The sequence below is a fragment of the Juglans regia genome, chromosome 10 (genome assembly GCF_001411555.2).
Source record: "Juglans regia cultivar Chandler chromosome 10, Walnut 2.0, whole genome shotgun sequence".
NCBI lineage: Eukaryota > Viridiplantae > Streptophyta > Magnoliopsida > Fagales > Juglandaceae > Juglans > Juglans regia.
Genome location: NC_049910.1, coordinates 8,563,781 through 8,619,086, shown reverse-complemented (window position 1 = coordinate 8,619,086; position 55,306 = coordinate 8,563,781). Strand labels below are relative to the sequence as shown.

The 55,306-nt window shown below is 36.5% G+C and overlaps 7 protein-coding genes and 1 non-coding gene across 14 annotated transcripts; 4 read left to right on the top strand and 4 right to left on the bottom strand.

The window, feature by feature from the left end:
* Nucleotides 1-2,150: 2,150 nt before the first annotated feature.
* On the top strand, nucleotides 2,151-4,756 carry LOC108980810 (violaxanthin de-epoxidase, chloroplastic). The gene is made up of 2 exons (XM_018951824.2): nucleotides 2,151-2,497; nucleotides 2,866-4,756. Exons 1-2 carry the CDS (start codon nucleotides 2,192-2,194, stop codon nucleotides 4,177-4,179), a joined length of 1,620 nt encoding a protein of 539 aa, XP_018807369.1. The 5' UTR covers nucleotides 2,151-2,191; the 3' UTR covers nucleotides 4,180-4,756.
* A 241-nt stretch (nucleotides 4,757-4,997) lies between these two features.
* On the bottom strand, nucleotides 4,998-5,068 carry TRNAG-GCC. The gene has a single exon. It is a non-coding gene; the product is annotated as a tRNA-Gly (tRNA).
* An 11,260-nt stretch (nucleotides 5,069-16,328) lies between these two features.
* Nucleotides 16,329-16,937, bottom strand: LOC108980801. The gene has a single exon (XM_018951806.1). The coding sequence runs from the start codon at nucleotides 16,935-16,937 to the stop codon at nucleotides 16,329-16,331; it is 609 nt and encodes a 202-aa protein (XP_018807351.1).
* Nucleotides 16,938-18,318: 1,381 nt separating this feature from the next.
* LOC108980805 (S-adenosylmethionine carrier 1, chloroplastic/mitochondrial-like) lies at nucleotides 18,319-33,843 on the top strand. 4 transcript variants are annotated; one of them, XM_018951810.2, is made up of 13 exons: nucleotides 18,319-18,365; nucleotides 18,541-18,645; nucleotides 20,355-20,462; nucleotides 21,663-21,745; nucleotides 23,205-23,281; nucleotides 25,343-25,433; nucleotides 25,837-25,890; nucleotides 25,973-26,068; nucleotides 26,360-26,449; nucleotides 27,373-27,424; nucleotides 31,575-31,636; nucleotides 31,799-31,879; nucleotides 31,992-33,843. In XM_018951810.2, exons 3-13 carry the CDS (start codon nucleotides 20,372-20,374, stop codon nucleotides 32,121-32,123), a joined length of 909 nt encoding a protein of 302 aa, XP_018807355.1. In that variant the 5' UTR covers nucleotides 18,319-18,365; nucleotides 18,541-18,645; nucleotides 20,355-20,371; the 3' UTR covers nucleotides 32,124-33,843. The 4 variants fall into 4 exon arrangements, with proteins under 4 accessions (XP_018807355.1, XP_018807358.1, XP_018807357.1 ...); XM_018951813.2 differs by having other exon boundaries at nucleotides 20,338-20,462; XM_018951812.2 differs by having other exon boundaries at nucleotides 18,541-18,685.
* A 90-nt stretch (nucleotides 33,844-33,933) lies between these two features.
* LOC108980806 (zinc finger A20 and AN1 domain-containing stress-associated protein 6-like) lies at nucleotides 33,934-35,233 on the bottom strand. Of its 4 annotated transcripts, none has more exons than XM_018951815.2 (3): nucleotides 35,001-35,233; nucleotides 34,858-34,925; nucleotides 33,934-34,773 (listed from the first exon to the last, which is right to left on the bottom strand). In XM_018951815.2, the coding sequence occupies exon 3, from the start codon at nucleotides 34,641-34,643 to the stop codon at nucleotides 34,158-34,160; it is 486 nt and encodes a 161-aa protein (XP_018807360.1). In that variant the 5' UTR covers nucleotides 34,644-34,773; nucleotides 34,858-34,925; nucleotides 35,001-35,233; the 3' UTR covers nucleotides 33,934-34,157. The 4 variants fall into 4 exon arrangements, with proteins under 4 accessions (XP_018807360.1, XP_018807361.1, XP_018807363.1 ...); XM_018951816.2 differs by having other exon boundaries at nucleotides 35,091-35,233; XM_018951818.2 differs by having other exon boundaries at nucleotides 33,948-34,742.
* Nucleotides 35,234-42,771: 7,538 nt separating this feature from the next.
* On the top strand, nucleotides 42,772-45,399 carry LOC118349626 (protein FAR1-RELATED SEQUENCE 5-like). The gene is made up of 5 exons (XM_035695119.1): nucleotides 42,772-43,675; nucleotides 43,796-44,076; nucleotides 44,536-44,757; nucleotides 44,883-45,026; nucleotides 45,394-45,399. The coding sequence occupies exons 1-5, from the start codon at nucleotides 42,772-42,774 to the stop codon at nucleotides 45,397-45,399; spliced, it is 1,557 nt and encodes a 518-aa protein (XP_035551012.1).
* Nucleotides 45,400-45,622: 223 nt separating this feature from the next.
* Nucleotides 45,623-48,025, bottom strand: LOC108980802. Its single transcript, XM_018951807.2, has 5 exons — nucleotides 47,976-48,025; nucleotides 47,698-47,907; nucleotides 47,480-47,559; nucleotides 46,149-46,222; nucleotides 45,623-46,043 (listed from the first exon to the last, which is right to left on the bottom strand). The coding sequence occupies exons 1-5, from the start codon at nucleotides 48,023-48,025 to the stop codon at nucleotides 45,744-45,746; spliced, it is 714 nt and encodes a 237-aa protein (XP_018807352.2). The 3' UTR covers nucleotides 45,623-45,743.
* A 64-nt stretch (nucleotides 48,026-48,089) lies between these two features.
* Nucleotides 48,090-52,966, top strand: LOC108980808 (tRNA:m(4)X modification enzyme TRM13 homolog). Its single transcript, XM_018951821.2, has 9 exons — nucleotides 48,090-48,241; nucleotides 48,355-48,417; nucleotides 48,531-48,836; nucleotides 48,914-49,166; nucleotides 49,316-49,373; nucleotides 51,527-51,613; nucleotides 51,754-51,888; nucleotides 52,291-52,429; nucleotides 52,558-52,966. Exons 1-9 carry the CDS (start codon nucleotides 48,165-48,167, stop codon nucleotides 52,787-52,789), a joined length of 1,350 nt encoding a protein of 449 aa, XP_018807366.1. The 5' UTR covers nucleotides 48,090-48,164; the 3' UTR covers nucleotides 52,790-52,966.
* The last annotated feature ends 2,340 nt before the right edge of the window (nucleotides 52,967-55,306 follow it).

Here is a 55,306-nt window from a genome sequence, read left to right as displayed (position 1 = left end):
AAAAAAAATTAAAAATTAAAAAAATCAAATATAAAAAGAGTAGTAAATGAGTAGTAATAGGGTAGTAATCCTATCATTATTCTTTAATTTTTAAGAAAACATTATTGACACAAAAGAATCTCACACACTACTAATGTGCCACCTCTCTACCTTTTTGTTTCTCTTTTTTTCTCTCTTCTCCCAGTGCCGCCACCCCTACCCTCACCTCGTGCCCACTCTCCACATTGGCCATGGTGTTCGGGAACCACCTCAGAATGAGCAAAAGTTGACGGTCCAAGTGGCACCACCGGCGTGGAGCTCACAGCAGCTTGCCATGCACGTTGGTGGCTAGGAACCACATTTCGCACACCATATGCATGGTCGATCGTGCACTGCTAGGTGGCGAGATCTAAGCCAATGGCTTATCCTTTGCCCATCTGTGGTGGTCGAGAACCATCCCAAGAGGGTAGATAACGTCGACGACGAGAAGGGAAAGAGAGGAGAAGGAGAAAAGGAAAGGGGGAGGCACAGGGAGAGAGAGCAAGAGAGATTTTTTTTTTTTTAAAAAAAAAAAACAGACATACTAGTGTGCCACATCAATGCATGGGATCCATTTGTATCTCTAGCAACCCTCTAAATTTTATTCTATTATCATATTCTATTATTTATTGATCAAATACCAAATATTTATGGAGATTTGAGATTGACCCATAAACTTAGGGTTCGTTTAAATTTAGACTGTAAACTGTGTCCAACATTCAAATACACAATACTCAAATCACTAAATTCAACTCAACTCAATTCATCTTTACACGTGTGTCTCACAACCTTTTTCAACTCAACAACTCTTTACACGCGGGACTCACAACCTTTTTCAATTTCTCATAAATACATAGAAACTCATCTTAACATCCAAGTACATTTAAACTCTTTTTAGGTAGGCTTCACAAAACTCACCTCATCATCTCAACTTATTACTATTTATAAAAGACTCAACTCAATTCAATATATAAACAAGGCCTCGGTGTTATGATATTTATTAAACATTTAATATTATTTAAAAAAATTCACATTATGGTAGTAAATTTAGATTAAAATTCTAAAACATCTTTATCTAAATCCTAGAATTTGGACAAAATATTTTATCTTTTTAACATATAAGTGTCATCAGACAAGATATAGTCGAACATAGATCATAAGACCATAATGAAATTATTTTATTATTTTAGAAATAGATATAAAACACAAGAATGGTCAATAATACATAAATTAGAATTGTAGCCAGATCCATAAAGACGCATGGTAACAAAAATGTCTAGTAGTAATTGTAAAGATGGAGCGGTCAATCCGACAAGATTATAGACATCAAGTTGACCCTTTGATGATTTACTAAACATCTTGTCTCGTTGTATTCCTAATTCATCTTAATTTATTTTAACTAATTTCATCTCATCATTACAACTTTCTTAAATTTCCACACAAAATATAATAAACAATTCAATTTTTTCAAATTTTAAAATAAATTTATCAAATTTTCAAACAAAATATAATAAATAATTCAACTTTTATTCTACTATTTACAAGTCATCTCAAGCCATCTCAACTCATCTCTAAATTCAAACCACTCCTTAATTCTTTCTTTAAATTTAAACTCTCAAATAAAAATAAATAAATATATAAAATAAATTTTATAATATTTATTTTTCTATGTACGACTTTTTTAACAATATCAATTACTTAATGAATATTATAAGAATGGTGAAAAACTATAATTAGAGTCGATCGGGATAACACATTCAACAAAGTGCTTATATAATATAATTTAATTTGAAAATAAAATTTAAAATTTGAATCTTACAAATCAATTTTTATTATATAAATTATATGAATTATGTATTCTACATATTAATTTATTCAATAGACATATTTTGCGTGCGTGTGCAAAGTATAATTATATATATATATATATAACATTTCAAACCTCAAATTTGTAACTATGTAAACATTTTTTTGTTTTCTAATTATTCAAATAATTAGTAAGAGAAATAGCATCGCGAAGCCTCATTATAATGATAAATAAATAAATTTTAAAAAAACTAAGATTTAAGAATAATAATAAAAAAAAATCTCCTCTGTTAAGGTCCCTCCAATTCAACCTGCCCTCGTATGTATATCTTTTCTATTGACACTGGTCAGTAGTCACCACCAAAGCATGGCTCTGGCAGCTCCACCTCGGCTCCCCAAACCCATGCCTGGTTTCTTACGAACCCTCCAGTTCGCCGCCTCCCAAACCGTTTGTCATCCGTGTAGCCACCGACGTAAACCGTTGCCGGTTCCCCAACTCAGAAGAATCACTCTCCGTGCACCGACTATTTTGCCGTTGGCAGTTTCTGAAGCAAAGGAGAATGCGATGACGGAAGATTTACCGGACCCGCCGGTGAGAATAGTGGCCATCGTCGGCGAGGGAAGTGTCAGCCCTCTGAAATCCGCCCCCTGGCAAGAGGTCATGCTCCACACTGTAAGTAGTCATTTTGCTCACTTTTTCCTTGGTCTCTATTTTGTTTTGAAGTTTCTTTTTATTCTATTCAGAAAAGGCAAAAAAATCACAGTGATTGGATCAAACCATGATTGTAATGGAACTGAGTTTGCTTCATTTTTTGTCAGTATCGAGTGATTGAATTTGCTGTTTACATGGAAGAATAAAGTAGAATGTTGCTGTTTACATAGATGATATTTCAGGACGAAACGCCTTATAGTTTCATTTAATTGCTTATATATCCTGTGTTTTAGATTCGTTACATATTTTCTTGGTTTTTGGTAATTGCCCAGGCATAATTTCTTGGCAAGAGAGCTTACATTACTTTCTGACTCTCTGTTTGTACGCAGGCAAAACGACTGAAGTGGGTCGACGAAGGAGGGTATGAAATGCTTGTATTTACTGACAATTTATGTAAATCCGGTGATGAAAATGCTACTACCCTTCAAAGGGTATCGAACCTTGCAGATATTTTGGTTATTGTTGCAGTTACAGATCAAGAATCAGTTATGTGGATACAGGCCAACTGTGTAAATATCCAAAACATAATCTGCTTCGAGTCCTCCCGGGATTTGGTAAACAAATTAGGAGGGTCTTATGTACTATCTGAGACAAAAGGAAAGCTATTTGACAAAATTGTAGGATTTTCACAGTCAAAGAAAGCAAATGAATCTGAGGAAGTAGTCCGGACTGTATCTGAGGCATGGGACCGGCATAATTCTGATGATATAAGGTTCTGTTTGTTGGTTATAATCAATGCATACATAAGGCCGGTATCGATTCTAAAGAATCTGAGATCTAAGGGATTTTCTACCCTGAACTGCATGGTAAAGAACTGTGGGCCTCAGATACTGAACTGCCTCTTGGATCCTAATTGTCGGAAAGCTCTTCAATGCCTGAACCAGTGCAGTCCTGTAGACCAAGTGTGTAATTATCGGTGTATTGCTTCTTACGAAAGTCCAAATCTAGAAGCATTTTCTCTGTGTGTATTGCAGAAGCACAATTGTCTCGAACTCGATGCAAAGATCCCTGAAAAGCCATACGTGACTCCCATGGAGAAATTCAGAGGGAAGGACCTGTGCAATGAAACTGCTGAAGATCTTTTTGTTGGCTGGTTGGGGAGTTTGAACTGGAGTTGGCGTGTTGTGGCAGGCCAGAACCCAGCTTATGATCAGTTTCCATGCCAGTACCAGTTATTTTATAGGGGAAAGGCCAAAGGATCATTTTGGTATGAGCCGGTTTTTCAGGTTAAAACCTTCGAGGAGAAGATGGTTTGGAGGAGGAGAAAATACAGGGTTAAGAGAGGGAAGATGCCGGGGACATTCTACTTCAGTGTCTTGGATAATGGGGTTGTTTCAAATGAGTTTTGGACAATTGTTGATGTAAATAATGATCTTAGTTGGGCATTGTTTCATTATAGTGGGGCTGCTCGAGTTGCAGGACAGTCTTACACTGGGGCAGTGCTTGTTACTCCAGACGGGGCATACCCAAAAGATACAGACAGGATGAAATTAGCTCTAGCTTTGGAGAAGTGTGGAATCAAAGACTGGGAGCTATATACAGTAGATAATTGTTCCTGTATAGATCCTCCGTTAGGCATTCCAGAAGGTGCAAGTTTACATTCTATGATTGAAGTTAAAGATCAGACATGGACCGCAGTGTAGGCAAGCATGTAGACTTGTGAGCAGCTTAGCCCTGAGTTGGGATTGTCAAAATAGGGCAATGTTGATGATTAATGGTTTGGTGCATCATATGGAAATCCAGTTCCCCCTATTCTGCCTAAGATTTCAAGCCAGGTTTCTGCTTCCTTACTAGTTCTGATCAACTCTTTAAGCCTCAGTGTATCTGCTTGATAAAGTTGGCTTTGTTAGTTTCATCTCCGATAAAGATGTAAAATGGGAACTATTTGTATGAATTGAAAACTAATCGAGTGTGTATAGAACGCCAGGAAATGTAAGGGAAATTTATAGGGTCATTGCAATGCTGTGTTGCCAATGGAAATTTCTCTGGGAAGAGAAACCGCACAATCTCTCCACCAATTTCAGTGATCAAAATAAAGCCTAAAAAATGGGCTAGTCCTTTGCTTTGGGACTCAGAAATGAAGCTTGGCCGAATAGCTTGGCTAATTGCAATGTTGTAATTTCCATATCTGTTCAAATATGGTAAGGTTGGTTGTAAAGAGTCGCAGCATGTTGCCCTTAAAGCAACGTGCAGTCAATTTCAGATACCAATATTGCCACATATTCTGACTTCTGTTTACTTTCTTCCAGTCTAATTTGTCAAGAAGTTTTCAAAATTTATTGTTGATTGTAAATATCAGAATTAACTTGTTTGGTTTAAAAGATCAACTCGGTGAAAACTTGGATTGGAAAAGCCTTAGAAATGCTCCTTAAAAAGTCAGGCTACCAGCAAAATCCCCTATTTTTGAAGCTGTCAGAGGGGAAGATCCGGTGGCATATCAAAAACTGAAAACAACAGCAATTGCACCAGCCGGGAATCGAACCCGGGTCTGTACCGTGGCAGGGTACTATTCTACCACTAGACCACTGGTGCTTGTTGGCTTTAGGCTAATTAAAATTTTTTAAAATTATACTTGGTGTTGGAACTCAAGTCAATACTCCAGATAGATCTTGAGAAATTCCAAATTGTTTGCTGTTATATCATCAGAAAGTTATCGGCTTACTGTTTGCAATAAATTGTTTTAATTCCCACGTTGCAAGTAAGATCTTACTGAAGAAATATGAATTGGGTTCAAAACTTTAGGCCATTTAGCATCAGAATGAGCCATATATACAAATTAGAATTATTTGGATAAAAGGACTAGTTGTGCGTTCTAAATATTGCAAACAAGCTCGACATGAATCCAGCCAAAATGCTTGCTCTGTATAATATTTGAAGCCATCAGAGGCATTCTGCTGGACAATCTCAGCTAGACCATTAAATTTGCATGCCTCAACACTTTGGTCTTGCATTTGGAAGTACGTACTAAAAGCATGCGATATATTGCCATGCATGTCTAAGTTGTTGCATGAGGATCCGTACCCCAAGTTACTGCTATCAGAGTTGGCGCATTCATAATCAACTTCGGCTCCCAACGCTTCTGCAAGGTTGGCTGACACCTTAACTTGTACTCTGTAACAGACTGAGATCACCGATATTGCACAAAGCGTCCATGCAATGAATACGGCTCGTGCCATGTGTAGAGCCGGTTCAGAATATTGGTAGCAATACATATGTGGAATTGCAAATTTAGGATGGTTCTTGAGATTGAAAAAGGAGGGCAACTAGCTAGAAAATGAGTTCGTATATAGAAAATGTGGGTTTTTCTTTGGCCATTTGGTGGGGTTGGATACGTATTTCTTTCTCGGAGTTGCTTATAAACGTTAAAATTAGTAAGGGGTTTAGAGATCAGTTCTTAATTAGCCTCATTTTCCAATCTTAGTTGTGCATAACTTCTAACACCCACGAAAATTAAAATACTATTTTTCATTTTAAATTTTATCATTCTAATCACGGTACTTATTACTTATACATGTTTAGTGTAGACACTGGAAAAATCGCACATCAGGTTGGAGGGAGAGAAATAGTCATTCATGGCCCACTGAGTTGACTAGGCCTTAATCAGTGTTGTTTGGAGCCCTTGGCAATATTCTAGTGCGGCTATAGAGTGGCGATGCGTACGTCTATGGCAGTGAATGGAAAACAAGTACAGAGAAAATAAGAGTAAATGACACACAAATTTACGTGGTTTGACATATTGCCTAAGTCCATGGGCATTTGGGAGGGAAAATCCACTATAATATACTTGTTTACAGTCTCTCATGATCTCTCATTTCTCACTGTACAAAGAAAGTTGGAGCTATTCATGTTGGAGAGAACGTCTTCCTTGGTAGGTTGCTGAAGAAGAAGATCTGATCGAGAGAGAGTTCGTTTGTCATCTGGTCCCTTGCCTTTATCTCACTCCTCATTGCGAGTGCCTGCCTGCCATTATGTGACCAATCCCTTTGCGTGTCTATCAGCGGAGGTGAGGCCTGATCTTTTGCGTGTTTGAGCATCCTTTCTTTTCTCACCTTTCCTTGACACCTCTTCTTTACTCTCCTGACCCATGGTCCTTTCTTGTCTCTCATTCTCATCATCTCTATTTTGTCTTCTAGTGTGACTTGGTGGGATGAGCCTAGCCTTCAGTAGGCTGGATGTTTTATCCTCCACATTTAGTGATAGTGTGTTAATCTACACATGCCAACACTATCTTTATTGTCGTCATTTTCTAATTACCCACTACTACTCTAATTCTTATATATGTAGTGATATATAATTAGAATTATAGGTTACCACCATGTTATTGTTATCTTCATTATCATCATTGCGATTGTTAATGCCTAAATTCGCATAACATACCTAAATGGAGGAAAGAATTATCTCCAACCTACATTGGTGATTTGGGCGTCGATACGATGCTCTTCACGTTCATTCATAACATAATAATAGATAATCAAATAAAAATAAATAAAGATAGACATAGAGATTTACGTGGTTAGGCATAAAATTCTACATCTACGAATTTTTTTAGGGCAAAATCCACTATGACTGGTGATTTTACAATCTCTCATATACCTCATATATCGCTCAATACGATTGAGAAATCTAGGGTCTCAGGAGGTTGAAGACGATGCCTCCCTTGAGAGAGATCTGGTGGAGTCGTTATGTGTGGTGGAGTTTGTACATAGAGAGCTTGTGGACAGCCTCCCTCCTTTGTAAGGATCTCTTCCTTTTATGGAGATTTATTTTCTTCCTTAGAGTGATTGAATCTCACTTGCCTTGTAAAACATTTTCCTTTTAGAAATCTGAGCCAATTGATTTTGGTTTATCTTTTCCTTGCCTTATCTCTTGGATTTATCTCTTCTCTTATTATTAGTGATAGGTTTTCAAAGGGCTGGACCTAGTCAATTTAGTCCGTAACAGATGCCCACGATTCTTAAGGTCAACTTGTTTATCAAGAAGGCCTTGAAAATCTTCAAGTCAACCGTGTTTGAGGTAACCTATACAAAACTACAGAAAAAATTTTTTGAAAACTGTAAGGGCCTTTGAGGATGGGCCTCTATGAAGTTTGTTTGTAAGAAAATTTGCGTGATAATTGAGTGTACAGATGACAGTAAATGACTGTTTATTGTTAGTAAAGTGCGCATAATTCCGTGCTCGATGATCGTTTTTGGTTTTCAATGGCATCAGTGGATTTTGCCCTGTGCTGCAATTTTCTATTGGTGCTTTGATGTTTTGATGTAGATGTAAGAGTTTTTTTTTTTTTTTTGGTAGTAACTTTTGCTTAAGTAGTCAGGGTGCCCGTTGACATCCTAGATCCATCTTAGGCGGTTGTTGAGCTCGTCGATTAGTTCCCGAAGGACACCTACGCAAGGCGGTTGTAGAGCTCAAAGGCTCGTTCTCGAAGGTAACCCGCTGGCACAAGAGGATGTCTCGACCGCGTTGATGGTGCAAGTGGAGTCACTCGACTGTGAGTGTAGCGAGAAGATGCCTCGATCGCGTAGCTCTGGCGAGGAAAGTGTAGCGGGGGGATGCATTGACCGCGTAACTCTAACGAGGAGAGTGTAGTAGGAGGATGACTTGACCACGTAACTCATGGAGACGAGAGTATAGTGGGAGGATACCTTGACTGCGTAACTCATGGCGACGAGAATGTAAAGGGAGGATGCATTGACCGCATAACTGTAGCGGGAGGATGCCTCGAACGCGTAACTCTGACAATGTGATTGTAGCAGGAGGATGCCTCAACCGCGTAACTCTAGTGATGTGGGTATAGCGGGAGAATGTCTCAACCGCATAACTATGGCGATGAGAGTGTAGTGGGAAGATGTCTCAATCGTGTAACTCTTTGCGGTGGGAGACAAAACACAATCGCACTATATGGCGAGAGCTAGAGCTCGATTGTATGAACATAAAAACCAAATAGGTTAGTTAAATAATCCAAATTACAAGTTGAGATTTGCAACCTGAGCCCTCTCGCTTGAGTGTGGTGAAAGCTGGTGACACATGGGCGATGCCTGTTGGCTACCATGCTTTGGAAACGATGAGGACACTGGATGCTCACGATACCGAACAGTTTGTTCTAATGACAACAAATTAAGATGGCGAAAGATGCTTAAGAGGGGCTTCACAACTGGTGTTTCATTCCACACAAGTGATTCTAAGCGAAGTATATTTTCTGGGCCTACAACCACTAGGTTTCTTGTGAAATCTCGTGGAGCTTTGTGGGAAAAATATTCAAAAATCAAATTTGTTAGTATAAATAAAATAGCAAGTTTGAGAAAGACAAATAGAGCCATTTCGTCGTTACTCTTAATCCCTTGTTGATTGAGACTGTTTGAGGTTTTTTTTTTTTTTTTGGAATCGGGACTTCTCGTTGATATGTGATCTAGGTGCGTTGTTAATCAACTCTTCTATCTTCACGTTTTTAGCCGTTGTCTCTACATCAAATTATTTGATTTATAGACATTATGCACAAATGTGTTGCGCATGGTGGAGTTAGGTGTGAGGGGTTCAAGTCATGTGCTTCCCAGTGGAGACGTTGGCCGGGTTCCAAGGCACGTTGCTGTAAGTTATTGCCTGCCATGCAAATTTGCTCTACGTGTGAATTGCTCGTGGTTGTCTCCATGGGTGAATACTAGGGGCAAGGAACTTCAATGGCGAGTATCGTGGTCGGGGACCACCATGCTAGAGATAGAAGAATCCGGCAAGTTGGGTGTGGTCGAGCTGGTTCTCTTGGGGTCCTCGATAATGTGCTCTCGGTGCTCGCACGGTGAGCTACTGCAGCGAGGAACATGATTGTGGTATGGAACCACCAAGCCAATGACAAAAGAAGCTGGCGTCTCAGGTGGTGGCTGGCAACAGTCCTGCTGGCACACATACACTTGGCGATAGGCTTTCAGCAATGCACATGGTGCGATCTACTAGTCATGTGGCGGTTGCTGGCTGTGGGGGGACGTAACTACCAAAGCTATGGGGAAAAGGGTCATTGTGCTAGTGACAGAGGCTGCTAGCTAGTCATGTGGCAGTTGCTGACTGGCTCGCTGGCTAGCAAGTTGTCGGTGGGTGGCATTGTCTGCAACGTGTATTGATCCATGCCTCCGTTCGTCGGATGCGGTCGTGCCACCGGGCGGGAAGTACCTCTTTGGTGATAGAAAACACCAGCGGGATCAGTCATGGCCACGGACGATCTTGAAAGTCCCTGGGTGGCTAATGGGTAGAGAGTCCCCCGCATTTGTGGAGATCTCCTCCTTTTATAGAGATATGTTTTACTCCTTAGAGTGATTGAATCCCACTTGTCCTGTGAAGCCTTTTCCTTATAGGAGTCTGAGCCATCTACTTTTGGTTGATCTCTTCCTTGCCTTATCTCTTTCATACCTTATCTCTTAGTTTTATTTCTTCCCTTATTATTAGTGATAAGTTTTCAAAGGACTGGACCTAATTAATTTAGTCCCTAAGAGCGGTAATAGCTAAAAATTTGTGATCACAATCGTTACATAAGATATATTATGTTGATGTTAGTTAATGCAACTATAAATAATCCAAAATTGGATGTTACGTAAGTTTGAGATCATTAATTAAATCTCTCTTTAAAAAAAGAACTTTTACCACGCAATAGAAAACTCTGCAACAATTTTATATGATCTTTTGCAATCGATCATGTGTTGGTGGCAATTAGAAAATATAAAAGACTAGAAATAGAGATGGGAAGGGAGAAGGAAGGAGAAATAATTTATTTATATAATAAATTAAATATGATAAGGAATAAGTCATATTATCATATGTATTAGAATATTATAAATATATTTTGTAATAAGTATGATAATATTCTAACATCCACTCTCAAACCCAGTCATGTCATCTTGAATTTGTAAATAAGATCACGTTGTCGGCTAGGTGGATGAGACTTGGGACATGATTGATGATATGACAAAAGGTGTCTCTATGGCGCGCGGCGCAAGTGTATGGCAGGCAAAAATAAATTGGTGTACGAGATTGATGATGAAAATGAAGACAACAATCCGTTAAGTGCATAGGAAACATCCGAAGGATGCGTGGTGAATGAAAAAGAATACCAAATAAAAAGTTGAATATGAGACTTATCACAAACGACAATCTGTTAAGTACGTAAGAAGCCTCTTTAGAATGTGTGATGAATGAAAAAGAACACCAAATAATATGTTGAATATGAGACTTATCACAAACGGTGATCCATTGAGTGCGTAAGAAGCCTATAGAGAATGTATGGTGAAGGGAAAAAAACACCCAATAACATGTTGAAGGTGAGACTTATCCTAAATAGAAAAAAAAAGAAAGGTGTGGGAGACACTAGGAAATTGGTTACTATTATGCTAAAATGCCAGCGACAACTTGTACAGTCGATTGGTGGTCTGATATGAAAAAAAAATCAAATTGAAAAAGGGACATAACTGGCTTGTAAAGAATATCTATGTCAAGTGTTAAAAGTCTATTTAACTGGACATAGTGTGCTATGTAAATAGCAAAATGAAGGAACATGTCTGCTAACAAAAAGCTTGAGCATGGACACAAATAATTCTTTAAGAGATATTAGGATAGGATATTCTTTGATACCATGTTAGATAATATAACAAACTAGAAATATATATGGGAAAGGGAGAATGAATGAGAGAGACTTTGAGAGTTACATATTTACTATTGTCAATTGTTATTGAGTGCATAACATCTGTTCTTATTGATGGGTAAATGAGATAATGGAAATAATTGATTTACACAATAAACTAAATATAATAGATAATAAGTCATATCATCATATATACTAAAATATTTATCTATATTCTATAATTATTATAATAAAATGGTAATATTTTAACAACGATTACTTTTTTCCTTGAAACCTTTAGCAAATTATTGTTTTAAAGTAGATAACATCTAATTCCCGTTGGAAGAAATAATCCAAATCATCCTAACGAGCCAATGAAGACACGTTCACTTGTGGTGCTATTTAATGTTTTTTTTCTTTTTGAAAGAAAAGAAGAAGAAGAAGGAAACTGGAGAAAATAATGTGTTATTATGATAAAAAATTATTCTCATCAGCCAGCGCGTGTGAGCGTTGGGACCGTCATGGATGTCGGTTGTAGAGCGTGGTGGCTATTTTGTTTATTGGGGCTCTATGTGAGGTGTGTGAGTGAATAGTAGTTGATGCAAAATATTCCTCATGATGATATTTTGTCTCTTATTTTTTTAAACAATGTAAAGATAAAATCTAGGAAAGTATTTTCTCAATAATATCAATGATATACTAATATATATTTATAATACGATCAGAGCTATTAAAATAACTTTTAGATCATTATAAAGGTTTAGTTTGGCCCAATTTCTATTTATAATATGTTTATATATCTCATGAGTCATGTGTTCTTTATATCAAGTTACAAAATAATTTCCTTTTTATATTCGATTTGGTTTAGATCTAATTCTAGTTGAAATTGATCCATTAAATAAGAAATATGGTATCTAAATTTTCTAGAGTCTTACCCAAATTATAAGACTTATAACAGATGAAATATAAATAGATAAAGACCTATAAATCATGAAGTAGGACTCTACTTCGTGTGTTTATTTATGAGTTCTTCTAGGGAGCAACCAATGTAGTAGTGCACACATTGCACACCCTAAGTGGTTTTTTTTTTTTTAAATGTCGGGTCGTTGCAGCCCCTCTCATTGTCCTTCCTGTTTCTCTCTTCTCACGCATCCCTGTCGCAGCCTAGATCCGTCGTCGCCGTCGACTAGGCCTCCCACCGTAGCCACTAAATACCACCACCGAGCCCTTCCTCCTCCCCCAACCTGAGGCCTGTAGCTTCTCCTTCTTCCCTCGCAATCACGCTCTATCTCTCTACACAGTTTCCCGCGTCGCGGCTCAAATCTGCCACCTACAGCAGCGCGTCGCCGCCCCGAGCACACCGGACCTTCACCCCTCGGCCATGCCCTCATTCCCCACCCCACGCCGACCTTCCTCTCACCCTCACATGCCCTCTCCCTCACGGCCAGATTTGCACCACCAGACCACTTTATTGCCACCTTGACAGTTGATGACACCACCAGCTCCACCGTAGGCTCCCCATGATCACCCATTTTAGATCCCGGGAGGATGGGCAACGTGGGAGGGATGGGGGAGAGACGAAGAGGGAGAGGTGTGGTTCCTGAGATGGAGAGGGAGGGGTGTGGGATTGAGAGGGAGGGGGTGGGGTTAGGGTAGAGACGAACGAAGGGGGATGGGTGTAAGACTGAGATGGATGGGGTGAGGTTAGGGCAAAGAGCTTCGAAGGGGGAGCGGTGAAGAATTTTTTCTTGCCATGTAGGGTGTGCTTTGGCTGAAGCCAATACTTTTTCTTATTTCTATCGAGAAAATGATATTCGTAGGAGATTTGGTGCAAGGATCACACATGAACGCCTACATGGAAAATGAAACGGTGCGTTTCTCACAAACTATCCATTTGGTCCCTCCTCCATCTCCCTCCTCCGTTCAGATCCATCTCTCTCCCTTCCATCAATTCTTCTTCATTCTCACTACCTCCATCTCTGAAGTGCAGCCAGGACCCGAGATGGATTTAGAGCCCAAGAGCCATCTCCCTCCCTCCTCCATGTTGTGACCCGAGTGCCATCTCGATCTTGCGAATGGAAGGTACTCTCTCTCTCTCTCTCTCTCTCTCTCTCTCTCTCTCTCTCTCCCTCTCACTCTCTTTCGAAGGTTTATTCCGTTTGTTCATGACCAAAGGGGTCAAAGTTAATTTAAGTTGGTCTGAATTATTCACAATTTTTCCTAAATTATGAGCTGCCTTGTTTGTCTATTTCTTTTCAATTGAATGGTGGAACCAACAATTTTTCATGAATCAAAGTATGAGCAACCCCTTTTATGAATCACGTGCTTTGAGAAAATTCGTGATTTTAGCTTAAATTGCAATCTTTTATCAGTTGGGGATGTAATTTAGAACTGTGTTGTGATGGATCTTTCACTGTTTACATCATGGAATGCTAATTCCATGGATTGATTTTTCAGAAACTGTATCACTTATATTTATGCTGCACTAGCGCAGCTTGTAAACAATGAAGGGAGGGACTGATGTGTTGAGGGTATGATAGTAATTTTTGCATGCCTAAATCATGGATTGCATGCTTAAATAATGGTTGATGATCAATGTCATCACCAACCTACAGGCCCAACCAAACGAGTTCTTGAAAATGATTGGAACATTTTGAATGTTCAGTGAAACATAGAGGATCATTGACAAAGATTGGGAATTAGATGGTTCTTTGACATTTCTTGCTCACCAACTCTAAAGTTTGCTAGTTTTTTTTGGGGCTTCTTCCCATTTTGGAATAGTTTCAAAATGGATTTATTCATTGTGTTTCTCTCTTCTTCTGGTTTTATTTATTTATTTATTTTTATTTTATTTTATATAACAGATTAAGCAAGAAATCTATTGGTTCAAAAAAGGTTTAGGCAATGTCTAGATTTATACTCTAAAAAGACCATCCAATGAGTAACCAATGTGAAGATGGGACCAAGGACAGTTTGGTAATTCTTAATTTTTGTTATATGTAGTATTTTTATGGTTGCTTTCTCTTCTACACATCATGTATACTTGGTTGCCCTTTGTGCTTGCTTTTATTGATCCAACAAATTAGCTATTTGTCGATTTGCTATTCTTATGTTCTATTTTTAAAATTTTATGTTATTGTTTTCTGTGTACTTGGGATACACCTTTCATCTTTATTAATAAGATTTCCAATTACTCAAGTCTGAAAAAAGAACAAATCATGTTATTGAATTTGCATTTAAGGATTTTGCATCTAGGAATAGAATATAATAAATTTCAATGTCAGGTGTAATTATATTTTCCGCACAATGTGACTATAACTTTTCGAGTACCAATAACTTTTTGTTATTTTATAGGTTGAACATGTCATCAGAGAACAGAATGTTCTTGCTGCAAATGAGTTCATTGAGCTCTTCTGTGAATTAGTTATGGCTAGACTTACTATCATTGCAAAGCAAAGGTGAAAGAATTGATAAATATTTATTACTTTGTTAGGCTCGAATACATGAAATTTGGATATGGGTCTAATTAGTCTAGGCAATGCCTAGCAGATTTGAAAGAAGGGATTGCTAGCTTAATATTTGTTGCTCCAAGGTGCTCAGAAATTCCAGAACTATTGGCAATTAGGAATATTTTTGAGAAAAAATATGGGAAAGATTTTGTATCTGCAGCTAATTATCATCTTCCTTTTATTAGCCATATCTTATACAACAAGATCCATATATTGCCTCATTGAATGACTTATATGTGAGTCAGCTACTAGTTTTCTTTTCTCTCAAAAGTCTAATTGTTATGTACTCTATTAACTTTTGTTTTCCTAATTTCTAACATTTAATCGACAAGCTCTTTATAAGAACCTCTATTGGTGAAGCAAAGTTGAAAGCCACGAAGGAAATAGCAACTCAGCCTGTTGAGCCAAATAAGGCAATTACCAGGTAAGTCATCCAATCTATTCAGCTCCAATTCACCAAAAAAGACACTAGTTAAACTGTTGTTTATTCATTTTCTTGATATTTTCTTTTGGTTATTTACCTGGATCAACATGTAACCACCAAAATAGCAATATGCATTTTGAGGACATTGTGTTAACTACTAAAGCTGCTGCAGAATCTGCCAAGAAAGCAATTGTTGCTGCACAAGTTGGGACTATTTGGCAGACAGAGACTTCAATCAAGCTACTCAAGCATCTGGTCTTCAAACTGCCTAGAGTTATGTGTACAACTTCACCATTGTTGGCCAAAGAGGAACTCTCTGGTGGCATGCCCACTTCAGACGATCAAAATGAAGTCCCATTTAATGGGAACTTTGTACATTATATGTTAGAGACTATTTGGAATGTTGTGTATTATATAACTATTTAGAATGTTGTGTATCACGAAACAATTTGAAATGTTGTGTATTATAGAACAATTTGAAATGTTGTGTATTCTAAAACTATTTGGAATGTTGTTGTGTACTATGAGAATATGTCACTGGACACAAGTTGATTTATAGAACCACAAAAATGCCTCTTTCATTTGTAGAAATTGATAAATCTTATATAACAAAATATTTATCATCTTTTTTTACAATCACTTGCTCACAATTCACATATTGCAATCATGCTCTCACATATTGTTTACAATCACAATACCAAAAAAGAAAATACACTCAATAGCTCTCGAAATCATAAACCAAAATCAGAAAAGATTTGGTTGTGCTCCACCCTCATTATCCAGCTAACTTCCATCCACCCCAAGATGCATCTGTGAAGATAATAACACAAAATTTAGCAGTTATAATCTAAATCAAGTACCATAATATGAAGTAGAGATGAAACAAAATGGAATCATTAAGTACACTTTATTGAGTCGCAATCACTGGTTCGCCAAACTGGGTTCCACTAGAGTAAAAAACCTCGAGGATGTTTCCACGCGACTAAAAAATTAGATGAAAGTAACCTGATTACTTTCAAATAAAAATAAAAATAAAAATAAAATATAATTTAAATATGAATAGTTTGTAAATCTAAATGAGAACACTCTCATGTGTCCCAACCAATGCTTCACCAAACAAATTCCTACGCGTGTCAACAACTTCAGTATCTCCTCCACGCGGCTACGTATAAAAAACAAAACCATGTTACATTTAAAAAACAATGAAACAAAATCTATAACAGAAAGTTAAGGATTAATTATTTGTCTACGTTTTCCCTTTTACGTATCCTTTCTCATCTTGGCCTTGCACACTTTCTCCATTATGGAAGCTCTCCTGAGAGATGATGGTTTGCCTTTGCCTCTCACAACAACGGGACTAAGTACTTTCTTAGAACTTGTACCTATAGTTATATCTACAGTTGGAACTACAATATTAGAAAATTTTTGGATTGGCGGCTTGTTGGTGAGATAGACCTCGTTCATTGCATACAACTTGTCAATCATATCCTGAGTATGTTCATCACATGAAGCTGCATTACTTGCGACGTCACCACATATCTTCATTATACATGAATATCTACTCACGTTTGGCCTCGCATCAGCTGCGTCATAACTACTACTTATCAGGGTGTATTTTCTTTTTATGTCTTTCCTCCATTGATCTAATATGTACTTCTTAGGCAGTGAATGAACTCGATTAACCTTCAAAGTGGCAAATACATGTCTACACAATACACCTCTCATCTCAAACAATCTGTATGAACATTTTACCTCGCACTCAGTCTCATTAAGGTACACAGAATGAGTAACCTCCTTGATTGATGGATTTGTTGATGGATTTGCGGTAGGAGGTATTATAGGAGATATGTACTCCTTCCCTTTCTCCATCTATCAAGATAATAGTAAAAAGAATCTAGTAAGCTCATGGGCCATTGTCCCTCTTCATGAAAGTAAAATCCAAATAAATTTTAGATGCAAAACTGAATACAACTAACAAAATTGTATAAGCATTAGCTTTGAAAATCCAAATTACAGATCGATAGCTCATGGGCCATTCTCTTAAAATGTTGTTTATCACCTTCTCTTTTTAATTATATAAAAAAAATGTTGTTTATCACCTTCTCTTTTTAATTATATAAAAAAAATGTTGTTTATCACCTTAACCTGCTTGTAAGATGTTAAGTTCCAATTATAACATTTACACTTACACCCACCCTTGTTGGGAGATAGACAAAAACACACACACACACACACACACACACACACATATATATATATATAGAGAGAGAGAGAGAGAGAGAGAGAGCTCTATTTCATTGTATTCCCATGATGTACATGGGCTATGCATAGTTTGTTTGAACTCAACTACCGTCACTGGATTCTAAACTACAAATAATCCCATCATCGACAAAATCACCAACCCTTTTCACTTTTCTTTAACTCTCTAGACTCAACAAGATACTTCCTAGAGAAGCAATAACAACCTCATGAAAACAAAATTTGGGGGAAATGAACCCACTTACCACAGATGATGCTGACGACTGGTAGAGGAGGTGAAGTGTTCAAAGTTGCCAGAGATGACGCTGCCGCAGACGACTGGTGGAGGTAGATTCGAAAAATCTGATACGGTGGGGTGGGTGGTGGAGGAGTGCAGCGTAGCCAAGTCGAGGAACGGGTCGTGGAGGAACAACAAACTTGAATGGTTTTCGGAAATGAGTTGCAAAAATCAGTATTTTTGAGACAAACGTGAATGAGGGAGACGAATGTGAATGAAGAAAATTGATTGCAATTCTTCTATAGGCAAGGAATGATGAACACCTCTATTTGTATTTGTGACTTTCAATCTTTTGAGTTTAGTTCGCGGGCAATTATAATTTGTCATCTTTTTTTTCCCCCTTTCTTTCTTTAGTTTTACTTGACATGGTATAATAACTCATCTCTGCGCAATTCTTACGCCAACTTCCATGCCTGCAGGAGAATTGTTTCTATCGCGTTTCATTGATATCGGATTAGTGGTTAATTTTTTTGTAAATATAATTTAAAGAAATGTAGAATTATATTTAGCACAAGAAAATTATTAAAAATTAAAATAAAATATAAATCTTAATTAAAAGAGTTTTTATTTATTTATTTAATAATCCCATACCACATATCTGCAAAGAAAAAAATGGTGTAAGAAGTAGAATTTTTCTAATTAAAAAATAAAAAGGGTCAAACCGTAAAAAAGGATAAAAAAAAAAAAACTTTCATTGACAGCATAGTCGTCCCTTTCGGCTCTCCCTCTGATCATAACGCATTCATTGCCTCTGCTCTCTGGTCTCTCTCTTCTCTCTCTGACGTACGCACACAGTCACACGCTTACACTTATTTCAACGAAACTTCCAAATTTACTCGCACAGAAAAACTGCATAAATTGACTGAGACTTTTTTGGTGATTTTATATCCCCAAAATGACATTCGTTTTTGTTTTTTCTTTATTGAATGTGAACAGTGACAGTCGTTTGGAAGTGTGCATATTTCGAGTCGTTGCGGTGGTGGAGTTTGGGGACGTTAAACGGGTCCTATTAAGCTAGCCGCCAATGCCGAAAATTCTTCGGTAGCTTCATTTGCTAACCAACTCCTGAATATCTAGTTGTGTATGATTTTCTACGCGAATGTGTTTTCAACGATAATTACGTAATTTATGTTGTAATGCAACGTTGTTTTTTATAGTTTTACTGCAGCTAATGGATACATATGTTTAAACATGGCTTCGTTATCTCGGCTAAAATGCTGTCGTGTTTCTAATATGTTCGTTTTTCTTTTCTTTTTAGCATCCTTTTGATGACCTAAAGCTCATTCTTTTTGGGGCTAATACATTTTTCTAATTGAGGTCGATATTAATTTTGATTTTTTTAATGAGTTTGCTATCGCCTGTCGTGTTTTTTGAGCCTTCTTCCCAGGAACATGACTACAACATGCGAATTTTAGGATCTGTGGATGAGAAAAATATTGAAGCCTTCGTGAAATGAAACTTTTTAAACTCGTATCTTAGAGAATCTAATTTGTCCAGTCACAGGTGGATATAGGATAATTGTCCATTTGTTTTTTATTCTGTAAAATAAATCTGCCATCCATTTTAATTGAGCCAATTGCATAAGTTTCAAGATTTTTGTGTAACCAAACATTTTAGAATCCTACTTGCAAACTGGTATGTAGAACACACCCTCCACACCGGTTACATAGCAGAATTTAATTTCTAAGATAAATTCAATATATATATATATATAATATTTATTTTTTTGCAAATCAAATTTTACGATATTAGCGGTGTAGAGAGTATTTTCTTCACACCAACTTGCATATAGGACTTAGCTTGCAAGTATAATTGTTCAACATTCTAATATCATTGACATTCTGATACCATTTCTTCCTCATGCCACCCTTTAACCTCTTTATGTACAATGAATAATATTTAAAAATACACTTCTCAATTACTGCAGAATACCACTTCTTAAAGTAAATGTTTCATTTTATATCTTACATTGCCCACTTTTTGAGAATGGCATGTTCTAGCTGAATGCTGATTTTACTCTGTACTGTTATGGGATCTCATGTTGATAAATATCTTCATATTCAGAGTCCTTCATATTATAGGTTTCATTATTTTATTTTAATTGGGTTTTAAATTCAATTACTTTTTCAATCTGCAATCTAATATTTCTATCGAGGGGTATAGCGAATGTAGGGCCATCTCTTGTTGTACATCAAAACAATGTCGTTCTTAGTGGTTAAATTTCCCTGTTGTTACAGTGATTGGCTTTTCTTGAACCACAATAGCAATTGAATTCTTTGTTTGAAATGTGTTGCTTTTAATTTTCAGAAGCATTTTCCAAAAACATGCTTATCCCGATTTCATGCTGTTTTCTGTTTCTCGTGGCCTGGGATTTTAAACTGTTTATGGAGAACAGAACGAAATTGACCCTGGGTACTTATGTAGTCCAGTTTCTGGTTACCAATACTTTCATGGAATAATCTTTTGGACTAAACGATCACGTTGATTTTATGTCTGAGGAGGCATTGGTGAATAAGGATGCCATGTATCTTGATGATTCAGCCAATTTCTGGTGGTAGACTAAGCGATGTAAAGAACAAAGAACATGAATTGGAATTAAATCCTTTCAGTTTAGGGGAGACTCATATCAGGATCTCATATTTTGTTCAATCCATCTATTGATGTGATTGGAATTATTTTGTTTGTTACATCAGTGATATCTTTATTACACTCTGTTACTTCTTTTTTGAGCAGGTGATATGGTTTTGCAGATGCATGTGACAGGAAAATGCGGAACTCACTGCTGGAAAGAAAGAAGTCATTTGCATCAGTTAGCATGGGAGAAGAAAAGCCATTTGACTTTTTTCGTACTTTCTTTGGTATGCTCAAAGTTTGTTGTTGAAGAATATTGGCAAGGGTTATTGGTTGTTTTGGGGTGACTAAGAATGATACTGAAGCTCAAACACGAGTTGATCAATGTTATGAAGGGCCTTAATTTAAAATGTATCATTTTGAAACCAAATTTAATTTGGAAAGAATTTGATGTTCAATGGTACGATTATATTCTCATAGAAGTGGGTAATGAAAATTGCATATATTATGTCATTACAGGAAAATATATTTAGAATATGAATAATATTTATTTTCTCAAGCAGGTAACTACTTTGGATCATTGAAGTATGAACACTAAGATTATGCATTGAGTTTCTGTAGTAGATCTCTCTCTCTCTCTCTCTCTCTAAACTAAGTGACTCATCTCAGGTTTCAAAATTAGGTTGCATGGTTTCTATCTCTTTCCCTCTTTCAAGCTTTTAGTTGTAACTTTTCATATATAATCATGGTTATAAAGAAAATAGAAAAGCAATAATGAAAGTTTTATAACCAGAAAACAGGAAGAGAAATGCTTTAATCACAAAAAGATTTCACAAAAGTAAACTCACAAACTGACATGGTTTGATGTAGTGTAAAGTTAATTTTATTGTAAAGTAGATCCAACGTGTTTCGTGAAACTACGTTAGTTTGTGAGTTTACTTTTGTGAAATCATTTTGTTACGGTAGCACTTCTCAAATAGGAAAAGCAGTAACATGCTTTCTTTTTGAAGTGGTTTGGAATTTGTTGTGCAAGTTGTGTGAAGATAAATTATGCTGTTTTTACTCTTAACCTGTATTAGCAATCTTGTCTAATCAACCATACATGTTTAGACACCGCGTGAGGATTAACCAATACCCTATGTTAGCAAAGGAATACATAGATGCTCGTCAATGAGTTTTTGGGGAAAAAAGAACAATTTTTTCTTTATTTCTTTAATAAATTATGCTTGAGGGGACATGGAAAGCATCTTGACTAGTGATTGTAAGGCCTTCTGGTGATGACATGAGGGAACACCAAAGGCCTTTGCTCTTCCAGACCTTATACAGACTACAGATAGAGAGGGTGGAGAATTTTCCTTCTTTCGTGTTGTCAATTTCTTTCATTACGCTAAATGGACAAAGTTCTAGTAAGAATAAATCTTTCACATTCAATTTTTAGTTTCTAAGAAAAAAAGTGTTTCTAAGGAATGTGGGGGTGGATGTTGCAGAGGGTGTTATAGCTGGAGGTGCAGCTGGTGTTGTTGTTGAGGCTGCTTTATACCCTATTGATACAATAAAGACACGGCTGCAGGTAGGTTATCTATGCATACTAAATTATAGTTGATGTTTAAATGAAGACTATGGAATATACTTTTTGATGTTACTGGTACAAATGCTAAGTTTTTGGCAGGACATATGGATTTAGAGATTGTTCCTTCATTAATGCCTATATTTTGATGCAATGTCAAATAGAGATGTCATTAAGTTGAGTTGCACGTCTACTCTTTTATCAGGCATGTGATCAAGATTAAACTGTTCTGAGGTCCTGAATTTTTGTTCGTTTATCCTTCTTGTCTTGACCACATGATTGTTCTGCTATGTCCTGGCCTCTTTGTTAAGCATCTGCATGCAATGGCCAACTCAGGATTTCTTTGTCTTGGTGGTCTAAAATACAGAGGATTAATTATACTTTTAATTGATCGTTAGTCATAATCAAATGGATGGATAAAGACAATAACTTCAAAAGTCAAGAGAAATATATACATGATCTGAGATTAATTTACATGATTTCTTATTTAATAGCCTGTATCATAAGAATTACTAATGCCTTTAAAATCCATGAGCTAATTCTCCCATACTGGAGGTAGTTTTTAGAATAAATTTAACCATTTTTAACGCTAGAGGTTTATATGGTGACATATAATTAAATGTTAAATCATGCTGGAAAACAAAGAAATCTGAGAATTACTTGGTACGCATCCAATTATTCAAAGAGATTATGGATGCAACCTCACACTACTAAAGTAAAACTTTGAAATATTCTCTGGTATTTTCAAACTATCAATTTGATATAATTTTAAAGTCTTGATTTTTTATCGGCCAAGGAATTTTAGATAGAACAAGAGAATATGAGGGTGAGCAGCGCAAGGTTGCCCGCATCAGAAATACTTAGTAATTACATCTTAGCTTTATATAAAATGGTGCCTATATGTCTTATGTGGTGTATATGGAGCGAGAGGAATGAACAATGCTTTGAAAATAGAGAACGTTCTTGGGGGGGTATTAGAGCTTTCTTTTATTAATCTTTGTTACTTTGGGCTAAGGCCATTGTATTAGAGGGGGCTAATTTTAATGACTCGTTTGCTTCTTTCTTTGATAATAGGCTGTAATTAGGTATATATCTCTTGTATACTACCTATGTACTTGGGCTTTGCCTAATTATGAGGATTAATAAACATTTCTTACTTATAAAAAAAAAAGGTATAGCATCGTAACTTCTAGTTCCTACATCAAGAGAACTCTTGTCATTCCACATGGTGTGTTGTTCGCTTAGGATGGTATAAGCTTGGGATAAATAGCTTGCTTTTGGCTATTTTGAAGTTATTAGTTTGCTTTTTCTTTTTTCTTTTTTTTTGGGGGGTTATATATTTTTTTTTATAAGTGAGGGGGTTATATAGTTAATTTGATTTTTGGTTTGCATGGGTCTTTTTCTCTGATGCAAATTGTTTACCAGGGTGTCTTTAAATTCTAATATTGTGCTTTGGTTACAGGCTGTGCATGGTGGTGGGAAAATAGATTTGAAGGACCTTTATTCTGGATTGACTGGAAATCTTGCCGGTGTCCTACCGTAAGTACCCTTTAAAGTGCATGAATTTACTTAGTTTTTAGGGTTCATAACTTCATATAAATATATATATATATATATATATATCAGTATCCTTATTTGTTCTTGCATCTCCTTTTTTTATGTTACTTATGAACTGGGTTTGCACAACCTTAATCCCGAGTTTTGAAGCAGAAAACTACTCTGTTCATTCCCTTTGAACAAGTTTGTTTGCTTTTTAAATTATGGAGCTTCATTAAAAGATAATAAGAGCTTCCTTGATTTTTGTATCAGTTGTCATGGTATATGCCATAAGTGTGTTGTGTCATCTATTATAGATCACAAAATTATTTGTCATCGTAAGAGATAGTCTAATGCATTTAAATAATTGTGAAATGTAATGGAATCGACGTTTGCATGAGAAAGAAGGGTATTCTGGGTTTGCATCTATCTGTTTTGGTGTCTGGATGTGATAGTTATTAGCTCCTGTTTACGTTTTAACTTGGATCCATGGTTCCATATTGCCGGTAAATGACCATTGTGGAAGTAATTTGACCATCTCTGAATGTACAATATATAAAGAACTGCTTATGATTTTTGTATTATGCTTTATCTTTCACAATCCTGGTTCTAGTTCTATGATGTCACCAGCACATGGGGATTACTTTCCTATTATGCTGCTCTTGGGAAGATATTGACTATGGACAATTTGAGGAAGAGAGGTTGTGTATTGGTGGATTGGTGCTATATGTGTAAAAAGAATGGAGAATCCGTGGACCATCTCTTATTACATTGTGAGGTAACAAAGGTGTTGTGGGATGAGATCTTTCAAAGGGTTGATGTTGCTTGGGTTATGCCTTTGAGGGTTGTGGATTTGTTGGGTTGTTGGACAAAGTTGCAAGGCTGTCAACAAGTGGCAGCAGTGTGGAAGATGATTCCGTTGTGCATTATGTGGTGTACTTAGACGGAAAGGAATGCGAGGTGCTTTGAAGATACGGAACGTACAATGACTGAGTTGAAGAATTTTTTTCTCCACACTCTAATGTGTTGGTTTTCCACTATTGTTTTGCATGGGGACAATATTCATGATTTCTCGTCTTTAATTTATCGTTCTTAGAATGTATTTAGGAGCACTTATGTATACGTCCTTAGTACAAGGGCTATACATTTTTCATTCAAATATATAATATCTATCTTTTATTGATAAAAAAAAAAAAAAAATTATGCTTGTAGAAGTGTCTTTATGTCATAGCTCAGTGTTGATTATATTAGGAAACATTCATAGGTATGATGGCAGTATAATGCTTTATTTTCTACTCTGGGCACACCAGGACCACTTTTCTGCAGTAGTCTACCAACAATCATGTGGTCAGTGTGATGAGTTTCTTTCATAAAACAATTAGACAAACTAACAGTTACTTGCATTAACTTTGTGATTCTTGATGTACATGCAACAGGTAACGTGTGGTGGGCTTTAGAGTTGTAGTTCTTACATTTAATTTGCCCGTTCATAGGTTCTTCCAACCCCTCCCTCAGATGAAGAAAAATCTCTTGGGATTTTTCTCTAATTTGCTCACAAAGTCACCATTCACTATGTTGTGACTATCATCACTTCATTTGATTTTGTAAATTACCCTAAAAACTTAAGCCAATGGGAAAGTGTGAATATATTAATTTAAATCATATTCTCTAACACTCCCCCTCACGTGTGGAACCAAACTTCCAGTGATCCACTTATTAGGAAAGAAGTTTGTCATTTTAATAGGGAAGAGGAAGGGTTCAAACTTAATACCATTGCTCTATTACTATGTTAACCCGCTAATTGTCCCAAAAGCTTATGCTGATAAGAAAGAGTGAATTCAATCCTTTAAATTGTATTCGTTAACAGGCTTATTAGGTGTTTTTATCCTCTCTTGTTGACTGGAAGGATATGTCATGTCCTCTAACAACCTTCACTCCCGTTTCTTGATAGAACTGTAGTTCTTGTTGCAGCTTCTTTCCTTCCTTTTTTTTGATTCGTAAGCTACAAGAAAAGGTTATTCTTTGTATTTCTAAGTTGTTTTGATAATATTCTTTTATTTGCAGGGCTTCTGCTTTATTTGTTGGGGTCTACGAACCTACAAAACAGAAATTATTAATGACTTTTCCTGAAAATCTCAGTGCCGCAGCCCATTTTGTAAGAGATTCTTCAATTTTGTTTTATCATGAATATGTTGGCTTGGCCTGGGCACATGACTGATTAGTGTTTCTCATTAATTAATTTATTAAGGCTTGTCACAACACAAAGATAGGCACATAACAATGAGTTAGTTCATTACTCTTGTCAAAGCCCCAAGCACATTTTCTGTGAACAACTTTCTCTAATGTCTCAAGGGTTTCCCCATTGGACCAGAGGTCTAGAATTTCAGTTTCTGTTTTGTCCTAGTGAATGAATACATCTGATGCAGTATCCTCCAAGAAAATTGAGGATACATTTTCAGTCTTCTGTCCTCTATGGTCCTCTGAATTTGTTTAGTTGTTTGATAATATAGCTGATAGTTTGGCTGTATAAATTTTTATGGCTGTTGAGTTTCATGCAGACTGCAGGTGTTGTAGGGGGCTTTGCCACTTCTTTCATTCGTGTTCCAACAGAGGTAGGAAACCTTTTACTTGCATTTAAATGTTTTGAGCTGCTTTGCTAGAACCCACCCTTTTTTTTCCTTTCCAACTTCTCAGATTGTTAAGCAAAGGATGCAGATTGGGCAATTTACTTCAGCTCCTGATGCTGTTCGCCTTATTATTTCTAAGGAGGGATTCAAAGGACTATATGCGGTGCGTCCTCACCATCTCCCCCCCTGCCCCCAATTCAAATATCCATGTCTTTCATTTACCGATCAAAAAAAAAAAAAAGTATCCGTGTCTTTCATGTTATAAAAATATTCTTACACTTGTTCAAAGGCTGAAAGGATTCTTTCCAGGAAGAGGATGGATCTGAGTTCTTGCTTTGTTTTTTATTTGTATATGCATTACATGTGGCATTGATATATGACCTGCATGCCATTTGTTATTGACAGCCTTTTTATGATTTCGTTTGTATATGTGGCCTTGTTGTTGAGATTTCAGGGATATGGATCTTTCCTATTACGGGATTTGCCATTTGATGCCATTCAATTTTGCATCTATGAACAGCTTCGGATTGGTTACAAGGCAGCGGTAAGCTCCTTACCAAGTAATTTTAAGTTGAGCACTTTCTGGAAAAATAATTTTATTTAATGATGTTATTCATTTCCCACTTTGAATGTGCATCACGCTAATGTATATGAAAAGCATTTGATGATTTGCAATTTTGAACTTCAAGATGCTGTATTTGTGATCTAGTGTTTGGAGCTCCTATAATGTTGACCTCCAAGTTTTACCTACAGTGAGAGTACAAGACCTAATATTATATGGGCTGGTTTAATTCAGATTAAGGCTTACTCAAGTTGAATTTATAAGGCTGAGCTCTCCAGGTAAAAACTGAGAGGAATTGGCTACATAAACCTTTTTTTAGAGCTAAAGTATTGATTATATTCCTCATCAATTGTTCATTTTTAGATTTCAATTTGCAGTTAATAGCTTTAACTACTTATCGTAAAAACAACCGTAACAAATGTTTGTAAAATCATATGCTACCAAAATCTACATCTGATATCTGATGCAAAAATTTAATAGTAAGCTTATCATTGGACTAAAAAAAAGCCTAATCATTCGATAGACCTTTAATATGTGCTTTGCCTGTGTTATAAAATGCCGAGTCCAGAATCCTATTTCTTTATATTTGGTTGATTTTATACGCAGCGATAATTATTAGAGACCTATATTCTTTCAGTCTCTCATTCTCATTGATAGTATGATCTGAATTGTTTACAATTTTTTTCAGCTGTGTGTGTGTATTAAGCTTGACAGCAAGCATATGTGATTATCAAAGACATATGATTATGTCGTTAGTTAGGATAAATTGTTGACGTACCATAGAACAGTATGAACATGATGGCATGGTAGGCCCTGCTGGTATGCATGCTGTTGTGCTTCTATTTCTTTTAATTTCATTTTTGGAGCACGATTGATACTTTTGACCTGTTTCCATTTTTTACCAGGCAAAGAGAGATCTAAATGATCCTGAGAATGCCATTATTGGTGCTTTTGCTGGTAAGATAACAGTAAATTACGTTTTCCATATGCTTTCCAGTTGAAATTTTCATGTAATGGTACTTTGTAGATAGATTAATGGCTTTACATTTTTCCAGCATTCTGTAATTACATCGAAACTTGTTCGGATATTGGGATATCCCAATATCCCAACAAGTTGTTGGGATGGTTTCTCAATGAGTTTTTTTCAAACTTGTTGGGATATTGTGAAAGGTGATGTAATGCAGGTCTTTAATGAATTTCACTCTTTCCAAAAGTTTGAAAAATCCCTCAATGCGACCTTCATTGCTCTCATTCCTAAGAAACACGGGGTTTCGACTATTGAGGACTTCCGTCCAATAAGCCTGATCAGTAGCATGTATAAGATTATTGCGAAGGTCCTGGCCAACCGGCTTAGCCCGGTGCTAGAGCATATCATTTCCAAGTCTCAGAACGCATTTATTCGGGGGAGACAAATTCTTGATTCGGTACTCATTGCAAATGAGTATTTGGACCACAGACTTCGGGAGGGAGGATCAGGTGTTGTTTGCAAGCTTGACATGGAGAAGGCGTATGATCATGTGAACTGGGAATTCTCTTATACCTGCTTGAGAGGTGTGGTTTTGGGGTTAGGTGGAATTCATGGATGCGTCATTGTATTTCCACGGCCCGATTCTCAGTTCTAGTCAACGGCACACCTGCTGGTTTTTTTTATAGTTCACGGGGTTTGCGGCAGGGAGATCCTCTATCCCCACTTTTATTTGTTATAGTTATGGAGGTGCTAAGTAGGATGATGCAGGCTGCTGTTGGAGGAGGGTTTTTAGCTGGTTTTCAGGTGGGCAATGGCTCTGGTGGCCCTAATATCATTTCACATCTTCTTTTTGCAGATGATACTTTAGTCTTCTGCGAAGCGGATAATAGCCAAATTCAAACACTACGAGCATTGCTACTTTGCTTCGAAGCAGTGTCAGGGCTCAAGGTGAATCTAGGTAGGTCTGAAATGGCTCCTGTGGGTGCAGTTCCTAATATACTCAGTTTGGCAAGCCTGCTGGAATGTAAAGTGTCTTCTTTTCCAATGAAATATCTGGGCCTTCCGTTGGGAGCAACGTTTAAGAATAGGGCTATTTGGGATGGGGTGGTGAAGAAGATAGAGAAAAGGTTGGCTGGATGGAAATGGGTATATTTATCAAAAGGGGGTCGCCTCACTCTTATTAAGAGTACACTCACTAACCTCCCTACATACTTTCTATCTTTGTTTCCTATGCCTGCAGGGGTGGTAAATAGGATGAAGAAACTATTTAGGGCATTCTTATGGAGAGGCATGGGAGAGGAGAAGAAATTTCATCTAGTTAGATGGAAAACAGTTTGTGCCTCAATTGTGAATGGAGGATTGGGAGTGTGTAACTTGAGGACTTTTAATAAAGCTTTATTGGGAAAATGGCTTTGGAGATATCACTTGGAGGAGGGAGCATTGTGGAAGGAAACTGTTGATGCTAGATATGGCGTCGCTAGGGGAGGTTGGTGTTCCAACGAAGTAAGAGGGGATATGGTGTGGGTTTATGGAAGTTTATAAGGAAGGGGTGGCCATTCTTTGCAAATCAAATCTGTTTTGTAATTGGTGAGGGCAATCGAATAAGTTTTTGGCGGGACATGTGGTATGGAGATCAAACTTTGGAAATGGCTTTTCTGGCTCTATATCGTATTGCAGTTAACAAGGAGGCGTCAGTAACGGAAGTGCAACTATTTTCTCATGGCTCGTATCAGTGGAACATTCTCTTTAGTAGGGATTTACATGACTGAGAATTATCTATTGTTGCAGATTTTTTCAGTTTACTATATTCTACAAGGACCCCTATAGCACAATGTGATCGTTTGAAATGGAGATCTAACAATCACAAGTTATGCATAGTGAAGGCGTATTATAACATCTTGACATCTCAAGATAATACTCCGTTTCCCTGGAAGAATATTTGGAGGTCTCGTGTGCCTTCTAGAGTAGCCCTTTTTGTTTGGAGTGCCGCCCTTGGGAAGATCTTGACCACGGATAACTTAAGAAAGAAAGGATGTGTAGTCATGGAGTGGTGCTACATGTGTAGAAAGAATGGAGAATCGGTGGACCATCTCTTACTACATTGTGAGGTAGCAAGGGTGTTGTGGGATGAGATCTTTCAAAGGGTTGATTTTGCTTGGGTTATGCCTATGAGGGTGGTGGACCTGTTGGGTTGTTGGAGGAAGATGCAAGGCTGTCATCAAGTGGCAATGGTGTGGAAGATGATTCCGTCGTGCATCATGTGGTGTATTTGGACGGAAAGGAATGCGCGTTGCTTTGAAGATAAGGAACGCACACTAGCCAAGTTAAGAAATATTTGTTCCACACATTATTGTCTTGGCTTTCCGCCATTGTATTGCAGGGGGCAATGTTCATATTTTTTGTCTTTAATTTATCGCATGTAGAATGTATTTAGGTGTTCTTCCGTATACTTCCTGTGTACATGGGCTATGCATATTTCATTCATATATATAATATTGATCTTTTACTTATAAAAAAAAAAAAAATTACATTGAAACTTGTCTCTACCTATTCTGAGAAGGGTGAATACATTCATTGTTTGTGTATCTCATAAAATATAATTCCTTCAGATGAGACTTTGTTTCGGATTGTGTCCAACATCAGATTCTATTCTCATTTGCCCACTTCCCCCTCCCCCACTCTCGTGTCCAAGGAAAGAAAAGACAATAGATCATGAGATTTGTATTCTCTGTGACTTGAGTAATGCAATGTCCATCATGAACGGCTGGAAATATTGACAGCGTAGTCAGATATCTAATGAGAATCGAATGTCCCTGTTGGGTTTTGGTTTTTCATTTGAAGGAAATAATGCATCTCTCAGAATTTGGTAACAAATGAAAATTGGAGCCCTCACTTAAACTGATTATGCATAGCAAATTTAGGTGAGTTGGCTCTTATATTCTGTTGAGTCATTCATATCAACACCTACTCTACAATGCTGCATAGGAACACCTAATTCATGTACATTTAGTAAGATTGGGTTTCAATAGCATCACAATGAGGAAATTAGAAGTAATCCAAGAGTTTTCTTTTCTTACTTTTAGGGTATGTTTGGTTCGCAAAATGGGTATTCTCCTAAAAGAATCGGAATGCCAATTCCCACTCCCATTCCTTTCCTATTCTTTCTGTTTGGTGGATAACAAATAAGAGTCTCATTGAAATTGGAGCAAAACTCCTAAATTATCCAAGTTCCACCATTTTCCTTTTCCTCTTCCCATTCTGGCCTCTGTAGGTTTCCTGGTATTATGGAGATTCGCAGAACTTTACAAAAGCCGGCCACCGACAAAAACCTATGGGGGTAGTCGGACCACCCCCAAAATGGTTCTGGAGATCGTAATGGCCACGTGGGTGGCCTAGGCCATCACTTGTGGTTGTTGGGGGTGGTCCGACCAACCTCCGTGGGTTTTTTTGGGTGGATGGCCACCCAAGGTACTTACTTTAAAGTTTATTTAAAAAAAAAAGGTTTGAGAAGATAAGGTTTTTTTAAACTTTGCCATTCCAGTGCTTCAGGAATAGCTATCCCTCTCATTTTTCAGAGAAATAGCCATTCCTCCTTATAGAAATGTAACCAAACTAAGGAATAGTTATTCCTGCGTATAACAAATGGGAATAACTGCAATATTCCAAGATATTATTCCACGGTCCAAAAGCACCCTTGAGCTAATGGTTTGACTTGAATTTAGTGGTCAACATCAATTTTGTAATGCATCATAGTCTCAAGCTTCAGAAACTATGGTAGGCAAGTAGGATAATCAGGAGTTTTCAGTGAAGTCTAGAATTGAAGAAACACAAGACGTTTCAGCTAGCTAGTTTGTTTCTTTGACACTTTTCCAGCCTGCAAGAGTGTGCTAGGCGACTAGCCTACTATTTATATAATTTCGAGGGGGAAGTGAGGGTTTGGACAATCTTCATGATGATGCCCTTTTGAATTTGTGAAAGATTTATCTTTTTCAAAATTTTCTTTACAATGCTTCAAATTAACCTCTTTTTTTTTTTCTGATAAGTGAATTAACCTCCTATTAATGCTTTTGCACGCATGAATTTCTATTGCCCTTTTGGTTTTATGAAATCTATCTATTTTTATATATAAATATTTTTTAGGTGCACTAACTGGGGCTATAACTACTCCCCTTGATGTGATTAAGACAAGGTTGATGATTCAGGTAAGACCAATCTGCTTCCTGGCCTTTTTAATCTTGGTAAAATTTCTATAAATCTTTGCAGATACATCATGCATTGGGTGCATATAGATTTTCCATGCATTCTGGTAATTTTAATGTCAGATATAAAGCTATTATATGGTGGTTTCTTTTATTCTTTCAAAGGGATCTGCAAACCAGTACAAAGGAATACTTGATTGTGTTCAAACTATCGTTAGAAAAGAAGGACCTTCTGCTCTACTGAAGGTAGGAATTTCCTGCTCTAATCTCTTCGAGTCATAAAAATTCATGGCTACTAACCTAACTTGTTAAACCATTGCACCTTGAAGCCATACTTAAAAACTTGTTTTTATTTCAGGGCATTGAGCCAAGAGTTTTGTGGATAGGCATAGGCGGCTCAATCTTTTTTGGTGTCCTTGAGAGCACAAAGCGGCTCCTCGCCCAAAGGCATCCTGCACCTCACCAAGACTCAAATACCAAGCATGATTAAATCTATGATGGGCTGCGACCCCAAATATTTCTTCAGTTTTCTCTTCAATTTTGTTTATTTTGCATTCTTTAGCCAGGTTATGGTTCCTGCCATCATGAGACCCCCACTCCATGTAATGTATTAGATTCTTGGAATGAAAATTCTAGTAGGCAGCGGCAGTTTATTGGGAATCCAACAGTTCATGATGTAACAATCGGGAAGCCTAAACAGTGGAGAAGATAGAAAATCAGCTTGCAGCATTTGGGGGACCCAAAACAGTGCAGAAGATTTATATGAGCTGATCGACGAAAGATTTAAAAGATACAGTTGTTAGGGTATGCAATCTAATAAAGATGCTGAGGAAAACCTACTTTTGAACATTCTAACCAATCGGCATGTTAAGGTAAGCTGTGGTAACAACTTGCGACACATTCGATTAAAACCTTTCTATCTGAGTAGACAGCCTGGTGTTGAAATGATGTGCAGGAATTTTCTTATCATTTTACTTGCTCAGTATGACTTGTATGAGGATGTTTTATCATGTTTTCTAGCTCCTTGGCAAACTTTCATGACAGACATAATTGTCTGTCTGCTGATGGGTTTCTATACCTGGGAAGAAGATCTCAGGAAGAACTATCTAAAAGCTGCACAGTAGAAATTAACACAGTTCCGTATGTCTCATTATATTGTACTACATTCAAAATCCAAGAACTATGTATTTCCCTTTGAAGTGCACTGGTATCCGCTAGACTATAGGTTTAAGAAATATGAGAACAAATCCCAGCTGCTTTAATGGAGCTTAGATCACCATTACATGAATACGTCACGATAGCAGATGACCGACTTAAAAATAAATCGGGGAGACGATTGAAGGGTACGGGAAGGTCAGATGTGGCTGTCACTACTGGCCATCGTGAATCAAAGGCTTCCATCAGCCATAGGCAGCATGCCCATTTTTTCTTCTCTTCGATCTATCTCTCAGCCGAATCCCTGAGAGATAAACCCTGGAGTGAAGAATCTAAGAGAGGCCACAAGCAATGGAACTCACCATTGCACTTTGCTCAAGGACAGCACCACTGATAGGAACAAATACCAATGCGGGGGTATCAATGCCTCAATAATCACATTCCTAACTGGCAACAGATGAAGAAAACGCATAAAAATAAAATACAAGGTAACAAATCCCAGCTGATGAAAATAATTATAACACCCTTTAGACATTCTCAAATGATGCATTGAGACAAGAGGCCACATAGCAATACCCAAACCTGCTAAGTTGGAGCGTTTACCGATATTGTACTGAATTATTCATGTGTTTTATCAGAGAAATTACTACTTGCTTACTGATATCCAAATTCCCATCCCACACCATTGTGTGAAACAGAAGATGATGCTACAAGACAGTGGAATCTAATCGAGGTACTGAATCTAGTACCAAATTGGATCTGTCATCCAAGCAATTGAAAGAGGCAAGGCTGTAAACTAACAAAAAAAGTGAATCAGGACATTAAAATGTATCAACGGTGTTAATAGAGAAATCATCACAGGCTTACTGGAAGCACATCATTTCATCAAGCTACTTTTAAACAATCCTAGCATTACAGTGCATGCATATTCCTGATTTCAGTTTCATAAAAATGGCAACTGAGAGTAATTTGGACTTGAAAAACAAGCATTGTTCTTCTTCAGAAACTGATAGTAACAAGAGGGACAGCTGTGTTCATATCTCACAACACTCGTTATACCACAACATGTTGCCCAACACATGGAACAAGCACATTATAAAACAACAATGAAAAACCAATTTGATATGATACTGAGTAAACATCAATAGAATCCAAGATCTATTGCAAATTAATAATTCATAAATAATCCAAATGTTTTAAACTAAAGCACTATTATTGGAGACCACAATCAACCAAACTGTACATATCAGACATGAATAGCATTCAATAGTAAATTTATTTCCTAATACATCAAAGCAACTGAAAATCATACTTCCTATAGCAAATGACAACCCCCTAGACACAAAATCCAAAGGAACCACCACAACCATCATATCTTCTCAATCTTGTCGGCCTTCACAACAGGATTCGCCTTCTCAATAGCTTCCTGCCCAGCGATCTTGTAATCGAACAAGCAGTTGTGCTTGTCAGAGTAGCGATGCAGCGAGCAAAATGTCAATCCGCACCGACACTTGAACCCTGTCAGCCCCACCCGCTTCCTACAGAAGCTGCAACGATTTGCAGGTGCCTTCTCAGGGTTCTCGGATGAAGCCCCTTCCTCAACTCGACTCTGGTTCACTTCCAAAACCCCTTTAACTTGAGCCTTATCCTCCACGCTTGTTTCATCGCTCACTTTCTTTTGTAAAACTATATTATCGTTCTTCTGTTTCAAAAGAAAGTCTTTATAGCATTTGGAGCAAAGATTATTAGTACTTGTGTTCCCAAAGAATCCACAGTTATTCGTGCAAAGAATGGGCGAGTTCGAGGGCTCAAGGCCCATCTCATCAACCTTCCTTTTTTGTGATTCTTGTTCCATTATAAACCAACAAAAAATTCACCAAAACCCTCCAAATTGTTCCGAATTGTGGATCCTAATCCAATAAATAAGCTCCAAATTTAAACAGCCCGTCAAGCCCTATTAATGAGGCCAAGTATTCAAGAGCCAGCTGTTCAGAGTTTTCAACAGGTAGTTAAAAACATAATTGAACGAGAACCATGTGATTTCAGAGAAAATTCAGATCAGGAATTACCAGATGATTGTCTCAGTGTTCGATTCAGTTGTAGATCGTTCGTGACTGCGGCCCGGAAATCGAAAACCCTAGCAAATCAAGCCCGTGAAACGAGAATACCCATATCGAAAAGCAAGCGATTCGATTAAGATCAAAAGCCATACATAAAGATAACACCGATGATGATAATACCGAAAGATACACAGTAAAGAGCGAAACGTTTGGGAAGTTTCTAAGATCTCGATTGTACGGACCTGCAAAGGCAACTCTGATTTGCTTCTTAGAGAATGTTTAATCAGAAAGAGAGACAGAGAAAGAGACAGAGAGAGAAGTGAGGGAGTCTTCCGGGTGGTGTTCCAGACGGAACTGAGTTTCGAAGTTTGAAGAAAGATGAAGATGTCGTTGGCAAAAGAGCTGATTTTATGGGTAGGGCAGTGATTCTGTGTCACGCGCGTCCACCGTGTAGATTTTGCAGAGTCGAATTCACATCAATCACAAATACAATGCATGCATCTGTTTTACTTTAGTTAAATTCATGTGTTTTTGTCTAACTTTAGCCTCAATATTAATAGATAATTTTTTGAAGAGATTTTTTTTTTGAAGATAATATTAATAGATAATGTCACATCATATATGATTAGAAAAAGAGTAATGCTACATACAGTCGTGAAATGCGCAAACGCCGTGCAGTCTCTTTGAAAAAGAGTGGGGTCCATTATTAAAAAATTAATTTCTTTTCAGGTGGGTCCCTTATTTATTTATTTTTTTTAAAACGACTGCACGGCGACTGCACGCTCACGACTGCAAGTATCATTTCTCATAGAAAAATTAAATAAAAATATGAATATAGAATAAATAAAAGCATTTGTATATAAAATTTCTGTAGTATAGCTATATTAAAATCTTACTCTCGATAAGGTATGTGTTCTTATTAAGTTCATTACACGAGAGATACGGACGTTTTCCATAATAGGACACAAGAAACATAAAACAAATACCAAGTTTTATAGGCAGTGGTGGACAAAGAAACCTACATTTTATTGGTAACCCTCTCTTTCGTTCACCTACATTTTAAGACCTTGCAAGAATTCAAAAACCAAAATCTTGTAAAAAATATAACTACGCAGCCTATTAAAAATAAGAGTAATTCTACGTACAATCGTAAAGAATATAACCGCCGTGTAATCATTTTTAAAAAAAGTGTGATCCACAATGAAAAAATTAAATTTTTTCATGTGGGTCTCATATTTTATTTACTTTATTCAAAATATTTATGCGACGGTTACACAACTCATAATTACAAATATATTTTCTCTAAAAACAAATAATAAATGCGGTTAAAGCTGGACGGAATAGTAGCAATACCCATAAACCATATATAGAGGTAATTGAGAAGTTGAGAAACTAATTAAACTAAAACAACAGTCCTTTGTAGCAGCAGCTCCCAAGTTTGCCAAGCCATATGCTATCCATTAATTCCCTTCGTGGCAAATATGTTTAAGCTCAAAATGCATGCATGAGAGAGCAAACGACATGAATAAGAAAAATGACAAAAAAATAAAAAGAGAAATTTTGGCTAGGAGTCACGCCCATCGGTCACTGCTGACCGGCACCATTCGGTTCACTTTCTCTCTATTTGTTTTCCTTGCTTTTATTTAATTTTTTTTTTAATTTTGGTAAGTGGATTATAATTACTTAAATAGTGAAAATTCACAAAAGTTCACAACGTGCCATATGTACCTCTAGTGCAGAGTGGTAGGTATGGGTGTGGAAAGAATCAAAGATGATGAATTTGCTATTTTTTAGCTATCTGTCTTTTCTATAAGTACGTGTTATGACTAATTCATGAATGAAATATTGTTTTGGGAAAAAAAATGATGTCATGGCATTATCTCTAATCCTTAATCAATTTATTTTGTATGATGTTGTAGATGAGACTTGCATTGTTTTGGGTCCCTCATAGGCGTTTTGGGTTTTGGGTCCCGAGGTATAAATCTATGGGTGCGGCTACTATGCCGCCCCAACTTGACCGCGGGGTGTAAAAGTTTTTTTTTTTTTATATTTTTTTAATATATTTAAAAAATAAAAAAATATATTAATATATTTAAAATCACTTCCTTAATTATTAAATAAAAAAAAATTGACCAGCGGTCAAATAAAGGTATCAAATAAAGTGGATATAGTAGTATTTTCCTAAATCTATACCCAAAAAACTACTTTATCTCTCAACTTATACCGTTATACTTGACCACTCAGAAAATATTTTTTTAATTTTTTTACTTAGTAATTAATGAAGTAATTTTAAGTATATTAGTATATTTTTTATTTTTTAAAATTATTTAAATATGAATAGAAAAATGAAAAAAAAATTACAAAAATAACTAACGGTCAAAGTGAGCGGGTTACTCTAGGCGGCAAAGTAGCCCGACTCAAATCTATATTTTTCTTTATAATTTTAGTTTAGTCCACAATAAGTGTTTGGGGTCCACATGTTATTGTAGTGGCAAAGTAGTTTCTAAATAATAATCAATAATAAAGAGACAGCTAGACATTAATGACAATGCATGCATAGGTATGACCAATGTTTTTATGGTGAGCAAATAATGAGATTTTTTGCATGATTTTTACCCAAATTTTCAAACTACTTGCAAGTGGACTTGCAATACCATGGACCTCTTGAGGATTGATGATCGCATTTGCATGATGGTCGCTACTTGTAAGGAGATTTGCATTTGCATGATGGTGGCTTAATGAGATTTGAGAGATGGTTAATAGATGAGAAGATTGTGTAGATTGATGTATTTTGACTATGTTAAAAGAATTGGTTATGTATTTTGTAACTTCATTTGTGTAACTCGATGGAATCATGGAAGGTTCAGTGTATTGTTGTAATTCGATGTATTGTTGATGACGTTGGGTATTTTGAATGTATTTTAATCATTTTATGAGTATGGATTTCTATAAATTTTGGTGGACATGAGATTTGCATCATAGCTAGAAATGATTACTAGATTAGTAAATTTTGATGGCAAACCTGATTGATCATTATAATTTTCTAAATCCTGGGTAGTACATGCTGCCATAATTTTCCTCATGTTCAATTTGCCATCATTGATATTCTGAGTATTGAAAACATAGCAATACGAACTGTTTGAAAACATAACAACACTTAATAATATAATAAATAAATATTACAGGTTCTGAGAGTTTCATACACAGTTACTAAGTTTGAATATTACAATATCGACAAAGGTTTTAAACTTATTACAACTTGAACAAAGTTCAACTTGGTACATATTTACTTAATATACAATTGTTATTGATTCTATCCAACAACATGAGATTAGAATTGAAAATCCCTAATACACACAAAGTAGTATGCTATATTTTGAAGTTTTTCTTCTCTCTTTCGAGGTTCTCTTTCCCTGATAACTTTTCTTTCATTTCCTGCCTCAATATCTACCCATAAAAAGTAGTTGCAGTGTGGCCTTCCCTGCAGCAAATGAGTCGGCCTTATTAATCAGCACTACATAGGCAATGTAAATAAGAATCAGAAATCTAAAAGGAGAAAACTGTAGACCTTTCTAGTTTCTACATTATCAACTAGAAGAAATTGTATAGCAAGGTATGCTGGTCAATCTCCCAAATACTAACGCAAAGTTTTAGAATGTGCCTCACACATTTATTATAACTGAAATGCAATATATATCTAGTGTATGATTAAGTTCTGCATTCTTCAGATATCATGCATGCTATAAACAGTTCCAGCAGCAGAGTATCACAATCATATACTTAGTGCCCAGTGCCCACATATAATTGGGTTCAGATTGATGAGAAACGTCTCAAATGTGACACAGGAACAAGATTCAGTAGAGAATAAAATGTATAGAAGTTTAGAACCCACAAATTTAATCTCATTAATGTACAAACTACACATCTTTGAGATTTAAATTATCTAATTAGCTTCAGCATATCTAAAACATTAAATGCAAATAAAATATGTAAAAGTCAACCTACAAGCGTTTTAGTGACACCATCCTACCTATTTCTGCTGAATAACTCCACACAAGTTATTTTCCCTCAGATCCAACTCCTCCAGCTTTTTAAGCTCTCCAATCTCATTAGGAATGGTACCGGAGAAATGGTTCTTGAAAAGTATACCATCAATAGTCAATAGAAAAAGAGGAAGCAAGAGCCAGAATATTTCAATAAGATTCAAAAGACACAACAAAATTGATAAATATCAAGCTGCATTACAAGACTCTAGATTTAGTGTTTACAATGGTGGAGCCCTTATAATTCTGGAATAGTTCATTTACCAATGACAGAGACATATGAATCCATAATTATTAAAGTCCAAAATGTCAATAAGTACCCAATACAATGACAACATATGCTACTGCATGAACTTACATAAAAAAAAATTGCTTACCAAAAGTCACATTCTTCAGAGTAAGACTTACAAGACATCCTTAATAAAGGTTAAAGATGTAAAAACTGCCAAGTTTGAACATGTAACTGTTTCCTAGATTCAAATTGTTTATTTTTGTAAAATACCACTTCAAAATGAAACATCACTAGAACTGGTACAACGAGAAAATTATCTGAGACTGAAGTTACCAAGCTTTATCATGTAATGCAATAACAACACGATGATTTTTCTTTCACATGAATCAACCAAAAAGAGGCATGTCATTTTCCCTTCACATCAAATTCTAGAAACATGACACAGTGAATTTTTATAGAGAACGTAAGTTACTAGGTTTCCCAAGCTCAGGTGCCAGTGTCCCCTCCAAAGAAAGTTGACTCAGATCCCTGCAATAATAATTAACACATTAAGACGCTTAAATTGCTCCATACTGCCATACTTAATTTTATGAATGCAAAACCTCTAGAATTGAGATCCAACTTAATTGTTATATGTCAGACAATTATGAAAAGGAAATTACTTAGCCTAGTAAAAGAAGAAAACTATAATAATATAATCCTTAAAAACAATATCTTTTGCAATGCCATCCATGCAAAAGAGACTTACAGCGTTTGCACTTCACCATCCATGCAATGAACTCCCGACCACCCAAAATGATCGGTGTCATTAGGATTCCAATTTGCAAGTACACTATAAGGATCCCAATCTATTCTCGCCCGGAAATCCAACAAAGCCAATCCTGCATTCGCACTCCAAATTGGAACAAACATTAGACAACATCATACATTAATATTATAAAAGGACAAACATGGATGCTCAAACGATAATTACCTTCACTGTTAAGCGACAAACATCCCCTCATACCCGAAACAACAACCAATGCCATGAAACACGAGAACCCGAATCTATATAGGTGCCATCTACCCCCATTGCTTGACGAACCAAATGCAGCAGTGGTAAAGGTCAACCATCGACGCTATACAACACACAAATCGAAATCGAGCAGAGGACGACGATTAAGGCTGAGGAAGTGTGAACTTTAGGGCAGAGGTGTTAGACAGGGATGTCCAATTTAGAGCTGACGAAATAGAGGAAGGGGACGATGGACTGAAGCTGGGGAAGGCGACGGTGAACTCGATCTGAGAAGGGGACAATGGCTTAGAGCTGAGAAAGGGGATGGAATTTTTTTCCCACTTTTGAGAGGCTTCGTCGAGTAGGGGGAACACCTTATTATTATAAATTTTTTTAAATTTTAACATAAAATATAATAAATAATTTAATTTCTTTAAATCTTATATTCAATTTTTTAAAATAATAATAATATTAAAAATATTATTTTAATAATATCTTTTTAACTTTTATCTTTTATTTAAAATCATTTCTATCTATTTCTGAACAGAACTGCTACATACAGGAAAGGTTAATGCCTGTACGTGCAGGCGTCTGACGTGGCTAAATGCCACGTGATGCTTAAAAAAAAAACCAAAACGTAACGTAAAAGACTTGAAAAGGTAAAAAGATAAGAAGAGGTCGTCGTTGTCTGCAATTTCACGCAGTGCTGCAGTTCAAAATCAATCCCCCGCGCACCCCTCGATGTCGAACCAGGTTCCTTTCAAGATCAAAATTTTTTATTTTTTTCATCTGATTTTGTTCATCTGATTAGTTTTATGTGAAAAGCTCTAAAAAAATTCATGTGAAATAGTTGTTCATCTGATTCATATTTTGTTCATCTGATTAGTTTTATTAATCTTACCGAGAGAAATGCATTAGGAGATTAGTTTATGTGAAAAACTCTGAAAAAATTTCTTACCTAGGAAAGCAGGTCAATCTTGTCCCTATCCAGAAAAAATTTTGCAGAAAATTTTTCCAGTATTTTGTGTTTCTTTCCAAAAAAAAAAAAAAAAAAAAAATCTCTGAAAAAATCTGTAATATTAATAAAATGCCCAGATTATAAAATCCATAAAAATTTGTTCTTGTCTTTGATTTTGGGTTTTGTGTTAAAGATATTGGATTTGTTTTAAAGATTCAGTTTTTGTGTTTCTTTCCAAAAAAAAAAAAAAAAAAGTCTATCAAAAAGTCTGTAAGATTAATAAAATGCCCAGATTATAAAGTTCATAAAAATTTGTTCTTTTATTTGATTTTGGGTTTTGTGTTAAAGATATTGGCTTTGTTTTAAAGATTTGAAGAAATGGGTTTTTGTTTTCAACTTAATTTGAAGATTAAAAGACCAGATCAAATTAGAGTAATAAAAGACAAGACTGTTTATAAAGTCAAAATGGGGAAAGAGTCATAAACCAATTTAGAGTCATAAATCAACAATCTGATTGCATTATCATTTTGGCTATCACTTTTTTAGATTTATACAAGATCTCAATATTCTATTTTGAACTGTCTAGATGGGGAAAGAGAAAGAAGACACATCTCACATAACATCACCTGTCACAAATCCATCAATTCAGATATTATAATATTATTTCAACAGTTATCGTGTATTTATTTTATGTGTAGTCAATGCCAACTTGGGTTGATTAACATTATTGTGTGTTATATTAGGACATATTGAGACCACATTATCCAGATTTTTCTAACTACATGCATGGTTACTACGGTCAAATGCCTCATGCGTGGGTACCATCTTTTGTGCCTGCTCAAAATGCCAACCCATATCCATGGAACAATCAGGTGATGCGGATAGTAAAGTAGTACATGGACACCAATTTTATGAACTTGAATATTTGTTCTAATTATAATTTTTTTAAAAAAAAAATTGCAGCAATCAGGTAGTTCCACTGCCTTGAATAGTTCTGCTGCCTTGTATAGTTCCACCATACCAGTGATGGGACCTCCTCCAACTGCCTACCCATTTCTATGGAGCAATCAGGTAATAATTTCGAGTTTTCATGTACTTAATGTGATTTCGAGTTTTTAATCTTTTTTTTTTTTTTTGGTAAATTGCAGCAATATCCATGGATGCCTAATTCCGTTGCCATGCCTAGTTCCACTATCAGTGCTGCCATGCATAGTTTCACTGCCATGCCTAATTATACAACCAATGCTAGCTCTAGTGTAGCTAGTAGCTAGTAGCTCGTGCTCCGCTTTACCAGCATTTATTCCTTCTACAAATGCCAACCCATATTCATGTGGCAATGAGGTGATGAGTTTATTTTTCACATAATTGTACTATGTATCCTTCATTTTCCACAACAGATATTGATTCGTTATAATTGTTTTCTTTTAAATATTAGGAAAATAAGGCACAACAAAGTCACTCTGTCGAGACAACTAGTGATGCATCCCTAGACTCGATAGAATTTGAAGCTCAATATACTGCATCTTCGGGTAATACTATTGATACCAATGAGGCTGGCAGTTTCGAGACACTATTCACGAAGCCTACTACAGGGTGTGATATCACTGAGGAGCCAAAGGCAGGGATGTGCTATGAATTAGAAAATAAGTTGGTTGCTTACTATAAAAAATACGGTAAACAATGTGGATTTGAGATAATGACACAGAGGAGTAAAAGGGAGAAGGATGTGACTATCAAATACGTCACTCTAGGATGTGCTCGTGGTGGCAATGCACAAAATCGGACGTCAAATGTCTCTAAGCCTCGGCCAACAAGGAAGACAGACTGCAAGGCAGGGATGAATGTGTTGTTGAAGAATGGGAAGTTGTGTGTCACATCGGTATTTAACACACACAATCATGTGCTAAGTCCAAGAAAATCCAGGTTTTTCAGATGCAATAGAGAAGTTAGTGAGTCCGTTAAGAGAGTTTTGGATACAAATGATGAGGCTGGCATATGGATGAATAAGAGTTTCCAAGCTATCGTGACTGATGTGGGTGGGTTTGAGAACGTACCATTTGGGGAAAAAAATTGTCGTAACTACATTGATAAGGCACGTCACCTACAGTTGGAGAAAGGTAGTGCACAAGCATTACTTGAGTATTTTCGACGGTTGCAATACAAGAATGATGGTTTTTACGGCATAATGGATTTGGATGATGATAGGATGAGAAATGTGTTTTGGGTGGACGCCCGTAGTAGAGGAGTGTACAACTACTTTGGAGATGTGGTAACATTCGATACCGCGTATCTAACAAATAGATATGGAATGCCATTTGCACCTTTCATGGGTGTAAATCACCATGGGCAGTCAATCCTCTTGGGTGCAGGGCTTATTTCAAGTGAGAATACAGAATCATTTGTGTGGTTATTTAAAACTTGGCTTGATTGTATGGATGGAAAGGCGCCAAATACTATTATTACAGATCAATATCGTGTAATGAAAAATGCTATCGCCATTGTGTTCCCTAACACGCGTCATAGATATTGCTTGTGGCACATACTGCGCAAGGTTCCTGAGAAGCTTGGTAGTTATAATCAATACAAATGTGGCCTGAAAAGTAAGTTGTTATCTTGTGTCTATGACTCCCTTACTATCGAGGAGTTTGAGTTGGGTTGAAACGACCTTATTATAACGTACAATTTGCAAGAAAATGTTTAGTTGCAAAGCTTATATGCAGAGCGAGAGTTTTGGGTGCCGGTATATTTGAAGAATTCGTTTTGGGCTGGAATGAGTACAACTCAGCACAGTGAGAGTATGAACGCTTTCTTCGACGGCTATGTGCATGCTAAGACAAATTTAAAAGAGTTTGTTGATCAATTCGACAGTGCATTGAAGAAAAAAATTGAGAATGAAAACCAAACAGACTTTCATTCATATAACTTCACAATTCCACTTATATCACACTTGGCACTTGAGAAGAAATTTCAAGAAGTGTACACGAATGCCAAATTTAGGGAGGTTCAATCCGAGATAATGGGAATGATTTATTGTCATTGCCATTTTCAGAAACAAGATGGAGTAATCGCAACTTACCATGTCGATGATGAAATTAAAGCTGAAGATTTCATCAAGAGGTTGTTTATACTGTTTACTTTAATGAGGCTGAGTTGGAGGCGAAGTGTCTATGCGGGTTGTTTGAGATGCGATAGATACTGTGTAGACATATCCTTGTCATATTTTCAGCTAGAAAAGTCCGTCGGTTGCCTGAAAAGTACATATTAGACCGGTGGAGAAAGGACATAAAACGCAGGTATACTATTTTCTGAGCAGTTATGACGAGAAGGATATACTAAGGATATGGTCTCAAAATTGTATGCGATGAAGTAATAACAAATTTGTTATAAGGTAATAACAAATGCAGCGTCATGTGATGGGTATACTGAGGATATGGTCTTAAAGTTGTATGCGATGAATTAGGTATACTGCACCATGAATCCCCACAGCGTAGCTTCAAATGTTGGATTAAGTACTGTTCATGCAACAACGGAAGGAAGTTCAAAAAAAGTATTAAGTCCCCATGTTGTCAGAGGCAAGGGAAGACCCCCGACTAAGAGGAGGATGTCGATGATGGAGGAGAAAGTGAAGAAAATAAAAACTAAGGCTGCTAAAAACAGCAATGACAAGGGAAAAAGCAAACCGGTGAGTGCATGTCATGCAAGTTATGTTAGTGGTTACCTGATAATAGATGTACAGTGTTATATGTTGCTTATATAGTACTTGATAATATTTGTTTTTTTTTTTTTTGCTTATTTTTGGATTGTCAGCGGTGGCGTAGATTGGATACTGAATTATTGGAAAGCAGTGGGAACCAAACATTTGTGATTACCAACCAAGAAACTGTACAAACATCTGTACAGTTGGATGGAACACAACCTTCAATGGCAGAAAGAACACAATCAGAAAGTAGAGTATGTTGTTACTTGATGATGGTTCGATGTTGTGTATTGGTGGTGATTTAAGAAGTTGTGTTGGTGGTGGTGATATGTTGTGTAGCAGTGGAAATTTGCAAAAGTCATGTCTTTTGGTGATATCATGTGTTGGAAGTAGTGAGACGTGTTTTAGTAATGCTCTTAAATGTTGTGTTGGTGGTGGTGAGATGTAATGTATTGGTGGTGTATTGGTGGTGAGATGTAGTATATTGGTGGTTATTTTAAGTTGTTGTGTGTTGGTGATTTTAAATTGTGTTGGTTGAGATTACTTTACTAATTTACTCGCAAATGTGTTTTATCATTACTATTATTCAAACATGTAATTTAAGTTGTTTTCTCGTATCAGGTATAAGAAAAGCCTCCAACGGATGTCATGGATGCATAGCACTACTGATGGGAAGATTTGCTTGTATAAAGATTATTTTTTTTATGTATTAAAATGCTCGAAACTTGTAGTTTATGAGGAACTTCATGTATGGAACAAACATGTATTTGAATCGTCATATCCAAGTAAACTGGATTTTTGACATGTTCATTTCATAAAATATAGCAACTATCATAAGCAGAAATGACACTTCAAAACTAAATACATTCTCAAATACAATAATTTCCAATGATGGATTAGAAGATCACTAACACTAAATAAAGTCTTAAGTACATATGTGGTGCCTTACTCAAGTTACAAATGCTAAGACCCTAACACCAGTTCTTCATCATTACAAAAGTCCCTATGTATTTGATCATCAAATACAATGAAATACATATGATGAACAGCCAAGAGACATGAAGTAGTCTGCGTGCATGCTGCATATCAGCTAATTGCTTCTGAAGCAAGGCTTCATTGTTGTGGAGTACGAACTCCCTCTTCTCAATCTCTTTTTCTCTGCTTTTAAGCGCTTCATCTTTCCTTAATAATTTTGTTTCTCTAGTTACAATGGCTTTCTCTCTGACATCTGGATTATCTGCCCACTTGAAATATTTGCAATATGGTATTCCCTAATTATACACAAGTCAGAAAGTATGTTTCAATTCAGAAAGTATGTTTCAAGTTAAAAATAATAAAACATTATATCTTGCATAAACACTGTTAACTGCACGTACCTCTTTATTGAACTGTGGACACCCAAAAAATAGTCGCCTTGGATTTCTTCGGGTATTTGATATTCTAAGTACAACTTATTTCCCACAGGTGCAAATTGGGTAATCCATCAAAGTATGATTAACAATTGATGATGAAGTAACCGATGATGATAACATTTTAAGTACTGTTAATAAACGTGAGTATTGGCTTTAATTTTTGTGACAACTACTGCAAGGTTGTCTATATTGTGATAAGCAAATAGAATTACTGTTTTAGATTTTGTACATAATCATCCATTGCACAAGATTTATGATATATAGTCTCATATAAAAAAAAAAAAAAAAATCTATGGACATTTCAAATGAAGATTCTGTTCTGCTTCAAGTCTGCTTCAATAGATATATAGTACTGTACAACTGCAGATTCTGCTTTAAATGCAGATTCTAGTTAACAACATTTTACTCCAGCATAGTGGCCTGGAAGAGGCCACAATAAGAGCACTACATTTTACTACATTTTCCAGGGATGTGATTTTCAGTTCTCTTTATAAGAGGGAACTGAAAGTTTTTACATAAATGGAATAGGGCATTAGGGAACTGAAAGTTTAATTTAAAGTAGAATCCCCAAACATTAGGAAGCATTAGGGAATTTCCAAACCACACAAGTCAAGGGCTGCTAGGCTATTCCCAGCAGCCCTAATATTTTTATGCTGACCTTATTTCTTACCCTAGGAGCCTCTTAATCCTATTAATTAGCAAGGCAACAATAGGAGAAACCCATCCTTATTTCTTACAAGGATTTGTTGTGCCAAACCAGCAGCAGCAAACCAAGAATCAAGTCACTGCCACTCTAGGTTGCCTGAGAAGTAAAGTAATACACGACCAAGTTCCAGAATTAGACATTGAGACACAGCAAGTCTAGCACCAAAAAGAAGACACCAAGTCTAGCACCAGAATTAATATATGATCTTTAACCTTGGACAAATTCAAAGCAATGGCTTCAATTATCTTTAACCTTCTTCTCCCATACACTCAGAAGCCTCCCAACACATATAAAAAACGAAACCAATTTTTGCATCTACCTTCTGATGTTATTCAAACATACACAATTTCATATGCCATAAGATCACACTGGAAGAGTCAATGAGTTTCTTAATGTACAACCATTCCATCTTCATACAATCAGGTTCACATAATAATCATCCACAAAATTTGAACTCATCCACAAATTTACCAAAAGAAACAAATAAAAATAATTTATGAAGAAGAAATGGACTTCGATTGGAGTCGTTATCTAGGGTTAGGGTTCGGGTGAAATCAAAATGGTGGGAGAAAGAAAATGAATTCGTTACCTAGGTTTATGTCGGGGATGAAGTCGCACTTCGATAGCTGGGAGAGACACCGAGTTGGTGGAGAGGAATGGCTTGGTCGGCTGAAAATCCACAAATTTACCAAAAGAAACAAATAAAAATAACTTATATAGAAGAAATGGACTTCGATTGGAGTCGTTACCTATGGTTAGGGTTCGGGTGAAATCGAAATGGTGGGAGAAAGAAAATGAATTTGTTACCTAGGTTTATGTCGGGGATGAAGTCGCACATCGATAGCTGGGAGAGATGCCGAGTTGGTGGAGAGAAATGGCTTGGGATGCTCGAGAAACAAGTTCGTTGCTCTGGGGAAGAAATCGCACAGAGAGGATTGTGAGAGCAGTTGAGCGGATTGAGAGAAAGAAATGCAAAACGCACCGTTTTGCACCTTTAACTTCGAAGCCGAAGTCTTACTTCAGAAGCATCGAAACGCACCGTTTCACTTACTTAAAAACGATACATTTCGCTCCACATCAAATACCGTGCACACGCAGGCCCGAGCTGCGCCGCGTCTAGACTAGACTTTTTCATTTCTAAATCCAAATGCAATATCGTATTTTTAAGTGAGAAAGTCACGTAGGGCGTGCGCACGCAGTCCCGAATAGAATCCAAACTATAATATAGGGCTCGAGGCTTTCTTGCGGGCCTGCGGCTACTAATTATCACAAGCATGGAGGGGTGCCGCTGCCAGTTCTGGCTGCCGAAGAAGAACAGATTCTGTGCCAACGTCCCTCTCGGCGATTCTTTGTATCTCTCTACATCCGTCAATCTCCATCTCTCCCTCGCAATTATTATCGCCATTCTTTCTTTAATTGTTCAATTTTCCGGTTCTTTTTTGCTGAATCAAACTTGTGCTTTAGGTTCTGTGGAAATCACAATCCCAGGTCTGGCCAGTGGATCCCATGCCCAGTAGACCCTTCTCAGTAATTCTTCGTCTTCCCCTTCTTGTTTTCTTTGTCCCTCTCTGGTTTATATTCTCACCGTAAACATAATTTGATCTTACTTCTTCTGGGGTTCTTTTATGTTCATATGACAGCTCCGTACTTAAGGATAATCTTCAAGGGCATGTTAAGAGATGCCCATTACTTAAACAAGTTCAATCCTTGACTCTTCAACCCTTCTACCAGAAGGGCATAAATGCTGGCAGAGATGAAAACACAGAAGATTTGGGCCACGTGTCTTCAGAAGTGAAGAGAGCTGCTGTTCATGGTATGGGTCTGCCTGATTTTTTTAAATTGATTGAGAAGATTGAATCTGTTCATGGGTTGGTATGTAAGGATATTTGTGACTCCTATAAGATGCCGGAAGCTTGCAATATGTGGATTAAGAGAGAAGTCGATAGGTAAACAAGCTTGCATAAAAGAGTTTTGCTTTGTGGGGTGGGTGTGGTCTCGTTAAAGACTGAGTGGGTGTTCGTAGGAAATTGCCATTTCAGGAGAAACATGTTGTGCAACAGGCATCGATTCTTGGCCACTTGGAAGAATCTGGGGTATTGAAGAATGACGCTGGGAGGAAACAGTGCGACTCTGAGGGGTCATATGACGATGGCAAAAATGGCGTGTCTGCAGTGGTTGAATTTGGAGCTGGGAGAGGGTACTTGACACAAATGCTTGCCGATTGTTACGGGATCAAAAAGGTTTTTCTAGTTGAGCGAAAGTCATACAAGCTGAAGGTTAGTTGGGTTGGACCAGAAATTGCTTCTTACATTAACGCTGTTATTCGTTACACTTGGTTATGATCTAGTTTGGAGTTTGCTCATGTGCTCTTTGAACTTGAGATTTTTCGAATTATTAATTTTATGTTATGCCAATGCCATTCTAGGCTGATCGTTCCTTGCGACAAAAAGAGTGTTTGATATTGGAGCGCTTGAGAATTGACAGTAAGGGTTTTTGGAATCCTTTTGCTTGAAAATCTATACGACACTTCCATTATTAGATCTATGCTGCATTTATGAGAACTTTGATAAAATTATATGCTTGACTCAGTATAACTTCTTTCCATTCTAGTACTTATCCTGAAACATCTGGCCAACGTTTTACATGTATTATTCTAAGCCAAGAACCTCAAATTTCTTTAAAGCTGTATACTTTGGGTAGCCCACGTTTCAAGGTTAGTAAATGCAGTACTAAGTCCAATTTGGATTGAGAGATTATCTCAACTCATCTCATCATTACAAATTTTCCAAATTTTCATACAAAATATAATAAACAATTCAACTTTTTTAAATTCTAAAATAATAATAATATTAAAAAATAATATTATAATAATATCTTATTTAACTTTTAATTTTTATCTCAACTCATTTTATCTCAATTCATATCCAAACCACACCTGGTTGCCTTTGGATGTATAGGTGATTTCAAATGATTTGAGTTGATTTGTGAATAGTAATACTCTGTGGGTCCCATTGAGGCTGCGTTTGGTTGCAAGACTCAGCTAAGTTTAGTCTAATTTTAAGTTGAGTCTAACATCCAAACACCCAATTCTCAATTATTAAATTAATCTAAACTAAAAACCTCCTTACACGTGGGACCCACAACTTTTTCAACTTAACACATCTTTATACATAAGACTTACAATCTTTTTCAAGTTCTCATAAAAAGTATTAAACTCATCTTAACATCCACACACTTTAAACTCAGTTTAGATGACCCCCACATAACTTCATCTACTACTCAACTCACTACTATTCATAAAGAACCGAGCTCAGTTGAGCTCAACTCAACATCCAAATGCAGCCTGAGATGTGTTTGAATGCATGAAGTAAGTTGAGATGAGTTTAATTTTTTTATGGGAAATTAAAAAAGTAGTGAGTCCCATTAACGATTAGTTGGGATGAGTAGAACTCATCTCAACAACCAAACACTGCCGTACTATCCAAGATTACCAGTGATTTTACGTTCACTCATGAAAGACGGATACTTGCTTGAGCAGAAACATGTGTACGTATACGACACAGGACAATTTTGAAGGCTAATTCTATTTTATCAGTGGTAAATGTTGTATCGCTAGCTTCTTTTATGCTGCTAGTTTTCAGGTTTGATTAGATACACTGCTGAAGAGCTTTGAAGCTTTTGTGGCAATGGTGGTGGTGAAAAATGATGGTGCTGACTGTAATATGGCCGTGATGGTTAGGAGTGGATAGCCTGTATTAGTGAGTGACGACGTTGGGAGTGGCTCCCCTCCCACAAGCAACCCTTCCACATCTTCCAGTTTTCAAACAGGAGTATGCTACGTGGGTCCATCTAAAAGTCCGAAATCTGCCACACCACTCTCTTTTCCACACTGCAGTCTCGCTCTTTTCTCCCTCTAATAATGACTGAACACATGATAGTTTTGGCTTCAGATACAAGAAGATTGCAGTTGGGCCATCCTACCTGAAACAATGGAGTCCAGCAATACTTCCAAGATTTTTTTTAAAACTTCTTTAAGAAGTTGCAAAACACATTAGAATTATAAGAGGAAAATGTTTATAGGACAGGAAAAATAACTGTGGAGCCAAAGCAGTTAGGGGCGAGACGCTTTTGACAACTTTATTGGTGCTATAGTTGGCAATGAAGGTGGTTTTATCTTAGTGATTCTAGTAGCAGATTCCCCTTACCCTGCCACCAGTACTTGCATCTGAAAATTAATTAAAATGGGCATTATTAAGTTAGCGAAGGTAACATTTTATTGGAAAAACATAATTTTTTTTGCTGTCATAGTATTTGATTTATTGCCTAAGTTTCATAAATTTCTGATATCTGTTTGCATCGTTAAGGATTATTAGTTAGATTAATGGTTATTTCCAACTATTTTGTTTTATCTGCAATTAGTTTGCTTTGCTTCCTCCTATACAGGATGATATCAAATTATATTTACCTGTAAAACATGTGATCAACATAATTTGCTTATGCAGATTTAAGTTCTTCTGTAACTTTTATATTACAAAGTGATGGCATATCTGCATACTGGAAGGAAGTTCTCATTGTATGGCGACATAAGTTAATGAAAATTTATATCATGTTACATTGTGAAATTAAACTGTCACAGTTGAGGATTTAAACTTGAATGCGGTTGAGTCTTTGCGGGGAATTCCTTACCTGGCCATTGGTAAACATCTCTGTGGGCCTGCCACCGGTAATTGTACCACTTTTTCAATTTCCATACAACCTTGACTATGAATTTTTTTTATACAATCACAACATTTTGTGAATAGAGATCATTGATAAATGATAGCGTTGCTGAATAAGTTTGCCTTATAAACTTTTTGGCTGCAGATTTGACTCTAAGATGTTGTCTTGCTGAACATTCTAGTCCAGATAATGTTGATTCCTGCAGCGGTAATCAAAACCTCAGAGGTCTTGCTATAGCAACATGTTGCCATCATCTTTGCCAGTGGAAACATTACACAAGTAATCAACTTTTTCAAAAAAAAAATCATTACACAAGTAATCAATTGATCCAGCATTAAAAATATATTCCCTCTGTCACACAATAGATGAAGTTTTAAAGTTCGTGTGTTTTAATAAAAAAGCACTTCTAAAAAACCATTAGATTGACCCAAAAAGATGCATTGAGATTTGAAAAAAAAGGTGGTCCAAATTTGAGAGAAACTACTTCATACTTGATGGTAATATGAGAATTGAAATAGATAAATGCTTTCATTTTTGAAAGTTTCATCTATTTCTGAAAAAAAAAGTGCTTTCATCTGTTGTGGAACAGAGGGATTATGAATTAGTAGCTGATCATGTTTATCATTGGTAGATATCTCTTATTATGAGTTGACTAGCTCTGTGACTCTGGCTGCCCTTTAGATAAAAAATATTTATCTACTTTGGGGATCACCAAAGAAGAATTCCATGCAATTACGTGGTTTACAAGCTGGGCAGTAGATGCTGATCATGGTTCAGATCTCCCTGACGTTACTGATGTCCAACTGCATCTAGAATCAATGTAATCATTTTGAACTTATCTTTATGTTTTTCTCTTATGAATGTCAGTGAGAAATTGGATTCCATTTTGTATTTTCATCTTTTTTTCTCTTGAGCAATTGGCTTAGTTACTTATAAATTCTGTGACAGTGAAAGGGGAGGAGAATGCAGCGGAGATGCAATTGGAGTGGAGGACTTTGTGAGGAATATGAAAGCAATTGAAAGGGCAGCCTTGGGGTTTATGTGCAAGCAGATTATTGACATGGGGAGATTAATGTGGATCAAGGAACGTGGTTTAGAAACACGGCTTGTCAGATATGTCCCGACTAGCATCTCTCCTGAAAACCATTTACTGATTGCCAGACATGCTAATCATTTTTGAGATAAGAGTATGGTTTTTCTTCTATTTGAGCTTGGATAATTTCCTTTTTGCTAGAATATAGATATTGTATTTCAATCTCATTCAAGTTTTTAGATTAATGATGGTTAGAGTTTTGAGATTAGCAATTGCTTGTCAAGTGAATGACATCAATATATGCAATTTCCCATTCATTTCTTCTGTTATAAGTGTAAGATTAACTGGTAACAAAGAAGAAACAGATACAGACTTGAGGGTGTCATTTTGCTTTTACAAGAAAACTATAAATATAATGCACATGAGACAGAATTGAAAACAGGGTGCAAAATATGAGGAAAGCATGAAGTTCTCTTGCCGGGAAATAAATGGAAGGAGCCATTGAAGTTAAACTGGGTCTTCATTTAAACCTATTTAGTAGTTACTTCGGGACTCTTTCTTGTAGTTGAGGTCTGTACGTGCCTTTTGCTGGCTGGGATATACATACATATATATGTATTGAAGTTCTGTCGTGTGTGAATAGAATCTCACTTTGAATGGTATTAATTAAAGTGAATAAATGATATAATATTATTGAGTCCCAGCACGTCAGTTGAATTTTTGGGTTAAGGTGACGATCTAATATGTTAATTTCTCACTTTAAGTACTTTTCAAGCTTTATCCCATATTCATTTTTTTTTATGCCAGTTCATGTTTTGTCTCCCTTCTCTCTAATTTCTCCCAACTTCAACCTACCACCAACCTCACTCTCTCCCTCAAGGAAAGGTCCACTTCCTCTTCCTTTCTCCTTTTCCCATAGTAGTTAGGAGGGTTTTTTTTTTTTTTTTTTTTAATAATTTTTAATTTTCTTTTGTCTTGATCTATCCTCTTCCACCATTTTTCTTTGTATTTCGCTACACCTACCTACCTCCACCCATCTCTCCCTCACCAACCATGTTCTTTTTCTCACCCTTCTTTTTCTACATTAATTACTTCCACTTCCCACTAGAGCATCCCCAATGTATATCTAAACTCATCTATTTTGAATAACTAAAACCCTACTTTGTCTATTTTAGTTAATAACTTTTGTAATATATGATTCATCAACTTATCTATCTATTTATTTATTTTGTTATCTATATCATTTAACTTTTATTTTTTTTTCAATATTTTCATCCCCTCATTGCAATCCGTCTATCCCAGCTCAAAATGACAAAAATAACAAAAATAACTTAAATAAAAACAAAAATTGAAAGATGGAAGACAAAATGAGTATATCTTAAAATAGAGTAAAACTATAAAGCACTTATTATAGCAGTGCACACAATGTACACTTTAAGTGATTTATTTATTTTTTTTAATAACAAAATGGGCATTTTGATTCTGTCCCTTCCACTCACTCGGACCAAAATGGCATGCCGACATCGCTACCTCTATAGGACAATGCCGACATCGACAGCCAGCTTCGGGAGGCCGAAGACCGCCTCTGCAATATTCTTGCATTTAATTATAAGCAAAATACATAAACGGTTGGGATCAATGATGTTCGATCTACTACCATTATAAGCCTCTAAATTTGTCATTTCCAAGGCTCTTAATCAGCAGATTCAACATGTGCAGATCCAAACTTTGTAATCCACCAAGTGTACTGTTGATCTATTCAAACCTAGTAGCTAGATGACTGATTACGTACATCTCTGCAGCGGTTTTTTTTTTTCTTAGTAATGAAAACAACCACAAACCCAAAAAAATATGATCGAACGAGACTATTATATTCTCATGGTCCTATTTTCTCTCCATTTTAATTACCCTTCTGTTCTTTTTCTTTTTCTTTTTCCGGCTGTTGATGGGCACCGTTTTGAATATTGTTCTGGCGTTGGGAGTTGGGACTGATCCTCCCCGATCAATCGACTCTCTTTGATCAGCATATCCTGATATTCTGTTTGCTTATTAAAAAAAAGAAAAAGAAAAAGAGTGATAAGAAAAGCATGATGATATTCCACATGCTGAATATATTTTAATAAATAAAATTTTCACATTCTTGAAATAAAAGAACCTGCAAAGACTAATAAGCACATAATTATTCATATATAGCAAAGTTTGACATTGATCCTTGCAGTCTTGACCAAAGGGTTCATGGGTAGTACTAGTATTGCTCGAAACTTTTAAAAATCAACAACTTAGAATTTGTCACTCTGTTAAAGCTAAGATCAGATGATGATATCTTGTAAATTTACACAGCTACTTTTGCTTTATTTCTTATATATGTTTTTTTACCTACCAAAAGCATGCAGCTAGTTACAGTGCGTTAGCAACCTAGAATCACTGTTGCTTGACAGTAAAGCTAGTGCCAATGATGTGGATGAAGTACAAAGAACATCTATTCACAGATACCAAACCATGTAAGTTTGGCAGGCAGGCAGGCAAAGTCCTCTCCTGGGCCATGAACTTCCTTTTGTTTAGTTCTTTACTTTTCTTTAAGCAGTTTTTTGAAAGGTGGTGCTACTAGCCACTCACTTGACTTAGCTCCTCAAGTGTAGTACTTTTAGTATATTTTAGTGTTTG

What these genes read in the sequence shown, in the direction of transcription:
- LOC108980810 (XM_018951824.2), top strand. Translation starts at nt 2,192, where the DNA reads ATGGCTCTGGCAGCTCCACCTCGGCTCCCCAAACCCATGCCTGGTTTC. An exon ending in AAGAGGTCATGCTCCACACT is followed by an intron (nt 2,498 to 2,865) that starts GTAAGTAGTCAT and finishes GTTTGTACGCAG; the next exon opens with GCAAAACGACTGAAGTGGGT.
- LOC108980806 (XM_018951815.2), bottom strand. Translation starts at nt 34,643, where the DNA reads ATGGAACAAGAATCACAAAAAAGGAAGGTTGATGAGATGGGCCTTGAG.
- LOC118349626 (XM_035695119.1), top strand. Translation starts at nt 42,772, where the DNA reads ATGACACAGAGGAGTAAAAGGGAGAAGGATGTGACTATCAAATACGTC. An exon ending in ATACAAATGTGGCCTGAAAA is followed by an intron (nt 43,676 to 43,795) that starts GTAAGTTGTTAT and finishes GCTTATATGCAG; the next exon opens with AGCGAGAGTTTTGGGTGCCG. An exon ending in CGAATGCCAAATTTAGGGAG is followed by an intron (nt 44,077 to 44,535) that starts GTTCAATCCGAG and finishes GCGATGAATTAG; the next exon opens with GTATACTGCACCATGAATCC.
- LOC108980805 (XM_018951810.2), top strand. Translation starts at nt 20,372, where the DNA reads ATGCGGAACTCACTGCTGGAAAGAAAGAAGTCATTTGCATCAGTTAGC. An exon ending in CTTTTTTCGTACTTTCTTTG is followed by an intron (nt 20,463 to 21,662) that starts GTATGCTCAAAG and finishes TGGATGTTGCAG; the next exon opens with AGGGTGTTATAGCTGGAGGT. An exon ending in TCATTCGTGTTCCAACAGAG is followed by an intron (nt 25,891 to 25,972) that starts GTAGGAAACCTT and finishes CCAACTTCTCAG; the next exon opens with ATTGTTAAGCAAAGGATGCA.
- LOC108980801 (XM_018951806.1), bottom strand. Translation starts at nt 16,937, where the DNA reads ATGGAGAAAGGGAAGGAGTACATATCTCCTATAATACCTCCTACCGCA.
- LOC108980802 (XM_018951807.2), bottom strand. Translation starts at nt 48,025, where the DNA reads ATGAAAAAGTCTAGTCTAGACGCGGCGCAGCTCGGGCCTGCGTGTGCA. An exon ending in CTCGGGCCTGCGTGTGCACG is followed by an intron (nt 47,908 to 47,975) that starts GTATTTGATGTG and finishes ATGCTTCTGAAG; the next exon opens with TAAGACTTCGGCTTCGAAGT. An exon ending in CATCCCCGACATAAACCTAG is followed by an intron (nt 46,223 to 47,479) that starts GTAACGAATTCA and finishes GTGGGAAATAAG; the next exon opens with TTGTACTTAGAATATCAAAT.
- LOC108980808 (XM_018951821.2), top strand. Translation starts at nt 48,165, where the DNA reads ATGGAGGGGTGCCGCTGCCAGTTCTGGCTGCCGAAGAAGAACAGATTC. An exon ending in ATTAAGAGAGAAGTCGATAG is followed by an intron (nt 48,837 to 48,913) that starts GTAAACAAGCTT and finishes GGGTGTTCGTAG; the next exon opens with GAAATTGCCATTTCAGGAGA. An exon ending in GAAAGTCATACAAGCTGAAG is followed by an intron (nt 49,167 to 49,315) that starts GTTAGTTGGGTT and finishes ATGCCATTCTAG; the next exon opens with GCTGATCGTTCCTTGCGACA.